General features: G+C 41.1%; 4 protein-coding genes and 2 non-coding genes across 15 annotated transcripts in view; 3 read left to right on the forward strand and 3 right to left on the reverse strand.

The window, feature by feature from the left end:
• Positions 1-3,701: 3,701 nt before the first annotated feature.
• On the forward strand, positions 3,702-16,579 carry LOC105047597 (pyruvate decarboxylase 1). The gene is made up of 7 exons (XM_010926589.4): positions 3,702-4,349; positions 4,441-4,604; positions 13,999-14,560; positions 14,855-14,943; positions 15,051-15,168; positions 15,811-15,999; positions 16,119-16,579. The coding sequence occupies exons 1-7, from the start codon at positions 3,909-3,911 to the stop codon at positions 16,287-16,289; spliced, it is 1,734 nt and encodes a 577-aa protein (XP_010924891.1). The 5' UTR covers positions 3,702-3,908; the 3' UTR covers positions 16,290-16,579.
• Positions 16,580-17,101: 522 nt separating this feature from the next.
• LOC105047596 (uncharacterized protein YNL011C) lies at positions 17,102-36,199 on the reverse strand. 5 transcript variants are annotated; one of them, XR_012141981.1, is made up of 15 exons: positions 35,923-36,199; positions 34,695-34,811; positions 34,460-34,592; positions 33,263-33,359; positions 32,772-32,815; positions 27,275-27,431; positions 26,810-26,881; positions 26,383-26,466; positions 24,119-24,220; positions 21,822-21,869; positions 20,266-20,391; positions 19,153-19,245; positions 18,492-18,577; positions 17,514-17,543; positions 17,118-17,310 (listed from the first exon to the last, which is right to left on the reverse strand). XR_012141981.1 is itself a non-coding variant. In XM_010926586.4 (14 exons), the coding sequence occupies exons 1-14, from the start codon at positions 36,089-36,091 to the stop codon at positions 17,272-17,274; spliced, it is 1,311 nt and encodes a 436-aa protein (XP_010924888.1). In that variant the 5' UTR covers positions 36,092-36,199; the 3' UTR covers positions 17,102-17,271. The 5 variants fall into 5 exon arrangements, 3 of the variants coding, with proteins under 3 accessions (XP_010924888.1, XP_010924886.1, XP_010924887.1); XM_010926586.4 differs by lacking the exon at positions 18,492-18,577 and having other exon boundaries at positions 17,102-17,310; XR_012141980.1 differs by lacking the exon at positions 17,118-17,310 and having other exon boundaries at positions 17,431-17,543.
• Positions 36,200-47,729: 11,530 nt separating this feature from the next.
• LOC105047594 (UBP1-associated protein 2C) lies at positions 47,730-59,807 on the reverse strand. 6 transcript variants are annotated; one of them, XR_012141982.1, is made up of 4 exons: positions 58,385-59,807; positions 48,444-48,511; positions 48,232-48,340; positions 47,730-48,126 (listed from the first exon to the last, which is right to left on the reverse strand). XR_012141982.1 is itself a non-coding variant. In XM_073258939.1 (2 exons), the coding sequence occupies exon 1, from the start codon at positions 59,721-59,723 to the stop codon at positions 58,386-58,388; it is 1,338 nt and encodes a 445-aa protein (XP_073115040.1). In that variant the 5' UTR covers positions 59,724-59,807; the 3' UTR covers positions 47,730-48,126; position 58,385. The 6 variants fall into 6 exon arrangements, 3 of the variants coding, with proteins under 3 accessions (XP_073115040.1, XP_010924885.1, XP_073115041.1); XR_003801188.2 differs by lacking the exon at positions 48,444-48,511; XR_003801187.2 differs by lacking the exon at positions 48,444-48,511 and having other exon boundaries at positions 48,232-48,443.
• A 1,760-nt stretch (positions 59,808-61,567) lies between these two features.
• LOC105047593 (uncharacterized) lies at positions 61,568-64,665 on the reverse strand. The gene is made up of 2 exons (XM_010926582.4): positions 64,095-64,665; positions 61,568-62,446 (listed from the first exon to the last, which is right to left on the reverse strand). Exons 1-2 carry the CDS (start codon positions 64,559-64,561, stop codon positions 61,594-61,596), a joined length of 1,320 nt encoding a protein of 439 aa, XP_010924884.1. The 5' UTR covers positions 64,562-64,665; the 3' UTR covers positions 61,568-61,593.
• A 5,028-nt stretch (positions 64,666-69,693) lies between these two features.
• On the forward strand, positions 69,694-69,764 carry TRNAG-GCC (transfer RNA glycine (anticodon GCC)). Its single transcript has one exon. It is a non-coding gene; the product is annotated as a tRNA-Gly (tRNA).
• A 516-nt stretch (positions 69,765-70,280) lies between these two features.
• The window catches only part of LOC105047591 (uncharacterized), a 4,572-nt gene continuing 3,097 nt past the window's right edge, over positions 70,281-71,755 (forward strand). Inside the window, exons 1-2 of the transcript XR_012141983.1 lie at positions 70,281-70,538; positions 71,640-71,714. This is a non-coding gene — a transcript (uncharacterized protein). The remainder of the gene's footprint in view (positions 70,539-71,639; positions 71,715-71,755) is intronic.

A 71,755-nucleotide genomic window follows, 5' to 3' on the forward strand; every position in this document is an offset into this window, starting at 1 on the left:
TGGATTAAAGTCACCGCTCCAAGCATTCATATATGCTGTAATTATATATGCATCATCCATAAAATCACTAAAATATACAGCAATTTCTTGACACACAGCTAAAATGTGTGAACATGGATATTTGTACATGCTCCACTTTCACAAAAATATTTTCTTTCAGCTAAAGTAATAGTATGAAAATTTTCTCCACCTCGTAACCCTGCGCTTGCTCTCCTCGTAAGCACTTCATATATACCTCTTTGAAGGTTGAATGCTGTTACTCGATGCTGGTTACTTCTTTGAAGGTCTTAGCATTATTTGGATTCTCCTCTACATATCTCAAAGCTTGGGCATGCCTCATATTGAAGTATTTCACAAGACGATAAAATATTATTGGAACACAAGTTGTAATTAGCACATTTCTAGCTCCTCGTAAAACACTGTTAAAAACCTCTGACAAATTTGTAGTTAAGACACCATAGCACAGGCCATCATCATGTGCCAACGTCCACTTCTCCTTTTCTATCTCGGACGCCGCAGGGGGGCCGCTACCGGGGCCCGCCGTGGGGAGCCGTCGTCGGGCCGTCGCGGGGAGTAGCTGCCGAGGCCTGCCACTCGTCGCCGGCCGTCTGTCGCCACCGGCCAAGGAAAGAGAGAGAGAGAGAGGAAGAGGGAGAGGAGGGGGCCGGCCAAGGGAAGGGGAGGGCCGGGGTCCACCGTCGGGGCGCGCCGACCCACCGTCGGCCCTCTGTCGCTGGCGGCCAAGAAAAAAGAGGGAGAAAGAGAGAGGAAGAGGGAGAGAGAGAGAGGAAGAGGGAGAGGAGGGGGCCGGCCAAGGGAAGGGGAGGGCCGGGGCCCGCTGTCGGGGCGCGCCGGCCCGCCACCAGCCCTCTGTCGTCGGCGGCCAAGGAAAAAGAGGGAGAGAGAGAGGGAGAGAGGAAGAGGGAGAGAGAGAGAGGAAGAGGAAAGAAAGAGGAGGGAGCTCATCGTCGTCGGGAGGTCGCCGCCGTGCCGTCGGAGAGGAGAAAACGCCAGAGATCGTTGGAGAAGAAGGAGAGAAAATAGTACTATCCATATTCGTAAGTTCGGATCGGATTTGGATAGAAAACAGTACTATCCATATCCGTACTATAGTTTTCGGATTTGACCCAAATCTGATTAAACTTTATTTTTTGGATTTGATCGGATTTGGATAGGATGTATACCTATCAGGTCGGATCAATTTTGCCATCTTCGACTTTTTTTCTAACTATTTTGTATCTATTTATATTTTTTTTTATAAATACTTTCAGTTTCAAATCTGTAATTATTTTGTTCTTCAATTATTTATCTCACATCCCCTATTTTTTGTCCAAAAAAAAAAAAAACTTGTCAAACATTTCTACGAGAGAGGCCATGGTACAGTTTTGTGATTTTTTTTCTTGTAATTTTGAACATCAAGACATGAGCCAATGATCGAGGTACATTGACTTTAAGCCGCGGAGTCGTAGCATGGTTTTAATGTAATCTCTTATTATTTTATTCTTTTACATATATTGCATCATGCTTGAGAAAAAGGTGATGCGCGTACTTGACTCCTCGTTGAAAAGATGGACACCTACTTTCAAATGGTGCTGACGATCAGGATAAGATATCGTTGGGCAGAACAATTTTATCATATATATTTTATATTTTCTAATAAAAAAAATTATAATATTTATTATTAAAAAATATTATTATTTAAATTTGATTAAAAATTTTAAAGAAAAAAAATTATTTTACCCTATAAATGGCGACGGTTGTTGCTTTGAATGAAAAAAATTTATTTTTTTGAGTTGATATAACAATTTTTTATTGAATAGTGCAGGATACATATGGTAAAATAATTTCTAATCAATAATTTTTTAAATAAAAAAAATACTTGCATGTACAATAAGATTGCTTTTATAGTGCGAAGGATTCACTAATGCAACATGTACATCTTTTGATAAAATTTATGGGTTATCTCTCTTACCTTGAAAAATTTAATCCCATCATGGAGCCCAGCATAACTGTAGATGAACTTTTCATGTCTTTTCTTTCTCTTTGCAGTCCAGAATGTAAGATCATGTTCTAAGGGTGCAATTCCAAGGGGTTGGGTTGGGTTCCAACTGCTGTGCTGAACTATTTAACAATAATCTAGTCCAATCTAACCTGAAACTTAATCAACCAATGTCTTTTTTTGATGAAAAACATGATCAACCAATGTCAACCCAACTTGTCTATCAGCATGACACCAAATTTAAATTTTAAAGTGCACCAAGAACAATTAGTCTGGATAGCTAGATATGAAATATATCATATATTATCATTGAACTGGATTGTGGTAAGAGGAAAAAAGCTAGATTGATTTGGGTTGAAGGAAAGCTGGTCAAATTGAGATGGATTTGGGTTGGATCAGGTTGCTCTACTTTTGAACCCAAAAACCTGATCCAACTTCAACTCATTTGATATTTATTAATGCAAAACCAAGCAAAGGTATGAGTCTAACCTATCTGAGTACAGGTTAGGTTGGGTCTTGTTAAGTTTGAGATGACACAGCACAAGTTGCATTACAATATATGCACTCCAGGATGTACCTCAGTCTACCAGGTTTCACATTTGAAGCTGTAATAAAGTTAAGATTTCTCTCTCTCAAAAGAAAAAAAAAAAAAGTAAAGCTAAAATTTTGGTTACGTATACAATTAGGGCCGCGATATTCTGATTTCATATTGAAGCATCTCAACGCACCATGATTTGAATAAAATTATCATGAGATTCTTCCTCACCTCACATAAAGCCATCAAAATTGCTTCCATTTAGCATGGTTGTGCCACTTATACGCTTTGATTTATTCCATCCAAGATATGCAGTTCACTATGCGGTGTGAGAATGATGCCATCAGGAATCAACATACAAGTATTGCACTTTGATTTTGTAGAATCTGGGCGGCTTTACCCATCACATATGACGTTTTAGTATGCAGATGATGCAAGCGAACCCAGAAGACAGATTAAATATTTACTATACTAAATTATTAGGTAAATTACAATACATATGTATGTATGTAAGTAGATTAGACTCGATTCCGGACCCAATTAAATTAAACCATGCTCATGAACAGATCTCGCAGCCTCACAACATGTCACATCTGACGCTTTACTTTTAATTTTAAGTCTTTCATACAATTTGGCTGCCTACATTTTGCAATTCAAAATCATATTTCCTTCCGCGTGCTTGAATTGGGCCCAATTTGATGGACCATTCTGCTCCATAGACGGGCTTAACATCTCGTATTTGACCCTTCCTCTTCCCAAAATCTTGTCTTCCACGAGATGACCAACCGGGCTGCGCCACTATTTTTCTATGGCTAATATTCGCCGTTCCAGCAAGCGTGAGAGTTGGCTGATCGGTCCTCAAACATCCACATCCACTTCACACCACCCAAGACTCAAAAGCATTTTAAAAAGCCCAGCACCAATCCATGCCATCAACCCATCCCAAGAACAAGACTTTAAAATAGTCATCCAATCCCTACTTTACAACGGAAGACTTGTACAAATCCACATGCAACACTTCTTCCCAATAATGAAAGCACAATTCAAGCACCCTTGTCAGTTGTCACTCATAACAAAACTAAACTATGTTCCATTGAATCCTATACATCAATAACAAAGCTAACACTTATTTACTCGAACCAAACTGCCCCAAAAAGACCGCAGCCGCCCATGGTATCGAACTTTCTCGGACCCCCGACGCCACACCGCGCGTAGGCGGGTTCCTCAACTGCTCCATATTTCATTCAAAATTAAAAAAAAAAAGAAGCACGCGTAGATCCAACCTATTAATTCTTGGTTCCTATCGTGACACCGCCAAAGCCTCTCCAGAAACTTTCCCAAGAAACTAAAGCGAGGAGGAGGACAAGAAGAAGAATGGAAGACGGGCGTGCGAGCAGGCTTAACCGACGGGTGGCGGGGACGCTGGGGCGGCACCTGGCCCGGCGGCTGGTCCAGATCGGAGTCCGGGACGTGTTCTCGGTGCCGGGAGACTTTAATCTGACCCTCCTGGACCACCTGATCGCCGAGCCGGAGCTCAATCTGGTGGGGTGCTGCAACGAGCTCAACGCCGGCTACGCGGCAGATGGCTACGCCCGGGCCCGCGGCGTGGGCGCCTGCGTCGTGACCTTCACCGTGGGTGGGCTCAGCGTTATCAACGCCATCGCCGGCTCCTACAGCGAGAATCTTCCCATCATTTGTATAGTCGGCGGTCCGAATTCCAACGACTACGGCACCAACCGCATCCTCCACCACACCATCGGCCTTCCCGATTTCTCTCAGGAGCTCCGCTGCTTCCAGACCGTCACTTGCTACCAGGTCTTCCACCCCTCTCTCTACCTCTCTCTCTCTCGATCTTCTGTTCAATAATATGCTACTGTGTAGTAACTTGTTTTATTTGGTTTTGTAGGCTGTGGTGAATAATTTGGATGATGCGCATGAACTGATCGACACGGCTATCTCGACGGCGCTCAAGGAGTGCAAGCCGGTTTACATCAGCGTTAGCTGCAACCTGCCGGCGATTCCGCACCCGACTTTTGCTCCGGAGCCGGTGCCATATTTTCTTGCACCTCAGTATGGTTTCTTAATCTCTTTCGTGTTTCCAGCGAGGAAATTTTTCTCCGTTTCTTTGATGTGGAATCTGTGATTATGTCGAATGTTTGAAGTTGGAGCTTCAAATATAGTAGGTGGTGGTAAAAGCTTTTGCAGTTGGCGCTCTTGCTAGCTTTGTCATCTGCTCCCGCTCGGGAAAATTCTGGTCTTTTTTTTTTTTTGATAATAATTGCTATGGTTTGATGCTTTGGTTTTCCTTCTTGTTTCTGAAAAAGCTTCAGAGCATAGTGGAATCTTAGATTACAGGAATGGGTGACTGATAGGGCAGAATTCTATGTGCATAAACACATTGGGGGATGCTTAAGAAAAGTGGAAATTGGTTTGCGTCACTGTTGCAACATTAATATATTATTTCTGCTAATTACAAAATGGTATTGTAATTAGAGATCTAAGCAATGTTTGCTGTACCGATACGGTCGGCGTGCCGGTGCCGGGCCGGACCGGTACGATACCGGTACCGTACCGTACCGACATACGGTACGTTCCGACATACCGGTCCGGTACGGTACACAATTTTTTTCGATTTTTATTTTTTTTTTGATTTTTAAAGTTAATAATTGATAAATACAACCTCAATATGGCATTATATTGCATATTATTGACATATTTGGGTTCAATTTGGAGTTAGGTTGCGGTACAAAGATTCTTGATCCAAAATTTCAAATATATATTTATTTACATTATATTTCAACTATGTCATCTTAAAACTAAAGAAAAAATATATAAAATACGCATTAAAATATATTTAAATATTTAAGTACAAAGCCAAATAACTGATATACGAACCTTAAGATGTACTCTGCATTTAATTTTTTGTCGAGTGTCTGTGATGCTCGTAGATATCTGGATCATCAACATAGTCTGAAGGGACATCAGTCCAACCCTCTAGCCAAGCTGCACCGTACTCTCGAATATTCATCATCCCATAAGACATCCTCTCTGGATTGTAAGATATCTCAGACCTCTCGCTAAAATTCTGACTCTGAGAAGTATCCTCGAGATGATGGTACGGTTGTGGAGGAGCCCATCCAAATATGCCAGTGGCAAAATCTGATCCTGGAGCTGCTCCAGACTGCATAGGTAGTAACCACTAGAAGATGATGCCTCAGATGCACTAATGCATATGGATCATAAGGTGACTGTGGATAATAGGATCTATAATGCGAGGATGATCCAGATACATCCATGGACCCTACTCCACGTGCAAGATCGTCCGCAGCTGCATCATGTGCTGGACGACCTCTAGGAGCCCGTCATCTATATGAAGTCGGCTCCCCACGATCTCTACCGACTCGTCCACCATGATCCCTATCCTGTGTGACATGCGTAAACTGAGACTCACCGGTGAATCGAATATCACCTGTGGTTGTGTCTCATAAACGGTGGTCTCCTGTCCTCCAGTTCCTTCCTGATCATCAGATCCATGGCTACTACTACCAGTATCATCATCACTCTCCCTGGTGTCCGTATCTGAACCAGATCGCTCCTTTACTCTCGAGAGTGGTGCACGTGCAATTGTCTTTTCTTTTCCTCCCTTGTGCCTCTCTGTGACTGAGTTTCCTGTGATTGGGAGGATGGATGCCTTCTTGCTGGCTGCTGGGAGGAACGTCTATACATCTCTCGCTCGAATCTCTGGAAGATGTATCGGATAGCGAGTCATGTGATTAATGAGTCCCTTGTGTCCCCTCAGACTATGGCTGATCAGCTGGAACCCTATGTGGAATATTTTTTTCTGTCCATTGCCTTGGATCTATCCTGATCTCTTTGCCATCACACTGGCTGGTCGTGGAGGAGATTCTGGCTCATCAAGCTCTGGCTCCTGCTGCTGATCTGCAAGCCATCCGATGATCGGATTGTCATCCTCGTCGGCATAATCATCCAGCGTCGGATCAGTGTACTTCAACTGAACTTCTTCCTGAATACATTTTAGCCTCAACCTCAGATTGTAGTGAACATATACAAGATCGTCGAGGTATTTTTGTGTCAGATGATTTCTCTGTTTGCTGTGGATAAGGGCGAAAGTGGATCAATTACGCTCACAGCCACTAGCAGAGACCGTCTGAAAAAGAATACGGATAGCCATATGTCTCAAATTTTCTGTTGACGTTCCAAAATGAATCCACCATTCAGCTACAAAAGTAAAATTATATATCAAATTTGATGATATTATTAAGCAAAATTACATATCAATCTACATTGCTCGTTATTGATATGTAATTTATCTGGATTCATCTGCTTTTTGCTTACAACAGCCGATGGGATTCTAAAACTGTCTGATCCCTCTCTAAACTGTTTTGTCTGAAATAAAATATATTTATTATTTATAAATATATCAGATCGAATTCAGTTGAATAATTACATCTGTTTTAAACTAGCATACCTCTTGCAGACACGACGCCATTTCTGGATAGGGCACCATCTTATATATGACATTGCGAAGAGCAGCAAGAAGCTCGCTATCCATATCTATCCCCGGAATAGTATACTGAAATTTCGGATTCAAGTAATAAGCTGCACATAAATTTCAAGACTGATTAAGCACAATTTTATTTTCATGCTTCAAAAAAATATTTTAAAATATTCTTGAATCCAAACTTACCAGCTAGATGCAAATCTCTGCCCATCTGATAGTCCCAACGACGCTCAATAATGTTAATGAATTCTTGAGCATGCTTGGGATCATTCTCACTGATCTGTTTTTTGTCCTCTCCATCATGTAATATAGGAAGCCCATCTGGGGGTATCTCTCGCTGTCCACGGCGCGAAGCACCTCATATAAAGACTTGATAGCCTTCACTATCTTCTCAGCCACTGCCAAAATGACTGACTCGTCACCAAGTTTTCACATGACTTCCATCAGTGCCGGCCCTCGCATATCTGCTCTCCTGCCACTCGGCACTGACAAACATCTGACGTAGGGCTGTTTTCTTCTGAAGAAGACTATCAAGTGCTATGTAGTTGGTAGTAAACCGTGTGATACCCGTCGTAAGATCTCCCCCCAGTATATGTCCGCATCAATGAAAGAACCCATGTGTGGTTGTAGATGAATCTAGTAATGGTCTGGGCAATCTCCACTACCTGCTACACCCTGCGAATCTTTCCGATATCCATCAATATAAGATCAATGCAATGTGCAGCACATGGGGTCCAGTACATCTGCGGTCGCTGCTCCACCAGCAACTCTCCAGCAGCCTTATATTGTGGTCCGTTATCTGTGATGACCTGCACGACATGCTGCTCACCCACTGAATCAATCACCTCCTCCATTAGACCAAAGATATATGTGGCATCGTGCATCTTATCTGAAGCATCGATTGATTTATAAAAAAATATTTTTCCATCACAGTATGTCAAAAAATTAATGATGCTCCGCTTAGTAGGACCTGTCCAACTATCACACATCACTGTCAAACCGTATGTAGGTCATTTATTTTTGTAAGAAGCAATCCATCTCTGCAGATCTTTATTGCTGTCAAGAAGCTGACCATAGATGTCCTTAGGTCCTGGAGGATCTACATCCTGGCCGGCAGTCTCTATGGTTGAAATAGCAGATCGGTAGTAAGGATTACTGCTGCATTTGTTGGAATATGGCTGAAATGAAACCATGATCCAATAGTTCGCACATATCTTCTTCTTATTTTTTTCAGCATACTGTCAATTCTCTGCTGCTTTGAATCCTTGCTGGACAAAGCATGTGGATCCAAATCCTGAATGCTGGCTCCTGTTGGAATATCTCTGGAGGACCTCCTCCTACTGCCAAAAGCTCCCAACAAAGAAGACATGCTGCGTCTGCTCCTCTACCACCAGGCTCTCTGACTGAGGTAGTCCTCCTGAACTCGAATTCTCCCCTACCAGTCGCCGATCCAGATCCTGATTCGTAGCATGATGGTCCGAATCGGTCTCTGTATCGGGCCATCTCCTCCTGCTGGTATTGATCCGCCAAGCTCGCATGAATGGCAGCTCAATCTGTGCCTTCTCATCATTTGGAGCAGAACCTCTCTGACTCTCTAGAGTGATAAGGTGGCTCTGCAGCTCGACGGTCTACTTCGATTTTTTCTGCTTTGCCCTTTCCTTCGCTGTTTCGAATCAACAAAGTACTTTTTCATCAATTGTCGGACCTCTTGCGGACATTTCCGACACATCGACATATCAGGATAACCACCAGCTAGATGCTGCTTCAACCTAGTCACTCCTCTCCCTTGAACTCTGTGTTGCACCATTTGCATCTCCAATGATACCGACCGAGAGATCTCGCATGATCCCAACCGATGTCACGCCCTTGATCTTTCTTCTTACTATTTCTGCAGATATAACAAAATACTAATTATTTTGAATTACTGTAATATAACACTAATTACATATATTTTTTATTTGATAATATTTTTTACTATTTAAATATTTACAAAAAAAATTCAAAAAAATCTCAAGAATCAAATATTTCAATTGTTTTGAATCATTCTAAACATTATTCTCAATTTCAAAACTAACATGATTTTTTTTTTATTTTTTTAATAATTTTTATATAAATAAATATATACTATAAAATAGCTGATTAATTAAAGTGAACGAACGTCATGCTCTAAATTTTTTTCTTATAAATATATGCAAGTATAAAAACAACGATAGTTTAACGATAATTAAAATAATTATATATAATTTTAAAATAATTTTAATAATTATTTTAAAACTTATAAATTCAAAATAAATATGTTATATGCTTCAAATAATATTTTTAAATTAACTAAAATATAACATATTTTTATATATTTTTTATTTTATAATTAAAATTTTAAATTTAAATAATAAAAAATATTTTTTTAATTTAAATATTTGAAAAAAAATTAAAATTAGATTTAAGTAGTTTAAATCATTCTAAACATGATTCCAAACTCTGATTTTTTTCGTAAATTTTTTTTTTTTAATTTTTAAATAAATAATTTTTAAAAATATTTAAAAAATATATAATTAACAAAAATTAACAATTTGGTGTCATCGTGTAGATCTTCCAAAGGTCTATCACATATAATTAAATCATCCCAAAATCACAAGATTTTGGCATGATTTTCTCTTATTTTCATTTTTTCTCATTCTTATCCTATTTTTAATAACAAAAATTAAAAAAAAATATTTACTAAGAAAATAACACATTATCTTACCTCCGGTCAAAGATTAGCCTCTCCTCGAACCACTCCTGCAATTTGACGGAAATTTTTTTTTTCTAATTTTTCGGAGGTCATGTGATCTCCGACCCCCCCTCCCCCCTCGTCACTTTTGGCACATGAGGTGTTGGTACGGTTCGGTTCACCACCGAACCGGACCATACCGTCCGATTTTGGACGGTATGGAAGCGAACCGGACCGAACCGCTCGGTTCGGTACCGGTTCGGGCTGTTTCTCAAAAAAAAGTCCGTACTAGACCGGTTCGGTCGGTCCGGTACGGCGAACCCTGGATTAAGTGAACCCAACAGATTTTATTACTCATTTAAACAGATGTGTTGCTGCGATGCTCCAGACAAAGCTGACGAGGTCGGTCCAATACCGAGTTGGGATCCGGTGGTGAATCACAGTGGTGGAATTCACTGATGAATTTGCAATGAATTCCACAAACCAAAGAAAGAATCCTCCAGTTCAGGACTTTCCGATGGTTAAGTCAGTCGGAGATTGAGAACAGATAGTGGAAAAAAAAGGAAAAGATAGAGAGCAAAAGAAGTGGAGTAGAGAAGGAGAAGTGAGAGAACTCAGGTTCTTTTTAATTGAGGAACTGGAGAACTGAAGGTTAGCAGAGTTTCAGCCTTGAGAATTTAGTTCTGATTTACCTATGGAGAGTCTCCTTCTCCTCTTTATATAAAGGAGTTTGTTAGGCCATTGATAACCATCTGATTTAGAGGATCTTGTTTGTTAGGTGGTTTTGGGTAATCACCTTAGTTTGTTAAAAGTTGGTTATAACAGATTGGCCAGCTGTAGAAAGATTATGGGTTGTCTCATGTAGAGAATAGCTGGTCCGGAGGCCTTGTTGGCTCTTACAAGAGGTCAATTTAAATGCAATGTCTCTCAATGTCGACTGGATGCAGATATGAGCAAATTGGCTAGACATCTGACACCATGTCGGTATTTACCCAACCTAGCCTTAGGTACTACTGACAAGTAGCCTTGGAGCCACTCTGTTGTGATGTTTTACCGGCAGATCGGTATAATGCTGATCTCTTCTGGTGTTGCCATGTGGCCAAAGGTCGGTTAGGTGCACCAACAAGATGAAAATAATGGTCCAAATCTGTTTAGTTGAAGCATTTATTTTTGTAGGGAGTAATTGATTATGAACTCGGGGAAATTAGTAATTGTGCCACACACATTCATTTATCGTTCTACTTTCTCCTATATTTTTTTCCCTCAAAATAAAATCTTTCTGTATCTATATCTGTTGTTTATGGGTGTTTGATTGAAAAGAAACTAAAAATTTGCTGTCAGCAATACAAAATCTTTCATATCCAAGGCAAACAAAGAAGTTTGCAGAGTTGCTATGATGGTATCACCAGTTATTACTCCATTGAAAGTGGTAAGAAAAGCAAAGAAAACAATCTAGCTTTTATTACTAGTGATTCTTGCTCAAAACTATCCGCTCACATATCTCAGCCTGTATAAGATTTAAAATAAAAAATTAAAACACTTCCAAGTTACTGCTGGCATGGTGTGGGAAAGGTTTAGTTCTCTTGGATTTGAGAGCTCAGTTTCCCCTCAAGTTTGAGTTTGAAACAAGCATTAAGGCAATGTACTTGCTTTGGAAGCTTCTGAAAACTTGAACCTGAACTCGCTTCATAAGCACTTCCTTATGTCAAGTGTTTCTTAAGATATGCACTTCCCTGCATAGCACATGCATGTGCACCCACCCACACCTACCCCTGCACCTGCTCTTAATTATGACACTATAGTTTAGAGTAGAAACAAATTGGAAGGGATGAAGATACTGTAATCCTAAAAAAGGTATAATTTGTGCCTTTTAAGTCAGATCATAGGGAAAAATGAAAGAATAACCATGAATGTTTTGGTTCCCCCTTGCCTACAATTGCTCTGTAATCACTTGCCTGACCTTGTTTTTAAATCACTAAAGTATTTTGATGGTGTAAGGTATTAAGCTTCATCTGTTTGCTTAATTGGCTGCCATTCTGGATCAGTCACTAAAAATAAGCATGTTTAAATATGAGGATGAAACATGTTAATATGGTGCACAAGAAAAAAAAAAAGCTCTGATTCTTGTTAAGCTAAATTCTAAAAGTTGGTCAGTTGCCCCTTCGGTTTATTGCACCAATTGCAAATAAAGGTGGTTTGCTCTGTTTTGCAAAGATATTTTGCTTGGATTATGTCTTGGTAGTTTTCTTTTTCCATATTTGAGAGTCATCAAGGGTTTATGAGTAAGGGGAAATACTACTTGTAGTAATTCTAATTAGTTTTTATCTTAACCCAATTAAGAATTATACGCATAAAATACATATATTATGGATAAGATATAACAAAAAATAAAACATAATCACTCAGGTCATGATGATATGGTTACATCACAAAAAAGAAAATGAAATAATGCTTAGCAAATGATGAGGCCTAATGAAAGGAAGCTTGCATGAATTTAACAACCATCAATATTTTGAGCATGTCTAAACATATTGACAAGCCACATTGATATCAAATGCTAACAAATGGTTGATGGTTAGTGATTCTAATGGCTTCTAAGAACCTACGAGTCAGATAATGGAAGATATGACCTCTATAGCCGACTGTGCTTAAGAATATATAGATTTTTTTGTTGTTGACAAAAAATATGTGGAAAATATGATGAACTATTATCCTAATTATCAATATACAATGTAACAACCAAAGACCTCACTCAAAAAGGGCTATAGCTAGAAGGTATTATTCGAGTTCCTTGCCCTATATAAGTATCCAAGGTCTTTTCAATACACAATTAATGTGAGACAACATACACATCTATAATGATCCTCACATACTTCCTTATTTAAGCCCCAACATCCTCGCTAGGTAGAGAGTCCACATCCTATAAATCCCATCACAAACAGCATGATTGACCTCTGATCAGCCCTGAAAGTATTCATACTACAATATCTCCTAGTCCACATATGCCATAGGTTGGATCTTCTCTAACACCATTGGTAACAAACTGGAACCTCACTCAAAAAGACTAACTAGAATGTGTTATTTGGGTTTCTTCGCCTTATATAAATATCCAAGATCTCCTTAACATATAATTGATATTGGACTAAGAAACACTCCCACACCGATCCTCAAAATGCGCACTAGAGCTTGTATTTTGAAATTCTAGGTTTTGACTACAATATTTTTGTTTGAAAAGACTAACTAGTACCTAGTACAAATTTTGATCAAGTCTTGTCTGCATGGTTCTGTACCAGTTGAAGGCTTTTGTAATGTATGGTTCATAGTCATTTAGCTGAAATTGAAGTGGTCATGTTATGAGAAGATATCAAACGTAAACCCTCTTATTGAATTAATAAATCTGCATCTTAGATTTTTGTCTTAGTGAATCATCAAAAACCTAATGGTTGTTAATGGCGTCCAAAACCTAAAAGCCAGATGTGGTGGGACATATGTATTTATGAAAATTATATTGAAAATAAAAATATATTAAAATTTGATGAGATGCTTTCCAAATTCCAAAAGGTGATTAGGGTGTCTAATTTGAAATTGTTCTCTTTTAATGCTAGCTTTTTTGTCATGAGGCTTTGTAGCGTCAAAGTAGAAAATCGTTCCTATTTGTATGATTTTGTGCTAGCCCTACATGCCAATTGAAGCATTTTTAACAATATGGTTTCCCATATGTTTCATTATTCTTATTGGAAAGAGATTGCGGTGAAAACTCTATGAGAAGATATTGATATTTGGACTCTCTTTATAGAACCATAGGATGTACTCTTCCATATCAGTAATTGACAAGGATGATATGCTTACTGAGTTTATACCGCGAAGCAGAGTGCAGCCAACTGTTCTGGTAAACTGATCTTTGTTATGGACCAAAGAACCTATTTCAGGTCCTAGGTTCATTTTTATTTTGGCATTGTGCATTAGTTAAAGTTTGATGATTTCTATAGAGGAAATGATGCTTATGTTTTATTTGTTTCTAATTGACTGCAAAACTATTTTTGCATTTTAAGTCGCATCATATTTTTCTGAAAACCATGGTCACACATGTGTGGTGTGTACACTGTATGATACGTCATTTTCGGAAGATGCTCAAATAGTGAACTATAATTTTCAGGACACGATTTTTTTGGAGAAAATTTTTAGATTAATGACTTTTCATGTTAAGAATAACAGACTTCCATCGTATGCAGCATGAGCAACCAAATGGTACTAGAGGCTGCAGTGGAGGAAACAGCAGAATTTCTGAACAAGGCTGTGAAGCCGGTTTTAGTTGCAGGGCCCAAATTGAGGGTAGCCAAGGCTCAGAAAGCTTTTGTTGAAGCAGCCAATGCATGTGGGTACCCAATAGCTATTATGCCATCTGCCAAGGGGCTAGTGCCAGAGCACCACTCCCATTTCATTGGGACCTACTGGGGTGCAGTTAGCACCAATTTCTGTGGTGAGATTGTGGAATCAGCTGATGCATATGTCTTTGTTGGCCCAATCTTTAATGATTACAGCTCTGTGGGTTATTCTTTGCTGATCAAGAAAGAGAAAGCAGTATTTGTACAGCCCAATCGAGTGACTGTTGGTAATGGGCCTTCCTTTGGTTGGGTTTTCATGGCTGACTTCTTAACTGCACTTGGACAGAAGCTCAGGAAGAATACCACAGCCTTGGAAAATTATCGACGGATCTTTGTACCACCCTGCCTTCCCCTCAAACGTGAGAACAATGAGCCTTTGAGGGTCAACATCCTTTTTAAGCATATCCAGGCAAGCCTTTGATAAATTTTGTCATCAGCTATTTTTCTCTTATTAACTAATTCTTTTCTTCGAAGGATGTTCAGAAGTTTGCCTTTTGTTCCAGACTTCCAGTTGTTATTTTGGCTGCAAATTTGTCTAAAATTTAAATTTAGTGGCACTATTTTCTTATATATTTAGTCTATATATTGTTTTACTTGGTGAGCTTCAGTTTGCAAGAAACTTGTGAGATTGAAACTGTTTTGCTTTTTCTTTATTACTTTTAATCCTCTGTGTGTGTGTGTGTGTGTGTGTGTGTCTGAGCAGGATATGCTGAGTGGAGACACAGCAGTTATTGCAGAGACTGGTGACTCTTGGTTCAACTGTCAAAAGCTTCGGTTGCCAGAGAATTGTGGGTAAGTCATTTTCTTGTAAGTTTGATGTCGAATTGTTGACTATGATTTGATCTTCTGATTCCAGAACCTTTAACTGCCTCTTGTGCTAATGTGATAACATCATACAGATATGAGTTCCAGATGCAGTATGGGTCTATTGGATGGTCAGTTGGTGCCACTCTTGGATATGCACAAGCTGCCAAGAATAAACGTGTAATTGCTTGCATAGGAGATGGGAGCTTCCAGGTATATCTAATGAGTGAATAATCTATTCCTGTTTAATATCAGAAGGTAATCTCTGGATTTGAAATTTGATTGGTGCGAGTTAGTGTTTCCAGTTTGGTTGGGATGGGTAAAATCAGCTTTGTGATTTTTCATACCTTACAGTATTTAAGTGACCTATGGCCTTTATTGATTACTGAAGATTGGGGGAAGCATTTCTCTTCCTCCATTTCCAGTAAAAAAAAAGATATTAAAAAAAAAAGAAAAAGGAAAATAAAAGAGAGAGATCTATGGCCTTCACGATGTGGGCTCCTACGAACTGCGGTGTAAAGTCTCTTTGTTGCACGAAGAAGGAAAAATGCAAAAAGAGTAAAAAAGAGAATACATCTGTGGATGGTTAATTTGGTTAGAAGGAATAGAATGAGACAATCAGCTTTGTGTTCTTTCACACCTTGCGTTATTCAAGAGACCATTTCTTTGCGATACGGGTTCATACCCACTGCAGTATAGAGTTTGTTAGCTGCCCAAGGAAAATGACAAGACATAAAATTGAAGGAAAATCTGTAGCTACTCTTTTTTCAAGTGTGACTTTTGTTTTCTATGTTTACCCACCATTTAATAACTATTTTTGCATCATGGCTCAACAGTTCTTTCTTCTTCCTTTAGGTGACAGCACAGGATATTTCCACAATGATCCGTTGTGGGCAGCGAAGCATCATATTTCTCATCAATAATGGTGGCTACACCATTGAAGTAGAGATCCATGATGGTCCTTACAATGTGATCAAGAATTGGAATTATACTGGATTTGTTGACGCTATTAACAATGGCGAAGGCGGATGTTGGACTTCTAAGGTGAGCATGCGAAACAAATCCGGTTTGATGATGGCTGAAATTACTCAATTATCTGTAAAATCCTATGACTGCATTGAGCAGTTTGTTTATACAGCAAAATTTGTATTGAACTGCTGCAGGTGCGCACAGAGGAAGAACTGGAAGATGCCATTTCAAAGGCCACCGGGGAGCAAAAGGATAGCTTGTGCTTTATTGAGGTCATGGTGCATAAAGATGATACAAGCAAGGAGCTCCTGGAGTGGGGATCAAGAGTCTCGACAGCCAACAGCCGCCCTCCAAATCCGCAATAGCTTGTCGAGATCATGACAAAATCTGGTTACACGTAATTGCTCATGGGGAAAAGAATGTTTGTGTCAGAACCTCCAAGTAGAGGGGCCAATGCGGCACTACGGCGAATAAGTAGTTCTGTTCACCGCTATTGTAACGTAGAAAATCAGTTTGTGTTGGGGTGCCCTGTAATAAGCCTTAAGCAATATTTGTGATGTTGCCTAAGTGCAAGCTGCTGTGTTAATTGCACCATGGACGTACACTGGCTGGTCTAACAAATGATTAATACGGAATAGTAGCAGACGTATCTTCAGATGGCTGGATACTCCAAACAATTGATACCCCATTTGCATTGCCTATTACCCCATTTGCGTTGCCTGTTGTTAAACCATCCTTCAGTAAGGGGGGGTACATCGATACATGGCTTTGTGCTTGAGCGATGGCATGCTGCTCAGGAATTGATCAAAAGAAATGCAGAAAACTTTCAAACGAAGCATTGCTGGTGGTTTCATGGCATACCCTGCTTTATAAACTCCTTATTCCATTGCGTGCGTTCTCCACGTCAAATGTAGTAGTAGTTTCACATTTTCCCAACTAGGTTGTTGAGTGGTTGTACACCATCCCATCAGGTAATAATGCATCTCCTAGACTAAACAGTCATCACAAATGATCTATCAAGCTGGGAAGGCTTCTTCACTCAAATGGTAGAATGTGGAAGGCTGACCCCAGAACGACAGCATGCAGAAAAAACTGACATCCAATTACAAATTTTGGTTGAAGAATCCATCATAACTTAATGTCCTAAAAAAAGGGAAAAAGTGGAATGCATGTCAAATTATCTTTAAGAAAGATTTACAAATAAATTTCCCTTGTGTAAATAAATGTATATACTTGAAGGCAGGCAGAGGCACAAAATTACACATGGAGCTGCCAAAGCTGCAGGATGAGAACAAGCTTGGGGCAGAACGAAGAGGATGCATCAGGCCAGCTAACAACAATAATACGTTACATGGGCAGGTGGGGTGAATTACTCGCGGACAATTTCTACAAGAAGAAGAAAATATGGGATAAATACACAACTTGGGCAGAAAGTATTATTCACTATAACCGCAATATACTTTCCAACACAAAGTTGTGCTCTATGAATTGTGTGCTATAGCTCTAGGGTGCAGCATGGAGTCCTTGTGCGCACTTATCAAATCAGCCAGAGCTTTAATTAAACATTTGGGGTCAAATATGGTCCCCACCTTAGGAACATGCACAGAGTCTACGGTGACCTGCAATGACATTAAAAGTTACGCTATCATACTCAAGTAGTAATTACACTGACAACAAATTAGATAGTGGATCCAAAACAATATAAAAAAGCGAGAAAGCACATGCTAAAGCTCTATTCTAGGGGATGATCTAAACCATGATTCCATGAAAAATGGATGCAATTGTATCCAATGACAAATGTATTCTGGTAATAAACACAAGAACCAATTCAAGCAACCGTTGCTTTGCATTCTCAATTTTGTACCAAGAAATTTGCTCCAAATATAAACTTAACTGCCTCAAAGAAGAAGAATGCTTGCAAGATTTTAGCAGTTTGACTTTATGTATGTTTGAAGAATCCATGCACATTCTGATTTCTCAGGAAGCACCAGCAAATAAATAGCTAACAGAAGCAGAATCAACTTTATAGAGCCCAAAAAAAACTTTGGAAATTAATGGGGATAAGAATAAAATAGACAAGGCAGTTTAATCTTCAAGATACTAACTGAAACTAAATAAATAAATCATTTAAAAGCCAGATTGCACTTAAGGCATGTTTAATGAAGACTTGTCATAAGCAATAAATTTAATGAAAATTTCACAGATCTGTACCATTTAAAATCGTGCTGAAAAACTTGTCGGTTGAATCAATTTTTGCCAGAGAAAAGTGACAACAGGATTTGGCTTTAAGACAAATTGAGCTGACATTTCATTTAAAATTAATGATTGGGAATATTTAAAAAAAAAGTTTAATTTCCCTTCCAAGTACAGAATCCAGAGTGTAGAAATCTAGAGAATGTTGAATTCAAACAACAGGAGCAGAACCAGAAACAACCCTTTTCGCTGCGGCTAAAAGGTATAATAAGGATGCCAAGACACAATAACCATAACCATCTAGCCTTTTTCCAAATATTTAGAATTGGCTTTTCATGGATCCTCATTCACCAAGTATTCCTATTTAGGGTCACCTTTGATGTTATTCCTAGTTTTTCCACAACGTTCCTCACAACCTCCATCCATGTCACCTCCGGTCTTTCCCTTCTTTTCATACTACCTTCAACACAAACAAAAGTACCTCTCCTCATTAGAACCTCTTCAGATCTCTGTTATACATGTTCATAAATATTTTTCATTACTTTATTCTTAATTTGTGCAACCCCTACAAGCATTTGACTAAGTAACATGTAACTATGAAAGTAAAAAAGAAATTTATATTTTAGATGGGCAATGTGCACTAAAAGAATGTACGATGCACTAGCCCATGACGGTATATGATTGTGATGGTAAATATAAGTCATATAAAGACAATTACCATGATTAGGAATAAAATTGTTTCTTTTCAGTTCTCAGCTACCAATCACATTCCTTCTTAGTTTCAAAAAATACTTCATAATATGGTTGACAATATGGTGCATATTTCCTGTCCTATCATATGCAGCAATGCAGTATATAAACATGTTTAATGGCAACATCACCCACAGATTCGAATCCTGTTAGAAACATAACTGATTTACTTTACTAATGAACAAGTTAATTGGTTGTTCCATTATTGATTTGCATGCAAGATAAATATGTTCTCTTATAAATGTTGCAAAATTATTTGTAATAGCTGGTAAAATGTGAACATACCACATGAAAAATTCCTTGATCAGCCAAATGATGAACATCCACAGTGACTTGACCGTCTCTAGGAACCAACAATGAGTTGATGTAATCACTGGGCTGCACATGTAATGAGGACGGAATCATGAAAGGAAAGAGAAAAAATAGGCTTTGTTCCCACTACAATGGCATGATCTACCAGTAGAAATAAATCAACCTTAAGAGGAAACTGACACTTGCAGTAACCATGTAAACAAGTTATCACCATCCACCACAAGGATTAACTTGAGATTCTCTCTCTCTCTCTCTCTCTCTCTCACTCTCTCTCTCTCACACACACACACACACAGAGAATATGCCTGTAGTCGATAGGCTTCACAACAGGGTTAGCCCTCCCCCAATAAACCCTAATCCCCCAAACCCTGGAGAAGGCAGGATTTCCAAGTCATTTGGTATAACAACCAAAGACTTACCAGCTTGTACAACTGGTGCCTTCATTTCTTTTTGGCATGAAGTGTAGATATTGTGCTTAATAACGGTATCAACAGAGACACAAACCAATCTGAACTCAGGACTTTGGATGCTGTAAAATTAAGAGGAACCCCAGCCCTGTTCTTTATAGCCATCACTATAAGAAATAGTTACAATCTTTACATATAATTGTGCCAGGCTAAACATTCAACCACAACAGGCTGGTCTCTGGGGGTTATAATTTGAAACAGAACAATTTAAACAATTTAAACCAATGATCTCATAGAAACAAAAAAAGAGCATTTTGGGTAAGCTGATGTATTAAAGCCTGTGACAAGCCTGTCCCAGACCTGAGCTTGGTGCAGATGTCATGGAATAGGCCTTGACCGTTGCCCGTCCTGATAAGGGGTGGCAAACAAACCCAGATTCTTGCAAGTGAGATTACAAGGCAACTTCTCATTATTCTTGTTGGTAAAATTGATTTTGGTTAAATAATGTCTCTGTGAATCTACAATATTCTTATTGTAATTTTTTGTACCACATGTTGCACAAATGACAAATCTCATAGGGCAATAACTTCTTCAGCTCTCTAGGATAAGCAAATGTATGATACTTAACTGGAAAATACAATATGAGTGATCTGAAGATGTGAACATATTATACACTTACAAGTTTCTTTAGACTTTTGTCGGGGTCTCCATAAGTTCGGTTTAGAGCATCTGTAATTGCGGAAACGAAGCCAGAAGCTGATAAACCAGTTGTTTCTCTATCATGTGAACCATTTAATAGAAGTACCTATATATAGCATAAGTAACATAAAACATAGCATTACCATACATATAGCAAGAGATACTAAATTGATCAATCTCAGTCACCTATATTCAATAAATAAAAAGCAATGTAATGTAACCTAACATTGAAGAAAATGTGCTATTTAAACCTCTATCCATAAAGTACTATTGATTGTGAAGAATAACAAGATATAAAGTCCAATGATGTAGTGTTCCAGGGGAAAAAAAAAGTTTGCATACAAGACTAGGTGTGTCCATATTAAATATCACACTGATTGGTTCAGTGAAACCATACACATGGGAAACAAAACATCATTCAAAATGTGACAATTCTCAGCAGGTGATGCACCTGTGCTATATGAATAATCTAGTTTCCTTCAAGTGCATGCCATCAAATTATATAATGGCGAATCCAAATATCAGTAAAGTATATGTATAAGGTCCCAAAATAAGGGTATAAAATTGTCCAGTTTGCTCTGTATAATGACAAATAAGATTTCCCTGAGATACAGCCATCTGTAACAATAAAAGATTTTTAACAATATAAATGTTAATCTTTTTAATTGAATCTGCCACCAAGATAGAAGAATCTCAATCCACTGAAATCAATCAGAATTCCGAGTTTTAAAAAATTATGTTATCTTCAGATAGATGATAAAGTGGTCTACAAATACAAAATTTGCCCGTTATATTGGTCTTGAGAGTTCATCTGTCCAAACTTTAGAAAGTTCACGCTGATGGTTTTAGTGTCGCACCTTATGCATATAATTGCTTTCTTTTAACTTACCAATATCAGATGCTAGAGAATACAAAGAGGGGTTGGAAGTGGGAGGGCCTCTGCTACCTTCAGTTGTATCTTTCAGATGGGAATATCTTTACAAGTAGACTTAAAGCAATAACTATGATCCAATGATGAAACCATCAGGTTTCTCTAAGAAAGACATGGCATTACCTGATCAAAACTATGAATAGAACATTCAGACCCTTCATCCACTTCCTCTACTTATAACAATGTTCATCAAAGTCTAACGAGTCCTAAACAACATGACCATGTACTTTCTCATGTAAGATTTCTCAAACATTTCAGGAACTTTTATGTCTACAGTCAATTCCAATCACGAGAAAACATTTTCATTGGGATTCAACAAAATTCCACTACAAGCAGCTCAATGTTATATGTCATAGATTTGTCAATCACTCCTGTAAAAAAATTGGGTTTCAGGTAAGATTCAATAGACACACAGAAAATTTATCAGCTAAAGTATGTCACCTCTTATATTCTTTTGTGGAGATAATAGTGAAAAAGGCATAAGAAAATGTCTATGGTGCTAAAAACTTTAAACACAAATGCAAGCAAGTGATGACATGATATTTGGGAAAAAAAGATCTTAATATCTAAAGATTAAGAACTCATTATGCCCCAACAGTGAATACCTTGGGAATAGATCTCGAGGCAATAGCCTCACCAATACCATGCAATACCTGGAAGCATCTTAAAATATTAGCCTAAGAGAGAACTTTCTCTAACTGAAAACATCTGATGGAAGAAAAGCACTTCAATAACACGAGCAATATCTAGAATAATACATCATAATGCAAAGAAAAAGATCGTGCCGGAAATCCCTATTCTATTAGAGGTGATGCTGAAATACATTATGTACACTTTCTATGACTACATGTCTGGCAAACTACTTGAGCACAAGTTAGGAAAAACAGACATGATTTTGATAAAAAGTATATGATCAGACATAAGTTGACATCATAGATGAAAAGACGGGAAATTGAAAAAAAACAAAGAGATAACATTAATATATTCTTTTATAAAGTTTGAATATCACCTAAACTAAAGCCATTATACAATTAGCACAAAAGAGGTAGGATAAAGTGATCCAGATTTAAAATCTCAGACTCAAGTTTGACATGGTTGAGTCAAAGAAACTGACAACAAACTGAAGGCTTCAGAATCCTAAGATGTTAGTTAAAGTATTAGGTAAAGGGTCATATTTTCCCTGGAGATCACTTGCCAAAAATGCGAATGTCTTGCATCATGCTATGGAAAAAAGGCCAAAATACCCAAGAAATATAAGAAATGCTCTCTACTTTCTTTGTGATTTTACATTGGTTAAATAACATGAACTATTATTCTTTAAACATTTCACATAAGTATTTCAAACTTAGAAACAGTAAGAAACCCGCTCCACTTGGTCTTTGCCCACATTTTGGAATAAGGTTTGCAGAACAGTTTTAGTTTCAGCTGAACCCATATAAAGTTTTGGTTTCAGCAGTTCCAGTTCAAGTTCTAAGTCGCAGTCAAGAAAACAATACAAACATAAAGTCTCCGTCAAGAAAGTTGGTTTGGTTTCAACTGAGCCCATAAAGTTTTGGTTTCAAAAGTTCCAGTGTCTCAGACAAGAAAAACAATCCAAAAAATCATATAGCACACGATCTTAGAGTATTTTATATTGTTTGACATTTCTGCCTGTAGAGGTTCAATATTTCTGGGATAAACAACTAAAATTATCAAGAATTGAAAAAAAAAAAAAAAGAAAAGAAAAAGAAACGTAGCCTATTATAAACCAATGAAAATGTTAAATAATCATGTTACCCACAAACTTGGAGTATAACATATCATTCAATTGTTCATACTTCATAACAATCTTTGACCGCATAATATGTAGCAGCATAAAAACTGAAAAACATTCATATATAAGTTTAAATACTAATACGAACTTGATATGATGATTAGCAGTATAGTAAGGTGTTGAGGTGGGGTGAGGTGGCGGTGGGGGTGGTGGCAGGGTGTGGTCCGTGCCTCCTGTATTTTTGGAATAAATCTCTTCCAGTTTCTTAAAAAATATTGCAACGAGCATACATGCAATCTTTTTATTTTTTTATTTTTTAAAAAAAGCTCCTTAGGCTAGATTTATCACCTACAATTAAATGCCCAAAATAACAATTGATATCCATGGTTACTTTTGGTTTGAAACTAGTCCGAAACTAGCCAGTTTTGGAATAAACCACCAAAAATGAGTTTCAGAGGTCAGATCATTTTCAGATGATTTTCAAAGTATAGCTTGATAGAGTTCTTAAAGAGCCTGATAACTCAAATGGGTCTCTTCCAGAATATCCATCAGTTGGTTCTTTAACCTGATACCTCTAGACACTAAAACAAAATCAAACGACCTTCTTTCATGTAAGAACTCCCAACATGTCAGCCAAATTGATAGGCTCAATGTTGGCCTAGCTGATACAATCAGAAGGCCCTTGTTCTAGGCATATAAAAGTACACATGCAAGGTCTAAAAAGCAATGTCCACTTAGTTCTTGACCCATCATTCTGGAAGGCCTGATTTCCACGACCTAAATATCAAGAAAGACAAGTCAAGTAGAAGTGATATTGAACAAATAATGTGATGCAGGGTGGTATTCGGACTTGCAATATTGTAAAGAAACCTAAAGAAATGTGCACTAAAACATGCTGATCAATAAAAATGAAATGACACCATGTATATGGTTCATAATTAAAATCAACACTAGAACACCTAAAAATGTATGTAGCATGTCATATCACTGTAAGCTCATATATAAGCTAGCACACCACAAACATCAATTTTACATAATGAAAACATCCACAATTCCTCATGATGTCAGTGCATGACAACATATTGAAAGATGGCATATTAAGATCCACAGATGGTGAAAAATAGGACAAATTATGAACCATGATGTTACCAATGACGGGCAGATGGAAGTGAAAAGAGAGCCCATAGCATAAACAATGCAATCAACTTTACCCAACTGTTCCAAAACTGTAGGGTTAGCGGCAGGGAACACCTACACAACATAAGTGACAATGAGATGATAACTTCAAGAAATATGGTTAAAAATCACATCTTAACAGGAAAATTCCCAGAAATAACTATTTGTTGCAAATCCTAAATGACAAAAATTGCTTTTAACAAAAGGTTGTTCTCTGTGGGGCATTGTACAACCAAACATCTCATACTGATCAACTTAGATTGGCTCGTAAAATGTCAAATATATCTGCACAGGTTTGCACTTCAGGTTGGAACTGAAATATATAACTATCTCTTATATAACTACAACACCAAAAGAAAAAAAGCGTTTTGAAGTTATTTTCAAAGATTACAACAGGAGAGTTCAATATGACAAATGAACATCACAAATAAGGACTCTCTCAGTGCCAAGATTATAAAAGCTGCACCTAAGCCAAATGAATTCTGAAGATGTCTGTTCCATTTACTGTACAAGTTGATGTCACTGAGTCACCTTGCTTAGGGCTTAACTTCCTAAGAAGCCCCTATGTGCGGGCCAACCACTTCTTAGGTGATTAGGAAACCCAGAAAGGTGGAGTTTGGACGACATAAAGGGGATTGCTTAGGCATTACACAAGGCAGATCAGGATAGTAGGCCTGGTAGGCAAGCAGACTGCAATTTCTCCATCTTTATAATTGACGCCCATATTTTGCTTAAAAGTTTTGCTGATTCTTGACTATTCATTTAATTATATCTATTTGTTCATTATTCATCATTTGCTCTCAAGTCACTTGTTGGAATAACTTAGTAAAATAATTAAGCACGTGCTTTTATGGAAACTCAGACAATCAATTAATATTTTACATAACTTGTATGAAAAAATTGCATGTTACTAGTTATAAGAACGAAATATATTTTCAAAAATACTTCCTTAATTTGTCTTTTTTCTTTTATTCATTTTTAACTCTCTACTTCCTTGTTCATAGGGAGGGATGGAAGGACTGAAAGAGGGACATGGACAGAGAGAGTACACACTTAACATTAACACTTTGGTAAAAGATCTGACAATTCAAAATCAAAGATGAGCCCTTCAAATTGGAGATACATACTATTAATCATGATCTCCACCATAAGATCAGCTTAACTACCAACAATTACATATTTTTCCTGCCTCTGACCAATGCATCAAGTGGGTGCAAAAATGAATGCTCTTTAATGATATCAGACCATATTTTGCCCTGATTTAGACATCAAAGTCTATTGAATTTCAATCTATACATGATCATAAGGAGGGTTATCAATTTTAGTGCCACATGATGTATTTAGCATATTAGCATGATAGACACCATCTGTTTTTGCACCCACATGATGCAAAGATTAGAGATTTCCAAGAGATGTCTTTTTCATTTTTAAGTGTTTTACAAGTCTAGATCATAATTAATGGTTGAATCCTTGATTTTGGATGCCGTCATTCATTTTATATATATATATATATATGAATTATAATTGGTTTTTTAATATTTAATAACGCCCACCTTTTGCCTAACCACCACATGGACCCCTAACTACCTACTTATCATACTACCTTTTAAAATGCTAGTTGGTGCAGCAATTGACATCGATGATAAAGCAATGCATAATTCTTTATGTGCTTTCAGGGATACAAGATACTAAAGTAGCTTCAGTATTCGGCAATGGAATGTTCATTAATGGGGTCTGCAACCCATTCAGTATAAAAAAATAGTTTATATTGAAAGGTCTTAAAAGACAGGAGCATTATAAAGTAACATGAATAAACTTGTGAGGAGAATTTTAAGAAAAGGTGTTGTTGACAATGGACAAAACCTTACATTATGAGGTGAAAAAGATTCAAAAGGTAGCTCTAGATAATTTGTACAACAATCATTAATCATGGTTACGATTGTTGTAGCAATTCAACCCAGTGGGAATGACCTCTTATTCTTCTAGTCAATAGAAAAAGAAAAGATCAATTTCAAACAATAAAAAACCATATGTATCACACTATATTGATGAACAGGGTGCTACTAAATGAACCACTAAATTATGATGGTTATGTCGTATGGAAGAACAATGAGGCAACTGTGAAATATAGACACATATGCCAAAGCAAGAACCCATAGTTAACATCACGACAAGTAGTAGAAACTTCACTAGGGCAAGTATGAACTAATGTCGACTACAAAGAACATCACACCAACCTCATGCAACAAATTGGTACCCTCACTTGACATGTAGAAAACCCGCTTAATTCTAGACGGCAGTGCTGTAGTTGAAGTACAATCCTGTCCCAGATAATTGTTAGGAATATGCATGTCCCTTCTCACAAAAAGAAAAAAAAAAAAACAGATGGTTTGAACTAAAGAAGTTATGTTACAGAAAAAGCCTACAAATAAGGAATGAATTAACAAGGTTCTTCAAAACAATGATAACAGATATAAATACTTGAAATAATAAATGTTAGACGATATCAATGTTGTTAATCCATCATGATGATGTCATAACTGTTTGCATGATAAGCAAGCCAGAGGCACGCCCTTCCTTTTGAAAATGTTGAAATGAGAGCAAATAAAACACCGCGTGAAGATAGACAGACCTATCGAAGTGAGCACAACTCTGCTAGTATACCTTGTTTATGGGTTCCATACATCCACTAGTTGGGTGTGAAATTTCATTTTGACCACGTATAATGGTTCCATCCTGAGGATAGAAAGTTTGCAAAATTAGAGAAGAAACAGAAACAAGCAATCATCGAGGTTTGCTTTTGACCAAAATTTTCTAATTTGACAAAGATATCATACTGGATGAATGAACTGCAAGTATAGTGCAAGTACATGATGAAGGAAATCTCCATCATCAAAATTATAATGAAGGATAAACTGAAACAAAAATCGTAAGCATTCAAGGAATGTACAGCACCAGCCAACTAACAGTAACTCTTCGCTCATTCTATTGAGCAGCAACCACATTTAATATTATAAACCATCAAAAACTGAGTTAGATTCTGAATTAGAAGCAAATAAGGGTGCAATCAAAATCATAATAATGATATATTATAGATGCAAATAAGAAGATGAGGAAGATCGAAAATACCCATAATTCACACCCCAAAGTGAGCCTGTCATTGGTGGAAATGACAGGAAGTACAAGACTTTCTGTAGGAATCTCTGAAACACGTGAAAACAAGAATATAGCAGCATCTAATGACTGAAAGAATATGCGTGCTCCAGCAAAGAAGAAATTCCCAATACTGCAAAAAAAAAAAAAAAAAAAAAAAATCCATCATGGAAACCAATAAATCTTAATTCTTTTATAAAAAATCCAAATAATTAAAAAATAGCTCACACATGATGATGGAGTAAATACATTAAAAATTAATAGATAGATAGATACCTCATCAAAATGCTTACTGTGAAAGAATCCTTTGTGCATATTCAACTAGTTATGGTACAATAATGTGTGAATTATTGTAATTATAAAAGATTAGCATGATTGGGTCACTAACCCCTTAATTGAAAATGGAGATGAATAACTTCTAATCTTGAAATAAGGACACTTCCTTGTTTTTACCATTCCTTTTCCATGATGAAATAGTTGACCTCCTGATAAACATTATTCACTCTATTCAATTTACAAACTAATTTTTGCTTCTTGCGGATGACTTCTCATATGTTCCATTCATGGCCGTGATGTGGATTAGCCTTCTATCCCATCATCTCATAAAGCATTACAATGTTCTAAAAGAAAAGAAATTTGAATTGTATCAGCTTCATCCATCAACAGGAACTTTTGAGGAAAATGATAAGCTGATGCTAGAAAATAAATTGAAGAATCCCCTAAAATCCATTGATATCAGGATGCCTGAATCCAGTAGGATTCATTTGCTTAGGACTTGCGATCCAAATGAAGCACTCACGATGACTAACATGTGACACTTGCATAACATGTTTTGATCGACCTTTGACCTTATAACTATAATAATAACTGAAAAACCTTGTCACACCTGTTAGAAATTGGTAAATGGGTCCTTCACCAGTCAGTAAAGGCCTAAGGGCTACATCACTATCACTACCAATTTCCCAAATCTTCTCACACAGTTCTAGTTAATGTCAACTTGGGTCTTCCCTTCCATGCTCGTTTAGAACAAATCCAGGTTGCTCCTCAACATGGCATCATCATATCTCCATTGCATGTGACTGTACCGTTTCAACTAGCTTGTCACTGATCCTCAATTGGCAATTTACTATGACATCAGCATTTCACTAGTATACTCATTTCTAAGCATATTGTACTGAGTTTTCTACATCCAACTAGCATTATCTTCTCTTAGATATCCATCTTGTATCCTTCATATATATATGCGCGCGCGCGCGCGCACGCACACGCACACACACAGACGAAGCGTATCAAGTGAGAGGAGTGGCTTAATGTGAAAGATGAGATGACATAATAATAACCCTTGGATCCACATCAATGGTTCAGATAAGAATGCGGTTGTCCAAACTGTCCAAATACCCCTAGGATTTATCCATTCTTTTCTTTTTTTTTAGTTTTTCACGCACGTGCGGCGCTCATCTGAACCATTGATATAGATTCAAGGGTTATAATTATGTTCTCTCGCCTCCCACATTAAGCCACTCCTCTCATTTGATACGCTCCCTATATATATATATATATGCAATATTTTGATGCATATAAAAAGTAGGTGCAGCTCTTCTCTCATAAAAAATAGGAAAAATTAGACACCCCTTAAAATTTGACCCATTTATATTTGGAACCCAAAAGAAAAAAATTTCAAATGAACCCAAAACTTTAAAAAAGTTGCAAAGAGGCCCATGTTGACCCTAGATTTGATTTTGATGAATAACAAAATTTTTTAGTATATATTTGGTACTAATGAAATATTTAAGTGTTTGAGAAGTTTCAGAAAGCTAAAATCCTATCTCAAGAGTTTTGCTTTAAAGATTCAAAGAAGGAAGATTTGAGAGGTCAAGCCAAGTGTTTTTCAAAGAATCAAGAGTTTGAGCCGACTCGGGAGGACCTTGAGCTGTCTCTGGCATGAATTCAACTTTTGACATAGGTCTGGAGTCGACTCTGGCACGAATTCAACTTTTGACGCAGGCCTGGAGCCAACTTAAGCATCCCTTGAGCTGACCCTGGCACGCAGACAGCACCAGCACAGATCTCGAGCCAACTTAAGCACTATTTGAGTCAAGTCTCTTAGGAAAGACAGAAAGATGATTTTCTAGACGTCCGCTTGAGCCGACTCAAGAAAATCTCGAGCTGACTCAAGAGGACCTTAAGCCGAGGCAAGAATTGCTCGAGTCGACTCAACAGATTCTAACAGTTCAAATGGTTAGTTTTCAGAAAGTTGCAGAATTGATCCAAAGTGGCTTAAACAGCTATTTTCCGAGCTCCAACGGCTATGAACCTATTTTTTGACATGGTAACTTGGTTTAGAAGGTGTCTAAGCCACTATTAATGAAAGACAATTCAAAGAAACTCATATATACAAGAAAAGACATCTGAAATATATGTGAAAAAAATCTGTTCATCTTTAAGTGAGCTTCCAAGAAGAGTTATTTAACTTCAACCACCCAGTTTGTTGTGCAATCAAATCTTCCTTAAGAGAAAGAAGAGAGCATTCATTACAAAAGCTTTCCAACCTCTCAACTTGCGCATCAAAGTCCCAACATCGGCTCATTAAAGGAGTTTGTGATTGTATTAAATTTCTGCATCCATATTTTCTGTATTTCAAGTTTCAATAGGGATTGAAACTTGGAGGATAGGCTCATCCAAGCCTTGAATTAGATTTGTACAAGTCTAAGAGTGGCATGTGGATAGATTTTGATTGGTGAGCCCGCAAAACCAACTGAGTTCAAATTATAAATCCGAAAAATAACCGTATTGTAATCTACTGATTATAGTAGAATTCCTAAAAATATTGCTTGGAGAGTGGATGTATGTGTTGGCCTTAACACCGAACCACTATAAACCTGATTGTTTGTGTGTGTGTGTGACTTTATCTTTTAGTCATTTACTTTCTTACCTTAAATTTCAGCATCATAACTCATTGATTTTAGTGCATACACAATCAACTTTCCCTAGAAGTGTATATATTTGTTTTAATTGCTAAAAGCTTTTGAAAAACTCAATTCACCCCCTCCTCTTGGGTTGTATCTCTGGGCAACAGCTCAGTCGTCTATCTCTATTAGGCGATGTTATGATGTAAGGGTCATCTGAAAGGTTAAATTTTATGAAATACCATAAATGTCCTTCTCAGAAGTTTCTTGATTTTGGCACGACCAGAGCTCGACACATGGCCCCATTGAGACTTCTGAGAATAAAAAAATAAAGAAAAAACCAAGAAAAAACATAGAAAAATCAATGAAAACAAAGGAATGGTGGAAAAATTAAAAGGTGTGACCTTTTCCTGCATAGATTGATCAATTTTTTTCCTTTTTTCTTTTTTTTTCTTCTCATTCCTTTCACTTTTTTGGAGATCTATGGAAAGAAAAGCACCTAAGAGAGATCGAAGGGGAAGGCCAATGCTAGTGACGATGGAGAGGAAGGCAACAACAGAAATCAACGGGAGGTGGCAGCGAGGATAGTAGGGAAGAGGTCAGCGTCTCTCTTTTTCATAAATCTATGGGAAGGAAAGCACCTGAGAGAGATTGGAGGGGGAAGGCCAACACTGGTGATGATGGGGAGGAAGGCAACAGTAGAGACCGACGGAAGGTGGCAGCAAGGAGAGCAAGGAGGAGGTCGACATCTCTCTTTTCAGAGATCTATGGGAAGGAAAGCACCTAAGGGAGATTGGAGGGGGAAGGCCGATGCCGGTGATGATTGAGAGAAAAACGACGGTCGAGACCAGTGGAAGGTGGCAGTAAGAAGAGCGGGGAGGAGGTGGGCGTCCGCGAGGGCTTGAGAAGGGTTCAAGAGGGCTCGGGAAGGATTCGAAGGAAAAAAGAAAAAAAAGCATTGCCAAGAAAAAAAAACCATCATCGAGCATGAACTAAGGGTATTTTAGTCATTTCATCTTTTCTGTTAACATTGTTAGGTCGGAGACAAACAGTTGGGTCTCTTTGCAACCTCTTTAAAGTTTTGGGGTCTATTTGAAACCTTTTTCTTTTGAGGTCTAAATATAAATGGGTCAAAGTTCAAGAAGTGTCGCTATAATTTTTCCTAAAAATTAAATCAAGCCTCTTTTTTCAGAGGAGAAAAAAAATTAAGTCTCCAAATCATGATAATAGTCCTGCTTAAAGATCTAAAAAGATTAAATCCATTCCTCAATTGATCATTCAAGGGCTTTTTTCCTCCTAGTCTTCAGTATGTTCCCTTGATGGGTGATCCTCAATTTGCTCCACTTCATTCCCTCAACAACAACTGACTTCGTTAAAAGAAGTGGAACGCAGATTATATGCTTCAACATGCATTCCTATACAAGCTGTGCAGAGATGACAATTACTCAGCAGGGAAAGGAGGAAAGTTTGACAAGATCTAGAACGAGAAGAACAGACCCCTCCTTCCTTCCTTATGATATTTTGTTGAAGGAAAGTTTTCATTTTGTCCCAGTATATTTCCTTCATGATATGGATATATTTCAGAGGCTTGGGCACATATAGAAAAATTTCCCATTTTTAAACTTAATAATACATATGGTGATCCAATTGTTTGTCCTATATATGGTGCTTCACTAACACATTGCTTACTAGCATTACAATGTCTCAAGTCTTCAAGGTTATTGCTGAAAGTGAAATTTGAAAGTGAAAGCAGACTTGAGATGCCCAGAGGTGGGATAGTTTCTAAGAATTTCAAATTCACCATATGCAGGACCTCATCTGGTTTCTGCTTTTCACACACACACACACACACACACACATACAGACAAAGGAAAAGGCAAAAGGAAATGTTTTCACCTTAGCATATATCACATCCTCTGCCCAAAATCATCTTAACTTTTTGGGCAGCTTATAGAAAATATCTTGGTTAGAAAAAAAAAATGCCATATATATCTCCTCCAGTGAAAGACAATTAGATAAACTTCCTCAAAAATCCTTGACTAGTGTCTTATTTTCATGTTAGTCTTGAAAAATTGACCAGCAATCGTACCAACTGACTAGTCCAAGTAAGTTAATTATAGAAATACACATGCAATATATAGAAGATATAATACAAGAGATCCTTTAGAAAACAGCATCAATTTCTCAAAGATATCATAATCTGGGAAATCACATTCCTATCACTAGTACGGAGGAGTTCATATTATAATAAGAAAGCTAAAAGCCATGAAAGGAGTCCATTTTCAGAATCCCAGTTGCAAATACTCCTAGCAAAATGTCTGGTGTAAGTTGCATTTATTTGCAAGTGAAGTCCAGAAATTTTTTTTACATCAGACAGAATGTATCTCAAATTACTCTCAAAATTTTATTTTTAAAATAGCAAAACAATCATTCCAGATTTTTCAGTCACTAAAGCATAAGGGACAAAGCAGACCAAGAAATTGTCTCATTAAGATCCATTCACTATTACATTGTCGGCAGAGACCATAACATAAATACCAACATTTTTCACCATAAGAAAATATCACCTGCCATTGCTGAAACAAAATGATTCGTTTGAGCGTCTGAGGATCTGCATAATAGGAGATATAGTACAAATTCATGAACAATCCCAAAAGAGAAAGAAAGAAAAAAAGGATGGACACTAACTAATGTCATCTCATCGTAGATGATGAGACCAAGAAACATGCAATTATGGGGATATTTGGCACGAGGGCTAGGAGAGTTTGAAGATTAAAATAAAGAATCCTGGATAAACCAAAAAGTGGGGTAATAATGATGTTTATATCATTGTTGATTTATCAACATCATCAGAGCATACATGATCACGTGATAAGATCATAATGGAGTTAGATACTAGTGCCTGCAGTCAAACAAATCTTTTGTCTACTACAAACTAGAACCTATGGATAATGAAACAAGAGAAAAGAAAATTTTCAAGTTGTTCTCTAGTCAACTCGAACAACACTATGAAACTTATTCGGCGTATATGAAACTGATCATCAAAGAGATCAGGTACCTGATTTTGAAAGTAAACCAGAAATGCACGGATTGTTTCCCTGTAAGGTTGTGATACACCATTCCACAAATAATGCTCCCCTTCAACGATTTCATACCTGTCAAATTCTCAGCTCAGCACAGTATTATTCAGTAGATCCACGAACCTAGCAAATAAATAACAGATGTTCAGAAATGTTTTGATAGGATAATGTTGACAGGTAAAAAATTAAGCCTAAAACTATAAGCCTATAAAATAAAATAAAAAAAATCATGTAAATCATTGTAAGTTGTAAACAAAGTCAATCATCATCATCATCATCATCATCTCTCTCTCTCTCTCTCTCTCTCTCTCTCTCTCTGTGCGCGTGCATGTGTGCGTGTGTGGATGTGTCTTTGTCTCCGTATGTGTTTGTGTGTGTGGGCCCGTGCATGTGTGTTACATTGATCGATTAGGATTAGGTTAACTGAATGCCATTCCAAACAGGCTAGACCTAGGAGTCCAACTTGTTACAGCCAGGCCTAGGCCCAGATGACTATAAGGTGATGTAAGAAAACTAGCCTTTCAATGGTTATAGAGCAGAAGAGATTACTTTCAAGTATTTCAATAGACAATTTATAGTATATTTTAAAAACAAACCAGCACAGGACCATTTATTTTACTAAAATCATATATGGAATCCTAAAAACTAGTCCAGAAAACAAAGTATATCATCCAAAATATGACATAATAAGAAGACCTCAAACCAGGGATGGAAGTGGAAAACAATGTTTCTTATCTATAAGTGACATTAAACTAATCAAAAGCCAGCTCCAACTTAGGTAAATTTAAACATATAGTTAGAATATATGTGCATTCTTGCATGCTCTTAAATCTGACATGAGTTGACAAACAAACTTGATATGAACGGGTGAAGGAAAGTTTAATACCAAAAACTTCTTCTCTTTGTTAATTTCTCTTACCTAGTAGAGAAATCTTTACTTTCTTTTTATGCCGGATAGAAACATAAATGATATTATAAAAAGCAACAACTACAATTAAAAGTTGACAATACATTTATATTATACACACACACACACATACATATGTACATATGTATGGGGGGGGGTGGGGGGGGGGTGTATGTACATGCAGACCTAAACATATGCTTAAATGCATAGCACATGATGTTGGATCTGACTTAAAATCCTCTGTACACTTAATATAAAACAGAAATACCACTCTGTTTTGGCTTCTGATGCATCAAGAGATAAGCGGTGCCCAAGCAATCGGCGAACAGCAAGAGCTTCAAAAGTGCTTTCATCAGACAATCTCAAACATCTTGATCGTATGTCCCCTACAGCTGGCCCACCTTTGGAAATGCATGTTACATTGTCTTATATTATGTTTCATATTATACAACAATGCAATTCCTTAGCACATGTAGAACTGAATGAGAAAACCTTAAACATACCAAGCACACGAACAATCTCGGCTGTGCTTCCTCCATCATCAGAAACAGGAAGAACATGTGCAACTTGAGTTGTTACCTTTTTTAATTCTTCTATGACACCATTAAATGCAGTTCCCCCTGAAACAACATCATGATGCATAATGGAGACAACGTAAAAGAAAAGGTCACAATTTGAAAAAGTAAACAAGTGATGACACTGATGTATGCTTCCTTTAAATCAGTAAAATGGAGCTTTGCTAGAAATGAATAGTATCTGATACTCATCTGCTCATAAGCTAATCTATATGAACAATGCAAAAAAAAAAAAAAGTTTAAAAACTTCAGAGGTGTTTCACAAACATATGCATGTAGCTGCAAACCATCAAAGAAAAAACAAATTATAAACAGATATGCATCAACTCCTTGCGGCTTTTGGATAGGTATGTCTTGATCAAACACTTATTTAGCTTCAGTGCCATTGGAGTCTGTTAAACAATTCATCCTCCAAAAACCTGTCATTAAATAGCCGCCTCCTTGCACTATTCTAGTAGTGCATCAGACCTACTACATCTTAAACATGAAACGCTCGTAGTGGTTGTCTGGAACTTAAGGATTGGTTAATCTCCTTTTTCCCCCAAAATGAAACAGATAAGGCTTCAATCTGTCCACGATTTTGTGACCTCCATTAATCATCTCCCAACTGGTGACAGAACCAAGCGTCCTTTCACAAAGATCTGATTAAGTGCCACATAATAAAAAGATTGAACTGTCAATTTGTACTATGCTGTACTAGAGGACTCCATTATGAAGAGCTACGGCTCGTTGTGGAACTCCTTATAAACTTCTTGAGATTTCTTTTTCCGTTTTAGAAAAGATTATTATCGCCAATCAAGAAAGCATGGCAAGACCGGACCTATCTATCGTTATGGATCTCCTTATAACCCTATTAAGGATCAAGATCTTTCTTTATCGATCTTCCTGTAACTTCTCTTTTTGGACAAGAATGCCAACAACGATCAAGAAAGAGTCACAGCAGCCATTCAATCTCTCTTTACAAATATACTTAAGACCTTCTTGTATTTCACCTTTCCTTTCGAGAACCAAGAAACCACGACTCATTCTTTTGAATTTCTACGTTGGAATCGATGCAACAAACCAAAACAAAAACTTGATCTGGACCAAGAACACGCCTATCTATTACAAAATAAATAGAAGAAGAGAGAGATAAGCTGCGAGAGAAGCAGCAAACCTGAAAAGACGAGCAATGAGGGCGGGGCGCTAGTGTTAGGGCTCGAAGAGAAAGAAGAGATCGCGCGTCGAGAGCAAACACCGTTGCAATGCCCCGCAGCCATGGGGAGGAAGGGGAAGCGGAGGAAAGGGCTTCGTAACGCCGCTGGACCCCAAGAGCCATCGGCCATTGCGATGCGCTGCAGCTATATATATCCTCGCTGCGCTGCTCCTCTCTATCCCGCTATCTCCGTTGTCTCTCGTGTGGTGGGAATGGAACGCCCTCCCCAGCTAGCCGCTGTGCGTTCCTTGAACCAACGAACGGCGTGATATTAGGAAAGGTGGAAGGTGCTCTGATCGAACGGTGGGAGCTGCAGCGCCTTTTCATAAAAGAGTATCCAGCGGAAGCTGCCAAAGAAAATTTCGGGACGTCTATGAAGCAGCACCTACGGTACCTTTTGGAAAGCCTATTTCTCTTGAAGCAGGACCGTAGGTGCTGCTTCATAGGCATCATGCGTATCTAAATTGTCCAAGTATTTTTAAAAATTATTTTTTTAATATTTAATATAAAAATATAAGCATATGTATTTTTCTTTTTGATAGATGTTTTCAAAATATGTAAATACCGCAGAGAATCTGTTAATCTGTTCCTTCTTCAGAAAGCAAAAAAAAAAAAATCGTTATCCTTTTGGAGAGCGCTCCTTGAATGCAGCATTTCTAATCTAGCTTTTTTTTTTTTTTTTTTTTTTTTTTTTTGCTTTTTATGACGCATCACAGGTGACCACTGCATCTACTTCGCGGCACCGAGCATGGGTACGACAGAGTCCATAGGTAGGCTCCCACAGCTCCATCTAAGCGAATGTACTTAAAAATAAATGCAAGTTATTACCGTTGTGAAATTTTTCTCGTCATTTTACACGAACACAGTAAGCCAGCGAGATCACGGTTACTGTTAGAGGATACCGACCGACCCCACTAACGACGACTTATGATCGAACATATCCGACCGACCGATCGACCGACCGATCGACCGACGGACCGACCGGACGCCATCACCGATCGATTAACGGCCCTTTACCGACTGAGGATTTGTCGGTCGGGCAGACCTTTCCCACTTTCCCGACCGACTGAACCGAGAAGTCCGACGGCCGACTCTCGCAACATGCCCGACGCTACATAGATGGCCACCGACCTAGGATCGGTCGACTCCTCCAATTGCCGTACAGCTGCCAGAGACCGTCAGCCCTGACAGCGCCATGCGGCACTGCCACCTAAGGGCATTATCCCACCTAGGGCATTGTCAACCCTAGTGATTTGACAGCCCCACGGCGATGTGACACTTTCACGACGACTCTAACAGTCTACAGTGAGTTGACAATTCCTCAATTGTCCGCACCATTAATGACGGCGCCATACCACACTCCACTATATATATATCGGGGAAGGCAACAGTGCAAAGGGCCTTCGAAGCAACAGGCTTGATCCCTCTAACCCTCTCTTTCTCTCTCTCGTTTGAGCTCTCTGTCTTTATTTCACTGTTGCCCAGTCACCTCTCTGACTTGACCGTCGAAGGGTCCCCGCCGGAGCCACCACCGGTCTGTGTGGACTTCCTTTTTTGCAGGCGCTCGTTCCCGGTGACCAGGCGACGAGGGGATTGGCCGCAACAGATTGGCGCGCCAGGTAGGGGCAAGCCAAGCCTAGTAGATACTAATGACAAAGACAAGAGCCCAACGATCGAGGGTCACTGGGTCGGCGAGGCGCTCTTCCCGCCCGGAAGAGGCCTCTCCGCCACCCTCCGCGGCGGAGCCCAGCTCTCCGCAACCCGCAGTGACCACGGAGGCGCAGATCGCTGCAATCGTACGGCAGATGACCGTGCTGACGGACGCGATCAAGAGCCTCCAGCAACAACCGGCGGCACGTCCGATGCCCTCCAGGAGCAACCGTCGATGCCCGCGCCGATCTCCGTCGTCTCCGCGCGAGCACCCGCCGCAGCGCTCCCACGGAGAGGAGGAGGGGCGGCCACGGCGCGATGCCCGTCAGTCCCAGCAGCCCTCTCCTTCCCTGCTGGAACGGGTAAGGAAGGAGAAGCGACCGCGGACGCCGTCCCCCTCCCTCTCGGAATCCTCCGGAGACTCTACTCCTGGGGTCTCCCAACACCGACGAACGGACGACTACGAATGCAGGTTCGAGGAAATCGACCGTCGGCTTGCGCAGTTGCAGGTGGACGGGCAGAAGTCTTCGAACGACGTCGACTTTCAGACCGCCCAATCTCTCTCCCGACTCATTCTCGACGAACCGATCCCCGGTCGGTTCAAGATGCCGCACGTGGAGCCCTACGACGGCTCCATCGACCCAATCGACCACCTGGAGAGCTATAAAGCTCTCATGACGATTCAGGAGGCAACCGACGCCCTCTTTTGCATCGGCTTCCCCGCCACACTCCGCAAGGCTGCTAGGGCCTGGTACTCCGATCTTCGATCGGGGAGTATCCACTCCTTCGGGCAGCTCGAGCACTCTTTCGTGGCTCACTTCAGCACCAGCCGGAAGCCGCCGTGAATGTCGGACAGCCTTTTCTTCCTCAAACAGGGAGAAAATGAGACGCTCCGACACTTCGTGGCGCGATTCAATACGGCCACGCTTGAGGTCCGGGACCTCAACGAAGACATGGCTATCTCAGCCATGAAACGGGGGCTGAGGGCGTCCCGATTCACCTACTCCCTGGACAAGACCCTCCCCCGTACATATGCCGAATTGTTAGAGCGCGCGTACAAGTATATGCGCGCAGACAAAGGGGCTTCCGACCGACGCTCAACCGAGTTCAAGGGTCCGAAGGAAAAACGAAGGAAGGGTCGGAACCCCGCTGAGCCCAGCAGGCCCCCGACCGATGGTCGGGTCTCGACACCACGACAGAACCAAAAGTCGCCCTAGCGGCAGACTCCATGGCCGACACGCCCCAGGTATGATTCCTACACTCCTCTCTCTGCCCCCCGTGCGCAGATTTTGATGGAGATCGAGGGGAAAGAATACCTGCGACGGCCTCCGCCTCTGAAGGCAAAAGGTCTCGACCGATGGAAGTACTGTCGATTCTACCGGGGCCACGGCCACAACACCGAGCAATGCATCCTGCTTAAGGATGAGATCGAAGCTCTCATCCGCCGAGGGTATCTCGGTAAATTTCGGAGGAACCCGCCGACCCAACCTGTGGCCGACCGATGACCCCAGCCGACTGAGGAAGCAACCACCAGTCAGCCGACGGTCGGGGTCATCAATATGATTTCCAAACGATTTGGCCCAGGGACGTCTGCTAAGAGGGAGCCCATGAAGAAGCCGCGCCCGAACGACGCGATTACTTTTACAGAAGAAGACGTTCGGGGCATCCAAACTCCCCACGACGACGCTGTTGTTGTTTCGGCTACAATAGCAAACTATGATGTAAAAAGAATTTTTGTAGATAATGGAAGTTCGACAAATATTTTGTTTTACTCGACCTTCTCCCGGATGCAACTATCAACCGACCGACTCAAGAGGGTCTCCACGCCCTTGATAGGCTTTGCCGGGGACGCCGTCGCGACGGAGGGAGAAATTACCCTGCCTCTGACGGCCGGCACCAAACCACGGCAAAGCACGGTTCATTTGACTTTCGCGGTTGTCCAAGTGCCCTCGGCCTACAACGCCATACTTGGACGACCCGGACTTAACGCCCTCAAGGCAATCGTCTCGACGTACTATCTCCTCGTTCGGTTTTCGACAAGAAACGGGGTCGGGGAGATGCACGGGGACCAACAGCTCGCCCGCCGATGCTTCCAGATCTCCGCTCAGAACGACGAGTTGAGGGGTTCCCTGACGATCGACAAACTGGACCAACGGGAGGAGGAAGAACGGGGCTCGCCGGCCGAGCAACTCGTGTCAATCCCGATTGTGGGAGACCCCGACCGGAAGGTATGGGTCGGGTCTCAACTGCCCGACCCAGAACGGCGGTGATTGACAAGGTTGCTAACGGCCAACGCCGATATATTTGCTTGGTCGGCAGCGGATATGTCGGGCACCCCCCAGAGACAATAACCCACCGACTCAACATCGACCCGACGATGAGGCCGGTGAGGCAGAAGAAAAGGTCTTTTGCTCCCGAAAGACAGAGGGCCATCGATGAAGAAGTGGACAAGCTGCTCGAGGCGGGCTTCATCAGAGAAGCCACGTATCCCGATTGGCTCGCCAATGTCGTCATGGTTAAGAAAGCCAACGGGAAGTGGAGGATTTGCATCAACTATACCGACCTGAATCGGGCCTGTCCAAAAGATAGCTTTCCACTTCCGAAGATCGACCAGCTGGTGGATGCGATGTCCGGATTTCGACTGCTCAACTTCATGGACGCTTTTGCCGGGTACAACCAGATCCAGACGGTGCCTGAAGATGAGGAGCACACCGCCTTCGTGACCCCCAAGGGCCTCTACTATTATCGAGTGATGCCCTTTGGGCTGAAGAACGCCGGCGCCACCTACCAACGACTTGTCAATAAGGTCTTTAAAGACCAGATCGGATGCAACATGGAGGTATATGTGGACGACATGCTGGTGACAAGTGCACAGATTTCAGATCACGTTCGGGACCTCGAAGAGGCCTTCCGCACTCTACGTCAACATCGGATGAAGCTGAATCTGACTAAGTGCGCTTTCGGGGTAACCTCGGGGAAGTTCCTCGGATTCCTCATTTCTCAGCGAGGGATCGAGGCCAACCTTGAGAAAATAAAGGCGATCATCGACATGTGTCATCCGAACACCAAGAGGGAGGTCCAGCAGCTGAACGAAAAACTCGTCGCTCTCAGCCGGTTCATTTCTCGATCAGCTGAGAGGTGCCTCCCGTTTTTCAAAACTTTGCGGCAGGCGAAGGGTTTTTCTTGGTCGGACGAGTGCCAACGTTCCTTCGAAGATCTGAAGAAGTACTTGGCCTCCCCGTCGCTGCTCGTGAAATCGCAGGTCGGGGAGACCTTGTACCTCTATTTGGCCACCTCCTTTGAGACGGTCAGTTCGGTGCTCGTCCGAAAAAATGAGAGCCGAACCCATCAGCCCATCTATTATACCAACAAAGTGCTTCGCGGCGCTGAAGTCCGATATTCGGAGACGGAAAAGATGATTTTCGCCCTGACCGTCTCCGCGCAACGACTCCGCCCATACTTCCAAGCTCATGCCATAGTGGTTCTCACCAACCAGCCCCTGAGGGCGATCTTGCGCTGACCGGACACATCGGGACGACTGACGAAGTGGGCGATGAAGCTCAGCGAGTTCGACATACAGTACCGGCCGCGGCCAGTCTTGAAGGCTCAGGTCCTGGCCGACTTCATCGCCGAGTGTCCGACCACCGACCAAGGGTCGGGAGCTGCGGACTCGGGAGGAGATGCGGTCCCCGAGCTAGACCCGGTCTCCACCTGGGTGCTGCACATCGACGGAGCTTCAAACGCTCAGGGTAGCGGGGCTGGGTTCTTGCTCACCAACTCGGATGGGATGGTCACCGAGTACGCCCTCCGATTCGACTTCAAAGCCTCCAATAACCAAGCCGAGTACGAAGCGCTCCTCGCCGGCTTGAGGATGGCGAGTGAGCTGGGCGTCGACAGCCTCCGGGCATTCTCCGATTCTCAGCTGATCGTGGGGCAGGTCAAAGGTGAATTCGAGGCGCGAGATCCGACCATGGCCAAATATCTCCAGAAAGTGAGGGACCTCGTAGCGCGTCTCAGGTATTTTGAAATTTCCCACATCTCTAGGACGGAGAACGCCCGTGCCGACGCACTCTCCCGACTGGCGACTTCGACTTTCGACACTTTGGGTCGGACGTTCGTGGAGAACCTCGAGCAGTTGAGTGTCGACCGGGCCGAAGAAATACTGCAACTGGCAGCTGAACCAAGCTGGATGGATCCGATTGTTCGATTTCTGACCGACGGAATCAATCCTAAAGATCCCATGGAGGCCAAGCGGCTCCGATGGTCGGCCTCCCAATATGTGATCATGAATGGCCGACTCTACAAAAGGTCGTTCTCTCTTCCCTTGCTTAGGTGCTTAGGACCGACCGACACAGACTATGCTCTCCGAGAAGTGCACGAAGGGATCTGCGGAAATCACTTGGGGGGCAAGTCTCTAGCCTACAAAGTCCTGCGACAGGGTTACTACTGGCCCACCATGAGGAAGGATGCGGCTGAGTTGGTCCGAAGGTGCGAACCTTGCCAGAAGTATGCTAACTTACAACACCGACCGGCCAGCCAAATCACTCCCATTGTCGCTCCGTGGCCCTTCGTCCAGTGGGAGGTCGACATTCTCGGTCCTTTCCCTCCAGCAACGAGTCAAAAAAAATTTATAGTTGTCGCCATCGACTACTTCACCAAGTGGGTGGAGGCCGAACCCCTGGCGCAGATTACCGAACGAAAGATGGAGGACTTTGTCCAAAAATCCATCATCTTCAGGTTCGGGTTGCCGCATACTATCATCACCGACAATGGGCGGCAATTCGACAACCAAGACTTCAGGGATTTCTGCGCAAGGTTTCACATCACGCACCGACTGACTTCGGTCGGGCACCCACAGTCCAATGACGAAGTCGAGGTGACCAACCAGACCATACTACACGGGCTCAAAACCCAACTAAACGAAGCCAAAGGACTCTGGGTCAACGAGCTGGGCTCCGTTCTGTGGGCTTACCGAACGACCCCCCGCATACCGACCGGGGAGTCACCTTTCGGTTTGGCCTATGGGACGGAGGCGATGATCCCACTCGAGATTGGGCTGCTATCTACCAGGGTCGAGCGGTATCAAGAGCCGGACAACTCCGATTGTCGGAGGGCCGACTTAGACCTCCTCCCCGAACTGCGAAACGAGGCTCAACTTCGCATGGCTTCATACCGATAGAAGGTGGCCCGATATTACAACGTCAGAGTCAGACCAAAGCTCTTCAGGCCTGGTGACTTGGTCCTGAGAAGGGCGGAGGTCTCGAAGCCCCTGGACCAAGGGAAGCTGGCCCCGAATTGGGAAGGGCCCTACGCGGTCGCAGACACCTATGGTCCGAGGGCCTACCGACTGGAGACTCTGGATGGGAAACCTATTCCCCGAATATGGAACGCAGACAACCTGAAGTTGTATCACCCATGAACTTTGTGCTTGTTCATTTGGAATGCAAATCCAGTTTGAAATTTCGGAGTTTCAACTCTTCGACTGACGATCGGCGGGTCCCGACGTCCCGACCCGGACTTGGTATCCGCCGGGAACCGACGACCCCATCACCGGTGACACGTCGGACTCTTACAAGGACCGATATATCTATATTGACGGGAGTTGACACTCCTTCTACGGTCGAACTTTCGGGCCAGACTATCGGCTAACTTACCGATTGAGCCCCGACCAAAGAAAGGCGAAATGCCTACGCGACCGCCGTCGCGACTCACCGACCGAGCTACGGCCGGTCGAAGGGTATTCGGCTAGCCATCGTTTATCACACGATGCGACCTCAGTCGCATTCATGATTCACCGACCGATATACTACCGACCGGAAGATATTCGGCTTACCACCGTATATCATGAGGCGTAGTATGGATACCCGACACGAGGGTATCGGGATCCGACTTATCGACGTTCCGCCGACTAAATGCGCCGGACGACAGCCGATTGAATGCGTCGGAGGAGACCTGACTACCGAACCTTTATCCGACGGTCGGTCGGCTTCCGACTCAACGAACGCGCCCGACACACGGCCGGGGGAAGGACCCCCGACTTTCGACCTCGACCATTGAAGGCCGAGCTGAAGTCGGGACATGTCCTACCTTCGTGACGGCACGAGTCGCTGAACAACCTAACCGACCTACATGGGTTGGCGACTTATGTGTTCGGATGCATTCTACAACACAAGGAAAAAAGTTTAAACCTATAACTGTGACTTCATTAAAGATCAAAGGAAGCTTACAAAGTCAGGCCAAAGCCCGGTTACAAGTGTGTTCTAAAAAGAAAAAACAAAAAGGACAAAGATGACGAAGCCGCGGTCATCCTTCCGAGTCAATCTCCTCGACCGACGGAAGATCGGGGATGACCGGCGTATCCACCACGATCGGCGCTGGGTCGACGGTCGAAGCAGGATCGTCGGTCAGCGGGGGGCTGACAGTCGGCGTCGGAACACGGGTTGCGGCCGTCTCTCCTTCGGCCACTTGTTCCTGGACGGCCTCTCCCGCCACGGCGATGCCTCCCGATGACGGATCAACCATCTCTTCAGTGACTTGGTCTTCGGCCCCCGGCGGGACGATACCGCTGAGAACCAGCTTCGGGTACAGGGCTTGGACCGCATCCCGACCGTCCTCGTATCCCACTCGGTACGATGCGAAGCCGGACTCTAACATTTCCTCCCGGTACTGGTCGGTGGCGCGGAAGTCGTCCACCGCCCGACTTGCCGACTCCTTCGCCGACCTTGCTTCCTCTTCCGCTCGGCCAAGAGAGTCCTTTGCTGACTCTGCCTCTGCCTTTGATATGTCGGCGTCGGCCTGGGCGATTGACAGATCCTCCTCAGCTTTGACGAACTTCTCCAGGCTGACCCGGAGCTGCTCGCGCTCGCCTTCGAGTTCGGCGGCGACGCCGTCACGCTCGCGCCGTAGACGGTGCACGGTCCGACCCTTGCGTTTGGCTTCTTTCCGGGCCGACTTTAGCTCGAACCCGAGACGAGAAATCTCGTCCACCAACTTGGCCTCCCGGTCGGCCGACTGCTTCAGGTGGTCGACCAGCATTGCCTGGTCGGCTTCGACCGCCGCCGCCCTTTCTTTCCAAGCCGCCCGGACGTTCCCGAACCTCCGGTACCCGGCTTCAAGTTCCGACATGGTGTAGATCAGCTGCCGACGCAGATGTTTCGTCAGGAAAGCAAAATAATGAAAGTATTAAGGAAAGAGGAGGCGAAGCGGAACTTACCTCGACCATGGTCGGGTAGAACGAAGATAACATCTCGGTCATTTATCGAGACCTTAGCGCCTCCACGTCGGTCGGGAGGAGGATCCCCTAGCACAGCCTCCTGGCCAGGTTGTGGTCGGCCAGCGCCGACGCCCCTTCGGGGAACTGTGCGCTGGGTGGCACAGTGCGACTCCCCGACCTCGTGTCGTCCACGGGGTCCATCGGGGCTTTCCCCCGATCGGCCACCCCGACCGACGGAACCGACAAAGAGGGGATGCTCGAGCTTGACGCGGCACCCCCCGTTGCGGCCGCAGATGCCGTCGGTTGATATTCGGGTTTCCGAACATCATCCGGCGCCACACCTGCCGGCGAAACCGCCGATGTCCCTTCCGCCGCTTCCTCCGCCGGCCTCTCCTCCGGCTGCGCTGCCGGAGCCACAAGTGCTATCACCGGCTCCGACTAGTCAGTCGCCGATGCCTCGACGGTCGGCGTCGCTGGGGTGGGCTTTTTCGGCGGACGCTAAGGTCCGGCCCCCGATGCCGGCCTCTTCCTCGCTGCGTACTGTCGGATCTCGGCGTCGGTCGGCCGCATCCTCGGAGGTGTCCCTGCGATACCGACAGAAATATTAATATAAGAGCCGGAATAAAGGCCAAATGAAAAGAGAACCGAGGGATCGGGCGATACCTAGTCGGGAGACCAAGCTCAGGCCAGCATCATAGAGAGCTTGTTCGGTAACAAGCTCCCTCTGCTTCGGGACCGATATGTCCTTGAGTCGGTGGAAGTCCTCCCGGTCGTCCGCCTCCACCCGACTGTTCTCGTTTGCTTCGGTTCGGGGCACACCCCAGCGAGAAGGGAAGCCCCAGGGAGAAGAAGATGAGACGAAGAAAAACTGATTCTTCCACCCGTGGATGGACGATGGAAGACCAGTGATGAAGGAAAGACCCTTCCGGGGGTTGAAGAGCCACCACCCTCGGGCCTTAGGGTGGGGTTGGAGCACAAAAAATGCCCGGAAGAGCGAGATGCGAGGATTGGTCGGCAGAAGCTGACACAACAAAGCGAAGCTGATTATTAGTCGAACGGAGTTCGGTGCCAGTTGCGTCGGACAAAGTCCATAATAATCCAGCAAATTTCGGACGAACTCCGGAATCGGAAGCCGAAGACCCACGCGGAGATCTTCGACGTATAGCGCCAGTTGACCCGGCGGAGGGTTGTTAACCCGACCGCCGACCCCTGGGGCGGAAAGTTGAAACTGCTCCGGGATGCGATACTGATCCCGAAGCCGATCAACGTTCGGCCCCGAAAGCGAGGAAACCTCAACTTCCGGAGTCGACCGAGGGTCATCGGTCGGATTTTCCGACCGAGCCCCCCGAGATGGATTTCCGGCCATCGCACCAAAACCGAAGGAAAGGCGAGGCCGAAAAAGAAGAAGAAGAAGAAGGAGGAGAAGAAGAAGAAGGAAGAAGGGAAGGGTCACGAACCACCAGGAGACCGGAAGGGGAGGCAACTGCCGGTGCCGACGAAGGAACCACTCGGACAGAGTCTCTGCAGCAAGTTGTTCAGGGTGGGGCTTCGAGCGCAGGCGGTCCTATATATATAGGGCCGTTCAACGGCCGAGATGACCCCACGCCGATCGAGATCCCCCGGATGGGCGACACGTGGCGGCATCCGGGCCCTCCATTTAACCCGATGGTCCGGTGCGCCTATCCCGGGAAAGCCGCACCGCCCTCATTTAATGCGAAGGACGCCGGCCCCAACCACCTCCGACACGTGGCAAGAGGACCGCAGTTCCGAATTTAATCGCCCGCGGCGATTCGCGTTCCCGATGGGACGCCTGACAGCGCCCCGCGCTCTCAGAATCGGCGCTGGGCGGCGGTTTGCGTTCCCCAAAAGGCGCCGAACCCCCGATCCCCTGACACCAAATCGTCCGGCACTCGATCGTCTGACACCAACGTAACACCTGACGCCGATAGGACGGGATGTCTGACACCGATGTAACACCTGACGCCGACAGGATGGGACGTCTGACACCGACGTAACACCTGATGCCAGCAAATCGCTCTGCATTTATGAGACACCTGACATCGTATCAACTCACGGTACGGTCGGAATTTGGCGTACGGTGAATCCACTCCTTTTCGCCCGGCGTTGCTACCCCAAACGGAAGCATCGACCAACGCGCCGTCCGACTCCACTCGGGGCAACTGTTGGGGGATGCCGACCGACCCCGCTAACGACGGCTTATGATCGGACATATCCGACCGACCGACTGATCGACCGACGGACCGACCGGACGCCATCACCGGCCGATTAACGGCCCTTTACCGACTGAAGATATGTCGGTCGGACAAACCTTTCCCACTTTCCCGACCGACTGAACCGAAAGTCCGACGACTGACTCTCGCAACATGCCCGACGCTACATAGATGGCCACCGACCTAGGATCGGTCGACTCCTCCAATCGCCGTACAGCTGTCAGAGACCGTCAGCCCTGACAGCGCCATGCGGCACTGCCACCTAAGGACATTATCCCACCTAGGACATTGTCAACCCTAGTGATTTGACAGCCCCACGACGATGTGACACTTTCACGACGACTCTGACAGTCTACAGTGAGTTGACAATTTCTCAATTGTTCGCGCCATTAATGACGGCGCCATACCACACTCCACTATATATATATCGGGGAAGGCAACAGTGCAAAGGGCCTTCGAAGCAACAGGCTTGCTCTCTCTAACCCTCTCTTTCTCTCTCTCGTTTGAGCTCTCTGTCTTCATTTCACTGTTGCCCAGTCACCTCTCTGACTTGACCGTCGGAGGGTCCCGTCGGAGCCACCATCGGTCTGTGTGGACTTTCTTTTTTGCAGGCGCTCATTCCCGGCGACCAGGAGATTGGCCGCAACAGTTACAATGACGATGGATGCCGAACATAATCGCAATTCAATTTATTTTTCTTCTTAGCGAGGAACTTTTGTACTTCAATCAAATGAGGAAAAAGAAAAAAAGAATTGTAGCTATCATCTCAATTACACAGTTTCGATCCCCATCGTCAAATTAGCCCACCATCCACTACAAGCATGCCGAACATGTGGAGGCATTTAAGGTTAGTCCTCTGACCCGGCATTCCCGTAATTCCCCCCTCCGATCCCACCTCAAAGTGGTAACCCTCCAACGGGGATGGGTCCCGTTTAAACACGGGTGATTCCTCTCGAAACCGACGTCAAATTCACACGTACTTCAACGGCCCCTCTTGGACCTGTCCAGCGATAGTCCGAAGCATTTGTCTTCCATCAGATGCGTAACATACGGACACCAATCGGCTTTTACCTAGCAAAAAAAAAATAAAGGACTTGAAACTGGCTAGCAACAGATGATCATAGATAGCAAGCCGTAACGATAATGCAACAATTTAATATAAATGAAGAATCCTACCAGATAATCCCACTTAACCACAGGATATGGCCCGCATAAATGCGCTCTTGAGCAATTTTTCGATTCTAGGGGCAGGCTTCTCCAACCAGTAATATTCTGTGGCACTTGGCTGGTTACAAATTTCAACTCAGATTATGAGAAAAACAAGCACGTACTCCTTAGCTCTGTAAACGGAATGAATTTGGCATTGCTCTCTTAACGAAATACTCTACCTATGAGATATGGAACAGTAAGCTTAGAACTTTTAAATAACTTCGCTCCATGTGAACTGCTTATATTCCTAGACAGGGCAATGATTCCTCCAAGAATACATCAATAAGCAACAAAAAGCAAATTGGATATTACACTTTCAGTTAAGTAATGAAAGTACAATTAGCTTTATGGAGATCCAGCATCTAAATTCTGAACATCTTTGAACTGTAGAGGTAAATAAAGAACACAACAACAATTCTAGAAACATGAAAATCATATTTCTTTGTCACGGCATTTTTAAGATATACCACTATTTTCGACCAAGAACTAGTTACTTTTGAGATTTCTTTCCATTCACAGGCAAATGAATGAACACATTTCAAATGGAATAGCATGCAGCATGGAGGAACAGACAAAAGCAATATATTAAAATGATAACCTGGGATAATGGACAATAATTTTGCTATGTTTTAAAGGGTTCTCACAGGTAAGTTGTGCCTACTATTGTTTTTGGAAAAAGGGAAAAAGACCATGACAATCAGATCAAGAATCACGATAATCAAAGTAATAGTTTTAAGCATGGATGCAGCCATCCAAATTTTCAACCTGTGCAAAGTACTTCCAAGCATGCAGACCACAAAAACAAAAACGAACTAACAGAAAAGAAGTTACAGCTGCAAAAGACGAGTGCGTGTAGAAAAACTAGAAGTAGAGAAAAAGGAGAAAGGGAGGGAGATGGGGTGAGTGTGTTAAAGCAAAAATAAATTAGCTCAGGACTTTCCCTCTTCAGCACATGCAGTTGCTATCCCAAATACAATCTAAAATGCACCACCCAGAAAGGAGTGGAGGTAAAAAAAAAAAACTCGCCATACAAATAATTGAAGCAAGAATTAAAAATTCAGATAGCAACCGTACAGCAGAACCACTATCAGCACCATAATAAATTAAACTGGAATGCATAACAAAGAACCAAATAATTCAAGCACAGGAAATGGCAATTGAATAACCAACATGAACTTAACTCTATACTAGAGAAATGAAAACCCGAAAAAGAGAAAAATGCTGGAGACTAGATGAGGCAGGACACAGGAGAGGACTAGCAAGCAGAAGGTAAAACGATGCGACGGCATCTCTTTACCCTAGGTTCATTAATCATTAACTGCATACAGCATACGACACATTAGTTCCCCAAATCCTGATCATCTGCTGCAAAGGATATCAGGCTAATATTACCTAGTGTACAACATGATACAGATGCTTTACATCTCCTTGCTAGAAACCCCTCATTAACCAAATTTCAAAAATCACACAAACACAAAGTTTCATGGGCTGAACGAACAAAAGCAAACAGTTCACAAAAACTACTGCACAGGGTACAAAATCAGCAAAACCAAGACAAACATCTTAGCTTGAAGCTGAATAATGTTGGAATATAAATAATTCACGCAAAAATTTTCATAGCTGATAGTTATCCACATCTTTGATGGAACAATGAAATGGTCAAAAAATGACCATAATCATCAAGCCATCACCTTCCTGGAATTAGATCTGTTCCAACATAACACACAAATGAAGTAACAAAAGGTAAGACTAATGACACAGATGAATCTCAAGACTACATACTTCAAAAGAAAACCCAAGGAAAAGATCTCTTCATAAGAAAATATAAAAGCATATGTAACAACCAAGTGCATTTATATATGTAATGGAGAAAAAGCTTCAATACAGTCACAAAGGCAGATGTACAGCTCTTGCAATTATGGATCTTTTCATAAGTTCCATAGTTCTAGACTACTACTACTAATTCCCAACAGCTAGCACTCAGAGCAAACTGCATTGCAGAGGAGAGAAGCAGAGAGGTATCCAGTAAATTTGCAAGCCATTCATCAAAGAAGATAACTAGTCTGCATTCAGCACAACCATTCAAAGCATTTGCTCCCAGGAGTTGTCATACACCTGAATAACACATCCATCACAACACAATTCATCATTCAACATATTACAAACAAAACAAGTATCATGCTTGAAACAATTAAACAAACCAGTCACATAAACACTTGAACCAAAGTAAAAACAAAGTGCAAGAAAAAAATAAAACAATGTATATACAAGAAAAAAAATTCAGAAATTCTCAACCAGCAGCTTCCCGAAACCATTTTTTTACCCGAAAAGAGATGATGCACAAGTCCATCTGGGTAACTTCTAAAACTTCACAACATCCATGCATCATCTAGATAAAATTGATCAGCTAATAATTTCAAACATATCAGATGAAATGATAGCACACACATACGTACATGATATTGGCAACAACAATGATGTCAAAAAGTCATGTTAATGTACTAGATACTTCAGACTGTACAGAGGGAGCACACCATGTGCATAAAGAAATATGTCCTGCAACACTCGGGCAATTGCCAGCATTAGATTTATCGAACTCAAAACAAGCATCATCCACATGTTCTATAAAACTCCACTTATATATCTACATATGTAAGAATATGGAATTGTTTAGTCTATTAAAGACACTTCTTGCATCTCATGTCAATATCATGTGTGAACAAATAATATAAGCCCCTAACAAGTTAATAAGCTAGTGAATAAAGGCAAATAAGAAACTCCATTGAAAAAATGCCATCAATATTCCTGCACTCTCATTAAGAAAACTTATGCTGAGTCTCTTTAAAAGCTATGTACAACTTAACACCTTATTATCATGCTTTAGAGATTGGTTGAAAACTTAGGTGAAAAATGTGAGGTTGCGTCAAAAAATTGAGATGCCTGCAACAAAGAAAATGAACTAGCTCTGTAAAACAGATGGCAATTTCCAAGAAGTGGCTGACTAACAAATCAACCAAAATCATTCTGCTAATCAAACTCCCTTCAAATAAGACCAGTAAACAATCTAAGCAGTTTTTCCAAACCCAAACAATGTGGCCTTCCTTTTATTCATCCATGGTAAAGTAAAACTTCCATAGAACTCATGATAGTTTAACTCCTCTCAGGCACAGGCTGTAAAGGAAAAAACAATTAAATTTACAAAGACAAATATACATCAAATTATACAGGCATTAAATTGGATATATCACAGCTCTCTAACAAAATAAAACAGAGAGTACATCAAGCATTAAGAAAACAGAAAAATGGAACACATCATAAGCTCAGCAAGCAACACATTGGGCTTCATCTGATACAACAAGGTGTCACACATATAACAAGTTATAAGCAAAATGGACATGGATATTGCTCCATCAGGATGCATTTTATCACTAAAATCCAAGCATTAATTCCTTTAGGAATACATGCAATTTGAAGACAACATTCATAAAAGAGGTGCTAGATCTGCTAACAGTTGGAACACAATATACAGTGGTCATAAGAGTGCGTTAGGCCATTGCATGCACAAATTACAAGAATTGCAGGGAACACTGCCAAGAATGAAGTCAACTGCACATAGAGATACAGTCTCATGTTTTATGGTTTCTATCAAGACTTACTAAACAAAACAAATCATCAAAATTCAAACTTTTGAAGCTATCATAGTTAAACTTACATCATGTACCAAAAAAAAAAAAAAAGTCAAACCTCCAATCCAATATATGCCAGCGACACACATCTAGCACAAACTCTTATTGTCACCAAAATCAAATATTTGATTATTTCTTGAAAACAAGTGACCATCAGTCAATTAATACCAAAAAGGCACCAATCTAGACTATCCAAAGTCCACGGTTCGGTGTGCAAGTACCATGACTCATACAGGTCGGCCAATGGCATGGTTTGGTACGCTCCCCTACCGTTCCATACAAGGCCCGAACTGACATAGCTGAGAGAGTGGGGGAGAGGAAGAACCGAAAGTGGGGGGGGGGGGGGAGGGAGAGAGACAGAAGGGGGTGGGAGGGGGAGGAGGGAGGGAAGGAGCAAGAGAGGATGGGGAGGCCGATGATGGCCATGGCCCTTATTTCAATCTAGCAAAGGCCAAGGAGGAAAATCCAGCCATCCGAAGCAGACCTGTCAACAGATCGGGTTCGAATCAGAACCTAGATATCCAGACCCGGACCCGATCTCAGTTATCGATACCGGACCCAAACCCGAATACCCGATGGGTCTGGCCTTGAAGTACCAGATCCGGACCCTAATGGGTCTCGGGTATCCGGACCCTAATGGGTCTCGGGTATCCGGACCCGGTTCTGGGACCTGAAACTCATATTTAAGGTCTCAAAAAAAAAAATCTAAAAATTATACAATAACCTAGGAAAACACCTAAAAATTATACAATCATATGATCATACAAATAAAAATATAAAAATTATTCAAATTCAACAAGTAAAACTCCAATTAAAGCATCCAAAAACATAACAACATACAATTATAATAACAACATACAATTATAATATATATATATATATATTATTCGGGTCCCGGGTCTATCGGGTCTGGGTATTAAATATCCAGATCCTATCCGTTTACATGATGGTTTATCGGATCCGGATCCGGATAAACGGGTCCAATACTAATACTAGACCCAGATCCGTCGGGTAAATACCCGCGGGTCTTGGGTCTGGACCCGATCCATTGACAACTCTAATCCGAAGGCCTCTACGGCCCTCCGACAGTCACCGCCGGCCTCCCTGCCCTCTCGCACTCCGTCCCTCCTCTCTCTCTACTTTTTTTTTAAAGAAAGACGGAGAGCTTAGGAGGCCTCCGCAACACTCCAACGGCCTCAGCAGGTCTCCCTGGCCTTTCCCTCTTCTTCACTTCCCCTCTCTCTCTTTTTCTCACTTTCCTTCTCCCCTTGTCCTCACCGGTGTTTCATTTTGAACGCCGAAACCATTCTAGTCAGCCACTAATATGGTTCGACATGCCTTGAACTAGACGATTTGAGATGGTTCAGCGAACCTTGATCCAAACTAGTGCAAATATACCATAGACTGAAACATGCCAAAACTTGCCCAACTCCCTCAACATGATCGATCACAATATTGACAAGAGAGATAGTTGAGATGTTCGATGCAAAGCACTGATTATGGACAGTAACTCAGAAATTATAACAACAGAACATTGCTTGGTCACTGATAACCACTTAAAATTCTTCGGCAACCTCAGATACTAACCGTTTTCACATTATGTTGTCCAAAGCCCTATATTTTTCATTAGATTCATAAACCAGCTTCCAGTCATATGGATGCAACACAAACTTTCAGCAACTTAATAAAGTGTACCTCTACCTTAAGTTGAATTACATTGTACATAACAGACTACCATAGAAACAAACAGCTGTTGATCATCATCTAAAAATTTTCTGGTAAAACAAAATCAATTATTTATTAATATTAGCATCATGAATTGGCAACCCAACCAAGAGTTACAAGCTATCATACTCCCAGCAACTGAATAAGTTACAGCATTAGCTCCACTAGTGAAGCTAAGTCTATGCAAGCCATTGTTTGATTTCAGAGTGAACCCATCCAAAACTCAACATTCAAAATCCATCTAAAGCTGATAAAGGCGACGAACAATGTTTATAAGCTCTATGTCTCACTTCTGGGACCTTTTTTGTAGAGTCAGTGGAGTGGATCTTTCTAAGGGGGTGATAAAGCTGGTGATGAAAAGTGTCATCCTCTTCTGACTGGAAGATCTAGAGAGAAAATCTAAGCTAACTTATGGTTGGGTTGGAGCTACCAACCTGGACAGAATTTCCAAACAAAAGAAACTTTTATGAAATGAATCTAAGTTCTAATGCACCCTTCACACAATGACCGTAAAAATATTAATGAAGATACATTAATGATATAAAATAGCAACTTCAACTATAATGGCAATGAATCATATCTAAAGCCCACCAGATTAAATATATATAAACACATTGTCCTCACCTTATATCATATTTTGTTATTTACCATGAGGCTATAGAACATCTATAAACACTTCTTCTTGGTCATTGTTACAGCACTACTATTTTTTTATCCATGAATGTTGTACATCAGAACACCCAATTCAGAAGGCACTTGTTTGTGTTCATCTCAAAATCTTGAAAATACAAACATACAGTTAGGTGAGATGAATATGCAGATGGAGAGAGTTGTCAGGAGCAACAGCATCAACCACAATTACTTCATTCTAGCTATAATTTCCATAAAGAGGAACTGATGCAGGAAACATTTGAAAAAACACAAAATGGAAATGAAGGTTTGAAAGGTAAAAGAACTAATCTGAGAAAGAGGAAACATAATCCTCAAATATTTAAAAATCAAAGAAAAAACTAATTTTCATTGGATTTACAGTAGTTTCTCAAACATGATGTCATTCAATAGTAACCATTAATTTAATACATAGAAATTCCCTCTTTATTCAGTATTTTAGTATTTATTCTTTCTATAAGAGACAAAAAGGGAGAGATGTGCCATAACAGAGGATGATTTTGTCAAACCATTTAAACAGTCTATCATACTCTCTCTCTCTCTCTCTCTCTCTCTCTCACATCCATAAGGAGACCTAGTTTCCGCAGAGTCTCTCCCAAATCACCACATTTCACTACACTATAAGTCACACTTTGAAGTGCGTTGCCAGTGAATCAGCTATGTTACCAGATTCGAAGTCCCTTGAAAATCCTCAAAGCGGGAATGCCATTTCCCAGCAACTATGGTTCTACTAGCCAAAGTCAAAAATTAAGAGAAGTGGGAAAGGTAAAAAAGCAACACTTTTTTAGCTTCATCGATATGGAAATATCCAATTCAAGACCATCGTACATCAGCAAAAAAAGTCAAAGAAGCTCCAACACAAAAGCCTCAAAAAAGTCTTAACACATGCACACAAGCACCAACACATGCATATGGGCATGCGTAGTCAGATGTGCTAACAAAAAAAACAAACAAAAGGGAAAACTTAATTCTGCCCATTCTACATTACCCTCCATGTTGAACCTGACATGTTTGTCCCCAGTCACTATACAGCTATGGCTTTCTTTTGGAAAAGGTAATGGCCTTGATGGCCACCATCCAATATTTGTGCAAATTCCAAACCCAAACAAAAAGTGAAATGGCTTGTATTTTTCAAGTTTTTGACTAAATATAGAGCACACATGACCTATCGCAAGTAAATCATCTACACAATTGCAGAAAAGAAAGTTCAAATGCAATAAACAAAGAAAGCATAAGTGACAGTTTATGCAAATCCACATTCCACGACAACCAACAATATTTCTATATGTGCTAAGATGTAATTAAAATGTATAATGTCTGGCCACCTTGAATGGACTAGGGTAGCAATTGGTCAGGATTCATACATGTTGGATCAAGTTAGAATAATATATCATTTGCAAACCAGACCCCGACAAAGCCAACCAACACTAGGTCAAAATTTCCTCAGCCAACCATCCCTCCTCCCACCCTGCAGGTGGACTCCTAAGACCAAACATGACTCAACTTCTAACGTGTTTCACACAACCTAACCATCCTAGTTTAACCCATCCTGTTCCAACCGTGCTCATCTAGACCCACCCCAACTGATCGAGTTTGGATTTTTATAAAGCCAAAAGAAAGAAAACAGAAACCAAACAACTGAATAAAATTTGCTATTCAAAAAAAAAAAAAAAAAAAAAAAGAGGAGCTGACACAGATGTTCAATAACTTGACCAGACAAACTTAAGCTAATAAATAGAAAATGAAGATCCCTTTGCAACTCCAATACAACATATTGCTCAAAACTTAACAATTGATGCCAAAGTAACAAATCAGCCATAAAAGATCCAAAACAACCAAGCCGGGATGATATAGCATATAAAAAATTCCAACCTATAATGTGATCTGGATTGAAGCTCAAGCACACATTCCACCCATTTAAAATCCAGTGAAGATAGGCTGGCCTAAGTCCACCAAACTGAAGAACCGCCTATCCAAAGATTTTTAAATGTGGAGATGATAGTGAATTTGTGAGGGACCAAAGCCCAAATGAAGCAAGATATTTGTTTATCTTGGCCTAAATGGTAGGTGACTAAGTTTGGAAAGAACCAAGATTTTCCAAAATCTAGGCTAATATTTTACGACAAAGATAACAAAATCTCAGCCAATATGGAAAATTCAAAATTAACAACAACATTTAGGTATTGATCGGGAGATCAATTAATCAAAATTTTATTTACACAATGATGAAATATACTGGTCAATATGTTTATACCCTAGTGGCCAATATCTAGGAAATCACCAATTTATATTGGTTGATAATGGGCCAAGATTTTTTTCATATGAAATACCGGGGAGTGCTTGATATTGTTATAGACCTAGATCTTAGTTGAGATCTTAGCCAACATGAAAACCTTGCCCTCATCTATATGCAGCTCATACAGTTTCAGATGGAATCATGGTCGTCACTTAATTTAGTAGCTTAAAAGGTAGGATGTTTTCCTTTAACTCCCATCACAAAGATGCAACATTGCCATGAGCATTATTTTATGAGTGATGCTTTGAATTTCCCATTTTGTGCACACAAAAAGTTGTGTCTGCAAAGTGGCACAAGGGGGATCAATGTAACTCGGGAGAATCGTTGCCAAAAACAGGTGGTTGAGTATTTAGTTACTGACAGGTAAGTATTAGGAAGGGGCAATTAAAAAGGTCCTGAAGCATTTTCCTTATTTTATTACTCAAAAAAATTTGGAATATGTAAATGCTGGTTTCATGATAGTAATTAAATAAATATGCCAGATAGCTTGGTTCAATAGAATTTATCATGAAAAATCCTTAAGTTGCAGGAAGTTCTGTTACTGAGTATGAAGACAGCAACGCAACAAAATACGTTATCATGCATGTGTTGAGAAGCACACCAAGTAATCAAGAATACAATCAAACAACAAATAAAGGAATTTACCTCAAACTATTCTTAAGTAGCAGGAAATTCTGTTAGCGAGTGTGAAAACAGCAAGCAAGAAAGAAAGTTTTTCATGCATTTGTGGAGAAGCAGACCAAGTAATCAAGAATACTACAAGTCAACAAAAGAAAGAATTTATCTTCAAATATCCTTAAGCAGCAGGAAGTTCTGTCCATGAATGTAAAAACAGGAAACATGCATTTGTTAAGAAGCAGACCAAGTAATCAAGAATACTACAAGACAGCTAACAAAAGAATTTATCCTCAAATATCCTTAAATAACAGGAAGCTCTGTCAATGAATGTGAAAATGACAGGAAAGAAAGAAAAAGTTTTCATGCATTTGGTGTGAAGCAGACCAGGTTACCAAGAATTCTACAATAGAGGGAGGAGATTAGGTAGGAAGAAATAAGCTTACACCCAGCACGCAGAATTTAAAATTAAATAAGATATAACATGCATAAACAGAGGACTCAAGGACTATCACAAATCAGTATTTCTAGACATGTGCATACAAATGACTCAGTTGAAGGTACTTCTCAGACGATGTAGAGAGAAAAGGAAGGAAAATCAACAAAACAGGTAAATAAACCAAATAACATGTAACAGGACATAAGAGCATCAGAATCAGCTTCAACGCACAAAATACATAGCAATAAATTAAATTCAACATGACATCAAAATAAGCGATCCAAGACAGAAAACCACTACAAACCGTGCAGTCAAGCAATAAAAGTACGCACAAACGTTGTCACTAAGAAGCTCGAATGTAGAACTCAATGGAAAATACACCAAACTCGTTCCAGAGAGCAACAATCAGCTAGACTTCCAACTAAAATCGAGCAGCATACAGATGACACGAGACAAAATTCCAAATTCCACAGAACGGGACCAATATCAAGTCACAATATTCATTCCTAAACCAAAACGCACCAGAGAACAGATTTCTAGCATGTTCACATAATTAAACTATAAGAAACAAACGAATCATCTCAGATAATATTGGCCCTAAAAGGACTACAAAAGCTAGATCAATGAAAAAAATCATTTCAACATATGCCGAAGGAATAGATATAAAGAGAGAAGAAAAAAGAAGATTACCCTAGTAGTATGGGTTCTGGTAAAGCCCTCCACTCGGAACCCTAGGTCCAGGAGATGAGCCAGGTGGTGGGTGGTGCTGGCTCTGGTAAGCAGACGATGACAGCGGGTAGTGTCCACTCTCAGGATACGCCCCAGAGGGCATCCCAACAGAGCTTGGTGGCAAGCGGTACAACGATGATCCTGCACCAAAGCCACCATAGCCACCAGATCCAGGACCACCATACTGCGACGAAGATCCATAGGGACCCCCAAGACCTCCTCCATAACCTCCAGCACCAGCTCCAGCACCAGTTAGAGATGAAGGCACCTGGCTTCCCACTGATGACAGACCTGGATTGCCAGCACCCATTGATGACGGCAGCGATGAGTTCAGGTGATGATGGTGACCCAGCCCCGCAGCACCTGGTATCCCACCGCCAGAGTAACCACCAAACGAAGAGATCCCACCGCCCGGCCCTCCGTACTGGCTCGACATAGAGCTGGGCAAGGAGGATTGGTGACCCATTCCGAGCTTATCCCCACCGATATCAGCCCCGCCTCCCATTGGCTGGCCCTGGACTCCACCCACCGGACCAGCAGCGCCGGTGGCCGGAGCCCCCGGCTTCCCCTTCTTCCCCTCAATCGCAAGCTTGCACACCAGATGGTGCCCATCGATGTTCTTGGTGGGGTCCACGAGCGACGCCCTGGCTGCCTCGGCCGTCTTGTAGACGAACAGGGCAAACCCCCGGAACTTGCCCGTCTGCTTGTCAAACCCCAGAGGCCCCTCCTCGATCTCCCCATAGGAGGAGAAGTGGGCGAGGAGGCGGTCGGAAGGCATGTCAGCCGGGACGTTCCCGACAAAGATCTTGCGGAGGGAGACATCCACGGGGGGCGGGGCGGCAGCTGTGGGGCCGGCGGTGCCGGCGGCCGCGAGCTGGGTGACAGTCATGCGGCCGTCAATCTTCTTGGAGGGCTCCTTTAGGGCAAGGAGAGCTCCATCGATGTGGCGGAAGGTAATGAAGCCGTAGCCCTTGCTCTTGCCCGTGGCCTTGTCGACGATGACGACGGCCTCCTCGAGCTCGCCGTATGCGGAGAAGAGGTTGCGGAGGGCCTCAGTCGTAGTCTCCCAGCCGAGGCCGCGGATGAAGAGCTTGCGCTGAGCAGGGTCCCGGTCCGCGATGGCCCGGACGGCGTCGAGCACGCCAGCATCGCGGCACATGGCTTCCTGGACGATGTCGAGGAGCTGCTCGCGGGTGAAGGGCTCCACGATCTTGCGGGCGTCCTCGGGCGTCAGCATCGCCTGAGAGGCGGCCACGGCACCGTTCTCGTCGGTCTTTCGCTTCTTGGTGTTGGGATCCATGGCCGACGGATAGCGGGCAGCAAAAACCCTAATCCTGAAACCTAAAGATCAGAACCACAACGCTACCACCGTGGTTTGGAGTTTGGGTAGCTGGGATGGAATATATAGAAAGTTTAATGGGCCCGAAGTGACTTGGGGCACGAATAGCTCTTAATGACCCAGTTATAAAGAAATGGGCTCTGGGCAAGAGCCCGGGCCTGGTTTGATGTGACTTTTATATGTTTACAGTGAACTGGCCTAATTTTTATTTTTATTATTATTTTTATTTGAGAAGTAATTTTATAAAGCTCTTGAGTATAGATATTCTATCGGTCATCAGAATATCTCATAATCCTCAAAATAGTAACATCATCAATCCGCCATAATTAATAACAAAGAATGCTGTCCAATCAGTTCTTTCTATAAGTATATCCGATCGCACATGAAGTGCGACTCAATATAAGTCTTCACATATTTGCCAACAGTGAAAGATTTATATCTTGATACTTCATCCCTATTTTGATATATGAAATGATCATTTTGAAGTCGTACAGTGCCAATTGTCTGTCGTCTGGCTTAGACCTTTTCCCACAAGGGTTTAGCTCAAAAAATTAATGCTCTTTTTGTGTTCATATAAGATCGCCATGTTTACAATCTGGGGGCAACGGCGAGAGGGTGAGGAGCAAAGCTCTAATTACAGCTGTGGTAACATCATTAGCATAGGCAAGATCAAAAACTTGGGTCGGATCAGAAAAGTTTCAGTCAAGGACGTCTCTCCACTTGACAGCCCAAGTTTGCCTGGTTGTTTTTGCGATACTTGTGTGAAGGTTTAATAATCACTCTGGTCCTCCTCAGGCAAGAAAGATCGAGCCAATAAGGATGAAAAATCACAGCTCCATTGTTTACCCAGCTTATTATTCTGCTGGAGACACCTTCCAGCCAAATTTTAGTAGCTCGAAATGTGCTTAAAAGTAGAAATAGTTCCAGCCCACGCACCATTTCGTTCTGCAAGTGGTAGTGACCGAGTTGTAGGTGCAATGGCTCCTGCAGCAAGAATGCAACCAAATTATAGTCTCAGATCATACATCAGACACCAGATTTGCGTTGCTTAACAGATATATCGAAATTAAGTTTGCCAACATCTTGATGGGGGGTTCCAGGACACCAAAGAAGGCAAGGAAGGGGCGTCTAAAGATGCCAAGAAAGGAACATAGTCGCTCTGATTTCTATGGCTAATGTGTTGCTATACTGAACTAGTGAAACTTTATTATTTATACGATTGCGGTTTTTTTCTAACCGTGCATCAACTGATGTGGTGATAGAAAAGGATGAAAGGATGGCCATTTTCTGAATTTTGATGAATGTGAACAAGAATTGTTTTTCCTTTATGTATAGCTACTGATTTATATTTACAACTATGAATCCGCGGTGCTCCTCCAAGGGCAACTCTTTGTAAATATTCTGCCTTAACAAATTTCTTTCTTCCCCTTTCTCCCTTTAAAAGGAGAAAAGAAAAACTCACCAACCAACTGAACTAACATTTATTAGCATAATCATCATCCCATATCCAAATCTTAAACACTCAATGAAAAATGGTTTATTTTCGACAGGCATCAAATAATGAGGTGAAATCTTCTGCAGTCCAGTATTAAACTAAAACTATTCTATGCACTGTAGGTGCCTGTCCCAAAGAAAAATTACTGATGCCTTCAGACAACTATAAGCTTTTTAGTATAGATGGTATGCAATTAATGTAACATATCATCAGAATACAAGCTGTATATTTTGAGGAATGTCTGATTTTTTATTATTAAATGTACAATGCCACCATCACCAGAACCAAATTTTCGAAAGAAAGGTGAAGATTTGATGCGGTGGATGGGAGATATATTTAGTAAGGCAGGCTCTTAGAGCTAGAGCTTGCAGCAAAGCTTTTAAAGCTAGAAAAATTCTCAGGTACATGAGCTCTTCTCATAATTGCCTCCATGTTGTTATTGAGACTCTGCTTCACCATCTGCTTGACAGCCTTTTGACATTTTTTTGTCTCTCCTCCACTAACAGGACTGCTTGTAAGCGAAATCCTTTCTGTTTGAGGCCCAGAATGCGCTCCTATCTTTGATTGTCCCTCATCTTTGAACCACTGCAGCATCTTAAGTGCCCTCTTTTGTGCAAGGGGGCTCCCTAACAAGGCCACCTCCAGAAGTAGTGACACAATCCCCAGCCCTGCCATCTTCTGCCTCTGTGTTTTGCTCTTATGAGCGAGAATCATCAGTATGTAAATAGCAAGCTCTTGGCACTTAGGCTGCTCAAACCATGTCATTGTTTCTACTAAGGCTTTTGGAACCATGGAGTCATCTTCAATGGCTTTCTTTCCCATTTCACTTAGAATCAAGTTCCCCATGATTGCTAGAGCTCCTTCCGAGGCCCTTCTGTTCGACAACAATCTTATCAGAGTATGCACTAAACCACTCGAAACAATAGCTCTAGTATTATCCAGCTTTGTTGACAGATTGCATAGAGCTGCTAGGCATGTAACCTTTGTCTCCTCGACAACTTCTTCGTCATTAAGGATCTCAATTAGGAAGGAAATGATGTGGCCAGGGGCCATGGGGAATTGAGTTTTTGCGAGAGAAGAGATGGACATGAGGAGGACTGCAAGTTCTTGTTTTCCAGATAACTCCAGGGTGTCCATGAGCTGTGGTAGTTTCACAAGGAGTCCGGCCTCCACCATAAGCGCTTTGTTTCTGAAACAAGCACAAGACAAATGCATCAAGAAATAATGGGCATTAAAACATGCAATAATAACCAACAAGACAACACCCCAGGATTTCATATTCTTGACTCTCAATTCATAACAGTGCCGGAATTCATGATCTATGGTTGGAGGTGAAGGTGGCTGAGTTCAAATTTAAAGACTAAGATCATTGTATTTATAACGGTCAATTATTGGTGGTTTTATGACTCTATGTAATGGGTCATGTGTGCTCAGTTGTGTGTTGTATGTAGCTTCTTTTTTGTTTTTCTTTCTTTTATTTTGAGGTGTGAATCATGATGAAACCTCATCTTGCCACCTTTTTTTCAGATGTGGTATTATTAAAGCTATCGAGCACCAATTTGTTGAATGAATAGTTTGGCAGGATACGGAGAGACGTTGGAATAATATTACTAAGCTACAAAGGAGGAAGCCTAACAAGGACGGTCAGAGTTGAAAACCGGCAAGTAGCCAAGAAATCATAATCTGTCCGTTGACAAATACGGGTCAAACTTTTATGTCATCGTGAGGCTGTGCCTACCTATAGGAACAGAGTTGGGCTAACCCCATTATATCACCAAATTCAAAGTATCTAATTGAGAGTTTAAAGCGAAGCCTGCTTTGACCTGAGATCAGTTGACTCCGTTTTATTTCTTTTCTTCTCTATAAATAATCTTAATTAAGATGATTCCCCCACAGTTTTTTAATGGCTTGTGTTCATACAATTATGTTTAGACATACCTTAAATTTCAACCAAAAACATAAAAAACTTTAGTAAATATCTTCCTTTCATATACATAAACATAGCAACCCTTTCTTTTGCCTTGATCACCAGCCAATTTGGATTTTGGCCCCGGAGAACAATATTCTTGGCTGTAAATGAAGGTCCAAATCTGATTTTGCCAAAATGCTTAAGCTACCAATATAATCATGTAATAATGAAAATTTCGTATTAACTCAACTAAATCTAGCAGTTTTAAACACTGTAAGGTTTAGGTGCAAACATGATGCCAACACTAATCAAACGATGACATCCCCATACCTGGCATACCAACTTTGATCATTGACATGTATACTGTGAAATTCAAGTAGCCAATTGCTAACCTCTCTTCAAATTATACCAGGTACAAGCTGGTGATCGGATCTGATTTATGGGATGCGAGTTGCCATTGATGGTGAGGTGGCAGCATGAGGAGTGTATGCCCATCATCCCATTGCTACCCCTTTGAATTGCAGCCATTAGGTCTCGTGTGATCCAATACAAATGAATGCCAAGGCATAGCCCAAAATTTCAGAAGGTGGATACCAAACTTCCAAAATATTGCAAGGACAACTATGTGCAACTAATGGGGATGACAGCAATATTACTAAAAACCACAGGAGCATCCTTTCCCTTTGGATTTAAGAAATCTACCATACCAAAAACACAGGAGCATCCTGTCTATTTGAATCAGTGACTGGATTGGTGAAACAAGAATTTGCTGGTGGAGAATAAACTGATGGAACAGGAAAACCATAACTAAGGGGCAAAAACAGAAGCAGAGGAAAAGATCACAATTGCAAGGACTTCAGGGCTGGTGATGGTAAGCACCGGAGAAGAAAAGGAGCATTAAATATAAACAAGGATGGGTAGTACTCACGTAAAAGTACCATTAGCTAGCTCGATCAGCGCTTCAATGGCCAAGCGGCGGCAATGATCATCCTGGGCCTCAACGAGCATGGACACCAGCGACGGAATGACACCCAGCTTCGCCAGCGACCGCCTCATACGAGCATCCACTTTCGCAAGCCTCTTTATCTCCAACGCCGCCTCCCCCTTTTCCTCCCACCCTCCAAAGTGTAGCTGCTTCACCGACCTCTTCAACCCCGCCGCATCCCCTGCCTCACCCTTCGCTTCCTCCACCTTCATCTCTGAATTAATAACACTTACAGGAATAGATGGTTCGTTAATGGAGTCTTTGAGCTCAAGGTTGTCATTGGCCTTTGTTTTATAGGAGGAAGGTGAGAAAGATTGACCAAATATTCGAGCAAAGAAGCAGCACAGTAGTTGTTGTGGCTTCTTGCTCTTTTTCTTCATGTTGGAGAAGGTAGAAGAGGAATCCATCATGTCTCAGCTCTGTCTCTGGTTCTCCCAATTAAACAAGTGTCATGCTGAATAATATAACGTAGAGTAATCAGCATCAGAGACAGGACAACGAAGAGAGTTCTCAGAAGTCACATGGAAGAGAAATAATGAGGGAGAAGAGAGAGAGCGCAGGTCAACCGCCGCCTAACCTGCGAGTCTAGTATACGAGCCTGAGTGGGGTCTCCATGAAGCATTAGTGCGCGAGAAGAGAAAGAGGGAGTAGCCTGACAGTGGCCCCTTATTGGATACTTAACAACCGAACAGAGAAAGAGGGAGTAGCCTGACAGTGGCCCCTTATTGGATACTTAACAACCGAACAGCCCCATCTTCTGGAGAAATTATTGGATGGATCAAGTCCAGGATCTGGGCAAATCTTGGAACATAGGGACGGTGGATAACGTGCAATCAGAAATTGCAGAGATACAAGGGGTAACGTGGCGTGTCATCCAGAGTGGGGTTTGGTGTGGTCCGCTAGACCTGGTCCAAATAATAGTTAGACCGTCTTATGGGTCCTCACAAGAGTTTTAATATACAGATGTTGGGAGAAATTATTAATTAAAATTATTCTACTACATGTATCTTAAATCATATAATAAAAAACTATCACATCATCAAAAAAATATTTTTTTATTTAAATCAGCAAAAATTGTCAATTTGCAGTTAAAGTGAATTTTTATTTTCAATTAAGTTTGGATAGTGGTGTCTTTCTTTTTTCAATAATGATTGATGAAATATTTTTTTATTAGATAATTTAAGATACGCATGATAGAATGATTCTAATCAATAATCTCTTTAGATGAAAAATTTTAAAATACATGATTATATGTCCCATAAATATTTTTTTTTAAATATATTGTATAGCAAAATAGAATATCATCAATAATAGTGTTAGAATTTTTTTTGTCTTTTCTCCTTACTTCTCTATTTCATATGTATCTTTGGTAGTCCCAACTTTCAATAGGGTGTTCTAATGATAGATTTATTTCTCTTGCCATGTATGCTACATAACTCTATTATATGTGTCATATAATTATTGTCTTTCTAAAAAAAAATAATAATGAAAATAAAAGTTACATACGGTCAGACCTACTTGATAGGAAATATTGAATATTGTGAGAATTAAAAATAAAAGTAAATTATAGGAATATCTTCTCAACTTTAATTCAATTTTACTTATATTCCATCGACTTTAAAAAGTATCAAACTATCTCTTCTAAATTTTCGGGATATTACAAAATGGACTTATCGTTCACTTACTAATAAATGATGTTAGTTTTTTATTTCAATAGACAAAAACACCCATCACTCATATAGAAAGGATCGCCGATGAAGAAGGAATGGAGGTGGAGGGAGATCAGGGCTAGATTGCAGAGATTAGTGTGGAAAGGAAGAGAGGCGTCAAAATCCTCATGGGTAGGATTAGAGGAGGAGGACGAAGGGAAGGGAGTGAGGAGAAAGAGATGAAGGGGAGGAGAGGGAATGAGAGGTCATTGGCAAAAAAAAAGATGGGGATGGAAGGAGCCATAATAGAGGGGGAGAGCTTATGGTGAGCTTAGAAGAGGATGAGGAAGAAAAAAAATAGTTTAGGTGGAAAGAGAAAGGGAAGAAGGGGTTACCGACGAGAAGGGGCAGAGGTGATCGGAGCCACCGTAGAGGTTTTAACTCATGAGTGGACTCAGAGGAAGAGGAGAAGTAAATGAGGAGAAAAATGATGAATGGGCGAAGGTGATCAAGAGAGCCATCTTAGAGGGGGAGGGCTCATGATTAGGATTTGAGGAAATAGAGGAGGACGAGAAAGAGAAAGAGATCATGAGGAAGGAGAGGAGAGGGAATGAGGGATCATCAGCAAGAAAGAGGCAGAGACAAAATGAGCCATCATGGAGGGGAGGACTCATGAATGGACTTAGAGGAAGAGTAAGTGAGGAGGAGGGAGGGAAGAGAGAAGGGAGAAGAAGGGGTTACTGGTGAAGAATGAATAGAGGAAGAGGGCTCGTGAGGGGCTTGGAGGATGAAGATGATGAGGAAGAGAAGAAGGTAAAGAGGAAGGAGAGGGGGAGGGAGGATAGAGAAGGAGGGACATTGGCGATGGAGGAGGAAGAGGGGAGCAATCAAAGAGGAGAGAGGAGAGAGCAGGTGGGCATAAAGATAATTTGGTCATTTTATAAAATAATGATATGATGAATATTATGTAATATCATTTCATTAATATAGATAAATGGTAAAATTATTTTGAAATATCTTAAAAATTTGAAGGATTGGTTTGATATTTTTTAAAATCAAGACGGCACGAGAGAAATTGAGCTAAAGTTGAGGAGATATGTTTATAATTTATCCTAAAAATAATAATCATCTTGATTGTTTTCTAATAATAATGAACAATAATAAAGAATAACATAACCCCATACTTATATCGGTGTCTATTAAATAACAAATATTCATCACAGATGATATACAAATTGAAAAATATTTATAGGTATATTATATAATATGTTAAATGATGATCATAATTTTGGTTTGCTTATAATAAAATAGTGTCTCTTATTTAAACTATTATCATTAAATATTTATGTTAATATATCATCGTGAAAAGATTGGATTTATATATATATATATATATATATATATATATATATATATATATATATATATATATATATATATATATATATATATATATATACTAATGTTTTGGATTGGGATCTTGCACTCATCTAATATCCACCAGATTTTTATCATAATTGTCTAGAAATATCTATTATTTAAAATGGAGTACCCTCAAACGTCAGTCATACACCAACATGATGTAGCGAGAGTTCTTCAGAATTGGTATGAATGGCATCACTTGAGAACTTTATTTTGGCTTTTAAAAGGAGTGTCTTGGGACTTAGAGGCCATTTGCGGCAATTCACGTCAAGTTGTCGATTGACAGAAGTCTGTCCGCCTTATGGCCTTGGCAGTTAGTACGAGCGCTGGGTCTCGATCGAGTGTGTCGCAGAAGACGGTGAGAGAGAACATCACCACGCACCAAGAAATGTCTTCTAGCTCACGTGGACCGCACTAGCGGGGGCGACGTAAGATACCACGCTTTCGCGCGGGACTTTACCGGTGCGTTTCTTTTTTTTTTTTTTCCTTTTCTTGGTAACAGTACGCTTTTTTTTTTGCAAGCAGAAGCGGTGTTTCCCCAAAGGTTATTATTTACTAAGATATGACTACGTCGTGCACAAAAATTGTGAAGGTGGGTGTGAATAGCAAATGATATCCGTGGATCGCCTTCTCAGATTCACATGCCTTGGTCTTTCAGGATTCATTTGGTTGGGTACGTCAGATCAAGGGGTTGATCTAATGACTTATAAAAAAATTATTTATTTTAAAAATAATTATGAGTGAAAATAAATTTTACTATATTTTTTTATAAAAAAATACTCAAAAAAATGATATTGAAATAAATTATTATATTTAATTAGAGATAATTTTATATGAAAATATTATTAAATTTATGGTGAGAAAAAAAAGATCAAAATTTCGAAAAAAATTATATTAAAAAGATTTAGGAACCAAATTTTAGTTTTTTGAATTTAAGAAACTATTTCAAAAAAAAGCACTAAAGTTCATACATGAAAATCATAATTTATTTTTTTTTTAATTTCTTTATGGGGAGAGTTAATGTATTTCCCACTTGTATTTGGATGTCCATTGTCTGTGATGCACATGAAAAATTATTTATGTTAATGATGGCAATATTCTCCATATTTATATTTTAGACCATATGCACCATGTCAACAATGCACCAAGCCAATTACATTTCTAATTTTTATGAGTCTTATTCATTATACAACTCGCTTGATTTATCTCTCTTAATTAGATTTCTCATCCTTATAGATCCTATTTCATTGCACAACAATTATCATCTCCCTTATCTCGTCTTGAATTGTTCTTGGTATAGGATATAGTTTGTCTTATATTCCTACGCTTTATTGCAAGTTTTGCCATATCGCTTTTACTCCATGGAGTTAAGGGGTGATCCTACCCATAAGTGCACAATAAACGGACCTAAGGCTCTATTTGATGGTTAAAAAAAGTTTTCTTTTTTCAGAAGAAAAAAAAAATCTCATGTTTGATAGAGCTCAAAAAATTGAGAGCGAGTACATAGAGAAAATAATTATACTATAATTCAGTTACCAAATTTACTATTTTTAAAGAGCAAAAGCTTTAAGCCCATTGGATTCCCTTACTTTTTTTTCTTTACCTTCTCTTTCAAACCATGCTAGTTTTGTTTTAAGGTTTCTTCATTTCTCTCCGATTCATGCACCATCAAAGTTCAAGGATGATTTCTAAAAAAATTCAACTTCTTATTTTATTTTATTTTGTTTTGTTTTGTGACGAAAACTTTTCTCCCTTGGTTGTTAAAGATAGGTTTTTGAGCTGTAGATGAATATTATGATTTATAGATAAAGAACATTTCTTTTTGTGCGGGGGCATGAAACTGAGAGATCAGATGATTAAAAGTGATGTTATGCAGCATCATGGCCATTGGTAGTCGAAAGTGGAGACAAGCACTTGTCATGTGGTCCTAAGAGTAAGGACTTGTACGAACAGTGTGCTTGTTATCATCACCAAATCATGTGCCTTGTGTTTGTCACTTTGTCACATAGGAGAATCTTTGCTGGTCTCGTCTCCTTTATCAAATGAAATGTTATTTATACGGTGTAAAGCTATTTCACTGGTCATACCTTTCCATTCACGAGAAGGAGATGTTAGATTCGAGGAGTGGTATTCTTCATGATTTTGAGGAAAAAAAAGAAAGAAAGAAAGAAAAAGCACATTTTAGAAAAGTAAAAGAAGTACATTTGAAAAAAAAAAAGGGGTGTTACTTGTCCTGTGATTAATGCTATTTGGATTTGTAATTGTTTGAAAAAAAATGTACACAACAAGATTTCATATATAGCACATCAAGTCATATAAACCACGGGCATTAAGATTGATACATGGCTTCACTCAATCAATAATATCCACATCTTGCACCTTCACATTGCAACAGTGTTGCTGGAACGACAATCAGCACGTTTGGTCCCAGTAAACAACACTTTCAATGAGCTTCCCAACCCTTCATTCAAGCACCAGTGGTCTAGTGGTAGAATAGTACCCTGCCACGGTACAGACCCGGGTTCGATTCCCGGCTGGTGCAAACCTTTTCTGGTTTTCCCTTTTTTTTTTTATTCCACTAGCCGTCTGATGGACGAACCGCAGCAGCAGCAAGCCGCCGTGGGGGAAGACAGCGAAGATGATGAATCCGTCGGACTCGTCCTCATCCACTTCAACGAGTGCTACGTCTATTTGGGACCAGCTCTTCCCCTAATCCCATCACCGTTGTTCACACCCCCTTTCTTTTGCCAGTAGAAATCATCCCCTCTGTTGAGAAATACGATTGCATTTCTCAAATTTGTGTCTTATATTTGATTAGTTTCGAGCAGATACCTCTGAGGAAGAGCGCAGCTTCCTCCAGATTTTGGGTTTAATACATCATCCATTCTCTTCGAAATGGAATTCCTCCCCCACCTCTCCTGTTTCCTTGTTAGCTGGAAAGAGCACCACAAGCGCTCGAAATATATGCGTATGGACGAATCGAGGATTCATCATGATGAACGAGCCATACATCCATGCCATTTGATATGATTGCCGCTCGCCCTCACTCTCGTCTCGTCTCGTCTCGTCTCTATGGGAGAGACCATCGGCCGACACGAGACCAATTAGCGACCGTTCGGGCTCGGACCATGCGTGATCCTAGCCCGAACCGAACTCCGTTAACGTAACTATTCCGGAGGTTCCTTAGAACACAACTCATCCCATAAACGCCGCACCGGAGTCGAGCATCGGCAGCAGAAGATAAAGTCCCTCCCCACCCCCACCCCTACCCCCTCCCTCCCCTTCTCGGTCGCTTGGAGATGCCATTTTAGTCCTCGTAAGTTTCTCCTCATCCTTCTCTTCTCATTCTTCATGCACCATCTGATTTGATAAAGTAATTTTCTTTCTTTTTACCTGAGCGTTTCTTTTTCTCCTATCGGAGCGACAACTCAAATCTACTAATCCTTCTACTGTTGCCCTTAATTGCTATTTTTTTCTGTTATTTTAATGAGAAAACGGCAGAAATCCCCGATCGGCGCTGCAGTATGTTAGCCCTTTTTGTTAGAAAATGCAAATTAGCCTTAGGTAATATTCGACCGTTACTTTAATACCGTTTTAGCCAATTGGTGGATCGATTTTGATGGCACTGAGATGAGCGATTTCGGGCGTCATCCATTTATTTCTTAGTTTATGAGGTCTATTTGTTTCCTTGAATTATTATGATCTCAAAAAGTTATACAAATTTTGTTATTTTCGTTTTTCATTTTTGATTTTGGGTTATATTTGGCTGACACGAGAAATGGGGCATCCTCGTCAATCTGAAGGATAACCCCAGATAAACAGTAGAGAAATAACAGCTCTAGGTTGAAGAAGTGAAGTAGATCTAAAGAGTTTAAAGGAGTCGTATGATAGGAAAGAGTGGAACGAAAGAAGGATAACTAGTTGGTCCCAGATATATTGGTTTGAAGCTTGTTGGTAATAGTCTTAGTCACATAATTTAGAATTTGGAGTCATTAAACGAGAGGGAAGTACATGATTTTGGCAGATAAAGAGGAGTATTTTGGGAAGATATCTGAAAAAAAATATTCTAGAAAGTAATCGAACATAAATAGAGGAAATGACTAAAGAAAGTTATGTAACGTTCAGGAATACCATGGAATTTGCTAAAATCTTGCAAAATCTAATTTTTCCCATTAAACTAGATACACTGAGAAAACTATAATCTGAGAATCCTTCTATACTTTGGAGTTGTATGGATGCTGTTTGATCTCTAATTCTCTATATCTTCCAACCACAAACCAACATTGTATTGTATCTGTTAAAGGTGACTCTCCCTTTTACATACATTTATATGATCATATTGTACAACATGTCCTACTCTAATGTTTCCTAGTTTCTACTAGTTTGGTCATATTGAATTCATAAATTGCCTTTGCAGGGAGAAGTAGACCATGTCCTGAATGGGCTTGCATATAGTGAACTATGAAGGGCTACCATTCTATGGAGCATTAAGGTATTTGATATGTCAAGCCTGTTCCCCTGATTCTTGATAGG

The sequence above is a fragment of the Elaeis guineensis genome, chromosome 6 (assembly GCF_000442705.2).
Source record: "Elaeis guineensis isolate ETL-2024a chromosome 6, EG11, whole genome shotgun sequence".
Classification (NCBI taxonomy): domain Eukaryota; kingdom Viridiplantae; phylum Streptophyta; class Magnoliopsida; order Arecales; family Arecaceae; genus Elaeis; species Elaeis guineensis.

What these genes read in the sequence shown, in the direction of transcription:
- LOC105047597 (XM_010926589.4), top strand. Translation starts at nt 3,909, where the DNA reads ATGGAAGACGGGCGTGCGAGCAGGCTTAACCGACGGGTGGCGGGGACG. An exon ending in AGACCGTCACTTGCTACCAG is followed by an intron (nt 4,350 to 4,440) that starts GTCTTCCACCCC and finishes TTGGTTTTGTAG; the next exon opens with GCTGTGGTGAATAATTTGGA. An exon ending in TAGGAGATGGGAGCTTCCAG is followed by an intron (nt 15,169 to 15,810) that starts GTATATCTAATG and finishes TTCTTCCTTTAG; the next exon opens with GTGACAGCACAGGATATTTC.
- LOC105047596 (XM_010926584.4), bottom strand. Translation starts at nt 36,091, where the DNA reads ATGGCCGATGGCTCTTGGGGTCCAGCGGCGTTACGAAGCCCTTTCCTC. An exon ending in CTCATTGCTCGTCTTTTCAG is followed by an intron (nt 34,812 to 35,922) that starts GTTTGCTGCTTC and finishes ATGTTGTTTCAG; the next exon opens with GGGGAACTGCATTTAATGGT. An exon ending in CTTCCATCTGCCCGTCATTG is followed by an intron (nt 21,870 to 24,118) that starts GTAACATCATGG and finishes AGATGCTTCCAG; the next exon opens with GTATTGCATGGTATTGGTGA.
- LOC105047594 (XM_073258939.1), bottom strand. Translation starts at nt 59,723, where the DNA reads ATGGATCCCAACACCAAGAAGCGAAAGACCGACGAGAACGGTGCCGTG.
- LOC105047593 (XM_010926582.4), bottom strand. Translation starts at nt 64,561, where the DNA reads ATGATGGATTCCTCTTCTACCTTCTCCAACATGAAGAAAAAGAGCAAG. An exon ending in CTAGCTAATGGTACTTTTAC is followed by an intron (nt 62,447 to 64,094) that starts GTGAGTACTACC and finishes TGCTTGTTTCAG; the next exon opens with AAACAAAGCGCTTATGGTGG.